Genomic DNA, 72,089 nt, shown 5'->3' on the forward strand with positions numbered 1-72,089 from the left:
AGAAACAAAGTGAAAGAGAAATCTAGATTAAGAGATATGTGCTTCCAGAAGTTGTGTGCATCTCTTAATCCTACTTTCCAATGCCCATGATTGCTACGTGATGACGACCCTTAAAAATCATCTCGACCCAATCTTCTTTATCTCCTCTTGATGCAACCGATTGAAAATTATTTTTAGTTGAATGATCATCTTCATCCCAAATACCTAAAGGCGTGAAGCATCAAGTGAGGGTTCCAGGGGGAGACGGATGAAGGAGAAGGGGAGGGAAAGGGGGGGGGGGGGACGATCTATAATCTATCTATCTATCTATCTGTCTGTCTGTCTGTATGTCTGTCTATCTATCTATCTATCTATCTATCTATCTATCTATCTATCTATCTATCTATCTATCTATCTATCTATCTATCTATCTATCTATCTTTCTTTCTATCTGTCTGTCTATGTATTTATATATATATATATATATGACTATCCATTTATCTATTTATTTATTTATTTACTCATTCATAGAATTATATATTCACCTATTTAATTATTCAATTGCTTCATCACTCGTAGCATTGAGATATTAAATAATGATGATTCGATTGCATTTGGGGCCCAACAACTCACGTTTTCTTCAAATTTACCGAATTACTTTAACGACTTGCCGCCAATAATGAACTAGTCATATTTACACAAAAGACCAAATCAATTTTTTAAGTGGAATATTGCGTGCGCGAAACACGTTGGTAATGACAGATTCAAGGCTTTTGCTAACATTATTAATGTACTCACTCGAAGTAACTGGAAAACAGGATGAACTATCTCAATTAATTTCAGAGTAACATAATTAGAGATTCTGTTCTCCAAGATAAGAAATATTGGTCCAATCATAACATTCCTTGGCATGGAATAGTTCAGAAAAAAAATCCCCTGATTATGGGGCTGTACAGCCATAAAAAAGTAAAAGATGAAAAAGTCTGAAAATCAAGACAAAAATGCTGATGAAAATAGTTTACTTCGTAAAAGGTTAAACCATGCAACAAGGCCCTAATATAAGCTATTCATAAAGTTACGAATGATTTTACAGACAACTGAACTCTGGAAATCAAAGATTATCTGTCATTTCTAGATCCAATAAAGATGAAATGTATAAATATCGATACCTATCCTTACTATAAATATCTAACTTTTTTGTTAAAACTTTCGAAATTTGTATATGATTATATCACTTTAGATGTTAAAGTCAAAAAATATATTTAAAAAAGCTGGGGTTTATATAATATCGTAATCAAACGCATGTCTGAACAACAACAACAATAAGCTATATTTTATTATTTGAAAGACCTAAGAACATAGACAAATCACTTTGAATTTTAAGCAACAGGTAAGAGACTACCCCCCCCAAAAAAAAAGTATAAATAAATAAATAAAAAATAATAATAAAAAAGTAACAATAGAGATTTCTTGATTTGAATTGTAATTCTGACACTTTTCTTTTATTTTGATAAATCGTCAACTCAATAACAGGCAACAGGTTTTGATTTTTAGCAGGGAGTTAGGAGGTTCAAACTCACTGGTTGAATCACAACAACACATTTACACAGCGACAGAATTGTTTTCACGTATGCAAGTGGGATGAAAACGTCAATTATTTTCGAAAAAGACCTTTGCAAATTAATTATGTCTCTAAATTTAGTTTACGACATAATTGTGGGCTTCACGACTGGGAACCTCTGCACATGTGCCTCTCATAAACCTCACCCCCCTCTCTCTCTCTCTCTCTTGCAAAATAATTGAACTAGCGATGCCTTGTGGGGCAAAGACCATATAAAAACTCAAGCACGTAGGAGCGGTGCCCTATTTCTTTTACGGCTCACGGCAATTCCGCTTCAAAAAACATCTTCCTTTCCGACATTCCTAAAAAAATATACCTCAATACTATCGCGCGGTCCAAACGAGACGAAGACAAATTAGGATTCAACACAAAGGCACGTGACAGATTGATCACAAAGTTTAATAAATAGTGCATTGATATTGCATTGGTCGCTAATTTCGCCGTAGTAAGCACAGACTACCTGACTATGATAGGGGACCTGAATTCTTTCGATTATATAGCAATTTGAGACAATCAAGTGGACAATACTTTCATCTGTATTTCCAGAAAAAAAAATCTTTTACAACCTAGGGGCGTTTCATCATAACTTTTGGTTGTCAGATCTGACAACCTTCCTTGAATTTGAAAGGCTGAGAAGCACAGTTCCTATGGTTACTGTCGGATAACGTGATAGATAAAACATCCGAAAAATCCTCATGAAAAGCTCCCCAGTGATCTGTGTAAAATGAATAGGTATATATGTTTTACAGAATATTAATTGCTTATAAAGGTTTGACTTACTGTTTACTTTTTAAAACGCTTGTTAAACTCTATTTATCCTCTTATAGAACGGTACCGTAAATTCATATCTAGGTTGTATAAAATTTACACACATTGTTTTTTTTTCATGCATGGTTGATAATAGCGATTAGGTTATCACCTCAATTTCTTATACAAGAAATGTGGTCAAGGGCGGCTACAAGATTTCATGAAAGAGAGCACAGAATTTATAATTTTCGAACAAGCAACAACAAATATTTTTACCTCACAAAAGGACAAAACTATACACCAAGAAGAAAAGGGGGAAACTCTCGAATTGGTCACCTACCACAATGAATTTCGAGAAAAGCAGGCACACCTCCCCCCCCCCAATCCACACCTAGTGGAGGCCTATATTCACAGGGGGCAAAGTAATGTATGCAAGCCTTGCTCTACAATGGTAAGCTCTTTGAAACCTTCGAATTTTATCCACCACTTAGGGTCGAAAGGATTTCTTCTTTTTTCGTCTAGAATATAAGTGGAGCGTTTTGCATTACTCATCTGGTCCTCTAGTCAGTAGGGCATCTGTGAATCTGTGACTGAACGAGTAGACAGTCCTGTGCTTAGTCAAGTGTTATGCTTCTCTTTTGCAAAATTATATATGTTACTTTCGTATGGAAACGTTGTAGTGTTATCTACTTGACGAGAAAGCCAGATATTTTATCTTACCTCGTCGACTAAACAGCCATATCATGTCGACGTGGCGAGATACGTTATCTTGCCAAGTCGACTTCAGAAAAGTTGTCATGTTGCTAATCTCGCCATGACGAAATATAATTTGTTATACGTTGACTGACTTGGCAAGGTAATCATAAATAACCACAAGATCACATAATATGGATATAAAGTCAACAAAATATCTCGCTTTCTCTCAAGAAAATGGCATTTTAAAGCTCCCGTACTCTAGTTATTTGGCTCAGAATTGAATTAACCAACGTCGCCCTATAGCGGAGGCAAAGGATGCAAGTAAAGATCAATATTGTTCGACAATGTCGATACGAAATGTATATGCCCATGGGTCCTTTACACTGATCAATACACGATATTTTGTCTTGCCTGACAAATCTCGTAATAGGAGGCAAGTTAATACAAGAAGAGAATGAACTTGTTTCACATCTACTGAAGAAAGTGTCACGTGATATTTTATGAATTTAAGATAAGTCATACTTTTGTGCAAGCATAATATGTATTCTCTTAAAAAATGCATGGAAGTTAAAATCAATGCCACGGGGTATTTTCAAAAGACAAATTGTCCAAGTAAAGCAGAAAACCCTCATAACCTATTATACGAGGGGGTCACCATGCATGACAAATGAAAGCATGGGGGTATGTGAGAGAAATGCGGTATTTATTGTAAGGGCAAGAGGTTTGGGCTTATATTGACAAATAACGGAAAATACACCGAGACATCTTTCCTACCAAATGTGACCTCGTGTACCTATAGGCCTACACACTAATATCAAGTTACATTGTGTACACTGGCGGATACAGGGGAGGGGGGGGGGGGGACAGCCGGCCCGTGCCCCCCCCCCCATTTGAGAGGCACAATTAAAATTTGTAATGCAAAATGCCGTAAAAACAGAAGTGTGCGCCCCCCCCCCTTGAAAGTGAAGACCTTTTTTGTTTGGTTTTGTTTGTCATTTTTTTCGTAGACGAAATACCCTTAATTTTTGGTTAAAACCCTTTTTTTTTCTTGTCATGTTTTTTGTGGACGAAATTCCCATAATTTTTGGTCAGAACCCTTTATTTTTTTTATTTTATCTTTTGCGCTTGTCAATTTTTTCCTCGGGAAAAAGTGCCCCCCCCCCCTTACGAAAAATCCTGGATCCGCCCCTGGCTGTGAAGTCACATAAACTATTAATATCTCTGATATCACATTGCATAACATTTCTTCTTCTTTCATGTCTTTTCTCAATATTACGTAGCATGTGATTTATCTTTCCAAAGCGTAGGGCTATGTACAAGAGAGAGATTGGCGTATTTTACCATCCATTTCGCAGACGCTTTCTGCAACGTTGAGAATCTATTGGAAATGCTCGTCAAATCACAATGGACAGATTAGAGGTCATTGTCGAAAGTTGGTGGACCGGGCCAGCACATCATCTTAAGATTCGGACAGGGCAAAACAAATGCAAAATTAATATGTCGTTTGTCCAGAACGACACTGCTGTTTTTATTCACATATTTTCGACAAAGGTTGCTTTGTTATGAAGGGCTATTGACAAAAAAATTTAATCGTTATAGAAAGCGTCTCCGAAGTGCTTGCTAAAATGCCCCAATATAACTTCTCGCGTATCGGAGAGTGACAGAACCTCTCACCACATGAACCCAAAATTGCTTTATAACTATCCGCTCTATATTTCACTATTGAAATGTACGGATTTTTTTTTCAATCATGTTATTTGAACTGCTAAATCTATTAAGGCTTTTTTTTTTAAGTGGGAACGAACTGAACAATACTTCGTGTGGTCTCTCATTGAGTGTGTTAATTAATTAGTCTAAATATATACATTTTGAGATAACCATCAATATGAAGAGAATGAATTACACTATGATATTATTAATTCAGAGATACACAGTAAGAAAATATATCACGCTGTTTAAACCCGTCACTCTAACAACAAGTTGTTCAAACTTTTACACAATTTTTTTTTAAATTGTTTAAACGTTTTCAACATCTTCTTAGAAAATAAACAACTTGTTTCAAACTTTAAGCAATCGATATATTAGAGTGACGGGCTTAAACAACCTGCGTTTTTACAGTGTAATATAATTAGTGTGGTATGAATGTATTCAGTGGTTAATTGGTGTGTTATCATTCAACTGGGCCTATATTACAAGACTACGCAGCTCAGAACGCTGCATTGTGCTGGCCAGATGTGAGTAGTTGAGAGATTAAGTTGGCGATATTAAAGCTCCTAGTTCGTTACTGCTTTAAAGGAAAAAAAAAACACTTATATTTTACAGTTATACTGTGTTTATACTGTGTATCTGTGTGTATCTCTGGAAAAAAATATAAACTCGAATTATTTAACAAAACTAATAACCAAACATACCATTATACTTCTTAAAAAAAATAATAATCACACCAGTGACATCCAAGATTTCATGAAAGGACTTGTCCGGTGTTTTAATCGACATTAACCACAGTGATTGTAAGCCAATCAAAATTTGTTAGATATAACAACTTGTCTGACAACAAAATGATGGTAAAACGCCCTACCGGGAAGCATCTTACCAATATTTGTCATCAACAAGTTGTGGTCCAGTGGTCAGAGTATTGGACTCATAATCGCAAGGTTGTGAGTTCGAATCCCCACTCTGCCATTGTCTCCACTTTGATAAAAAGGCACAAGAGTAATATGTGTCGTCATTAAGGTCAGCCACTATGACTGATTAACCTAGTCGAAAAATGTTTCCTAGGTAATTTGGTTATATACCAGATTGGCGTTTACCAGCAAAATGCTGTCCTGCTGAGTTCCTGCGGGAGTTACCATAAACGGAAAGAGGAGATCTGACAACTATCCTTGGTTAAAATTGGTTGAGAGGCCAAATTGTATGATTGTTACTATGGTAAGTGTTATAATATAAAACAAAGCTTGTCAAGCATCCAAGTCATTTCTAATGCTCCCCAGTATTATATTGCCTTCCACAGTGGAGACATGTTCCACATATTCCCCGTATTTCACTTATTCTCTAGCGTACATGATTCACCTTTAAGAGTAATATTGTCATATCAATTAAAAAAAGAGTTTTTTTTTTTTTTTTTTTGCGAAAGCGTGTAACGACTAGGCCTGCTTTATGTTATTTACAATTCTAACTTGTGCGTGCTTATGCAATTATGGTAATCTGTACCACTGTAACTTTCTATAATTCAATACAATCAATTCAATCAAGTGCAAAAATAAATAAAGATATACATCGATACACTAGCAAAATAGAAGTCTTATATAAATCTTTCAATGAGATATTGTTAATTGAAAAAAAAAGATCTGGCACGAATGCATCATAAAATATTGTGCATACTGATCATTTCTTGTGTAAATATACCAGAAAATTGTATCCATCATTCACCACTCATCTATTAAATGAATAGTTGCGTTTTATCGCAACTTAAAAATGAAGCATGAGTTTCTAAGCGTGATTTTGATTGGTTAGGAATTAATCCAAATTTGATTGGAAGTCTTTATGCACCCAGTTCCAGTTGAATATCACGGTAGCATCGTAATAATAACAAAATGATAGTTGTGAGAAAAAAATCAAACCAGATAAAACCGGATCATTTCATTGAAAGTAAACAGCAATAAGTTCGACATTATTGAACGTTTTTCTCTAGGCCTCTGTCTCTGTCACTGTTGTTGACTCAGAATGTGTACTAGTCTGACTTCGAGTCGGCAAAACACCATTATTCGACGTCGCAGTGCTAACGACCGACGAGTTCGAGGAAGTTTGATACACGGATGCGCATCGAACACTCTCACTCGAGTTCCGGTAACTGGATCGTAGTGATTGCGCGTTTCCCCTCTTCGGCCCACAGCAACCGATCTTTGCGAACACCATTTTCTTAAATTCGTCGCTGTAACAAGCAAACAATGTTGGATTCACAAGCGCGTTGAACGCGCCCATAAGGTTCGCGATAACGAACAGCGAGAACCCGTTGCTTTTCAAGAATCCAAAATAAATATAGTACAGGTTGATGTAGAAGTAGATAGAGTAGCAGAAGCAGTAAGACAGCACAGAACAACCCATTATCCGCAAAATATTTCGCGAAGCTGCACGGTGAACCTTTTGGCGGTTTACGCGCACCGAGTCTCTCCGCGTGTATATGGAGTATATTCGATCATCTGCGGCTGCTGAAGTTGGTTTTCTTTGTCTCAGAGAGAACACCATTTTAATGTAGAGACCAATAGTTGTGACCAGTGTTGATAGATAGAAGATTGTAAAGACAGTTGCGGTGTAAACGTGCGGCGTGTAAGGATTATCACTAGGTTTGCGGCTTATACAAAAGTTGACCTGGTATACACTTCTTCCACCATGCATTTCGTATGATTCACTGGCTACCCCTTTTAAGAGGAAGATGTTTCCAAATTGTGGAATCATCGATATCGACCAAACCAGCACCAGAATAAACCCAGCTCGAGTGTTCGTGGGCGTCGCGAATGCCCTTGTCGTGAGCGGGTGGATGATCATGCAGTAACGGTCGATATTGAGTGCCAGCTGGGTCATGATTGAGGCAGTACCGAAAAAGGAGTTGAAGTAAAAAGACATGATGCAAACCCAGAATGTCTTTGGGTTGAAGATTATCTTCGAGACATCGCCAGGCAACAGGAACTGTGCATAGATCATTGGGCACTCGATGAGCACAACCATGAGATCGGAAAAGGCAAGACTGGCGGCATACACGTTGTGAGACGACTTCCGACCGCGGGGCGATCTCGCCATGACAAAGAGCACCAGCGAATTCATGACGACGGCGGCAATGATGACGAACCCAAAAGCAAACATAAAGAACGTGGCAACATATGGATAGAACAGAGGATCCCGACAGACCTGTCTTACAAGAGGTGTCCCAGGACGACATGAACTACTGACCGTTGACGGAACCGTTGTTTTAAAAAGCGTAACTCCGCTTGTACTTTTGGACGGGTGCGCCAAAGTATTGAGGCTAGAATAATTTGAGGTTGGAAACACGTCAATCTCACTCGAGGTGATGTATATTCCGTCCGTAAAATTAATCCAAGTTTCGGTGATGACTTCCGTAAACACTGTAAAATTAACTACATTTATTCCATTCGAAACGGGGGGCTCCATTCTCGCGTTCACAGTGTAACATTGTCCAACCACTTCACTATTTTCAGATACAGACGCAACCTCATGCGAGAACAAAAATGAATTGCAACCGGATACGAGTGCACTTTTCATCTACTCGTGAAAGATGACTCCTCTCAATCAACTCGCAACTGCAACTCGCGACCCGCCAATCGAATAAGTCCAAATGAGACATAATATCGGCTGACAGAAAAGTTCGTGACAAGCAAGTCCCGCAGTGCGGCCACTGATGTAGTCCGCCGAAAACGCCAGCCGACACGCGCAAACCAGTTTAATCAGTAGCATATCGAAGCGAAAATGAACTTTGAATTTTAATGAAAGGTCTTTTGCGATGACGTTTCGTGTTCTCACCAAACACGAGCCTACTTTGTCTTCTTTGATGTCGTACACGTATTCGATCATTCAAAAAGAGAGAAGCGAGGAAGACAGGTTTGATTGAAATAATCTGGTTGGGAGGGGTTGGGTGTTCGATGGTAATGCATAATATTCCAAGCCTTTTCAGTAATATATACATGACTGTTGCAACTTTTTGAATTCATATCGTTACAAATCAGATAATACGGCATGGCAAACATAGTGATGATGAACGTACCCTAACGGTTTCAAAAGATTTGTTGATTCCTGATGAAATAAATGCATAAAATTGGGTTTGATAAATATCAATTTACAAGTTTCGTAGACAACCTCATATCTGCAATATATTAGGAAAATAATTTTTAGATACGAATCAAATTCCAAGTTTCTTTAGCAAATCATTCACTTCTTCATAAATTTGAAACGTCAATGACGACGTCTCGGAAATAAATAAATAAGAATCCTTGTCCGACTGGGGGGGGGGGGGGGTACTAATATTGGGGTCGGACGTGGTGTGCATTTTTTTGTTGGAAAGCAGTCTTTGACATAACTACTCATTATAACTTTAATAGACTAGACATTGTTGTTGAAATGTCCCATACGACTCGTATGGATTATAGAATCGATCGCCCTAATCATGCTAATAAGGATTTTCTCCCAAAGAGACTCATGTCAGACCTTCTCTTTCCTGCTTTCTTATCCTCCTCTTTTTCTTTCTTACTTTAGGCTGCCCCTGTTTCACCTTCAAACTTCTGAACATCCTTGCTCTTCTCCCTCTTATTCAGATTCTTCATCAACTTCGTATTCATCTTCCCCTTTTCTTCTTTCCTCTTGTTACTGCTTTTTCTTCTTTGTTCTTCCTCTTCCATCTTCTCTTCCTCTCCTTGCCCCCACGCTCCTCTTCTTCCTCTAAATCATTCCCCCCCCCCTCTTTCTCTACATCTTCCTCTTCAACTTACTCCTCATCCTCAACCTCCTCGTCGTCCCCATCCTCCCCCTCTTTTACTTCTTCTTCAACTTCCTATTTTTCCTCCTCTCTATCTTCTCTTGAAAATTTAACTGGTACATCACATTAACCGCGTTTAAGAGCATGTGTCAACCTGTCACCTTTTCTTCTCAACGGCCCATTAATTTATTCTCGCATCAAAAACCTTCTTTCCACACAATATTGATCTGGTAATAATGTTGCAGAAGCTATACATCATAATACATTCACTCACGTTTTGCAAACAAATGTGATGTGTGCTTAGAGCAGTGACTATTCTTTGCGCCATATTTCAACAATACACAGTTAGCATGGTAATGTATCCAGTATTGAGAGACGTTGTGTAAATCAAAACTCATTTAAAGATCAGGTCCAGCCCAGAATGTATTCCATCTATGATACAAAATCAAACAAACTAATATAACAAACAAAAGTGGGCGGGGGGGGGGGGGGGGAGTGTTGGGGCACTTTGAAAAGGGGGCCAGTACACATAACATGGGTAAAAAAAACAAGTATATGAGATGTCAAAACTATTGCATCAGGAGATATGCACCTGGAATGGTCAACCGCCCCCAAATACCACCCATCCCTAGAGATATAACCTCGAGGACAATTACCCCCTACGAAATTAACCCTCTCAGACAACCAAATAGGATGATTACTTGAGCTGTTCCATGCAGGGCAACATTCTTAAAGGCAAGTTTTTGTCCGACATCTACCCACTAACGAGTGTTCATCAGTATAGACCAGTTCGTAGTTACTTCTGGGACAATTTTGGTCAAATGACCTTTCATTTCTTTCATTAAGATAGGTAGATTTCAAAGCAAGATATTACGTATGCATGCCTTACATAGCGGGATGAAGAAAATGAATAGACCAGGTGACTAGAATAACACATCAATGAACACTCTATGAAGTTATTTGTTGCATTTCTACTTTGAATGCATACTAGAGGATGTTGTACAATGTACTTGGCAAACTGTGAAATATACCAGTCATTCGTGGACGCATTTTTTTGTGGATGTGAATGAAAAACACAATTCAAAAGAATATATGAATAATCAAGACATCGAATTTGGTGCTTATCTCATTAAATTTTAAACCACCATGTCACTTTAGTACAAATGACCTTCCTCTGATCATGCGCAGAATCTTCTGGTCATGCGCAGAGTGGAACTACAAACTGGCTTATTACAGCTAACATCACACTGAAAAACCCTTGTTCGCTATGCTCTCATGCTCAAACAAGATGGTTCACAAACTCAGAGTCTTATCTAATTTCGTGACCAATAAAATATGTAGTATGATCCTTTTACCCATAGACGACCTTTGACCTTATAAACCTCATGAATATACATGTGGTGTTACCCAAGGATTATTTGTACCTAATCATGTGTAAACGCAATTGATACAGAAAGAAATGAGAGTAAGTCGAACAAAACTTGAGAGATGAACAAGACCTCATATCATTTGACCTTTTGACTCCTAGATGACCTCTGACCGATCGTCCTCATAGACACATAAGTAGTATTACCCCAGGATCACATGTTCCAAGTGTGAACAAAATTGATGCAGAAATAAAGAAATGGGGGCAAGTTGGAAAAACATGACCTTTTGACCCCTAGAAGACCTTTGACTTCATCACCCTCATGGACACAAATATGGTATTACCCAAGGGTCATTTGAACCAAGTGTGATCAAAATTGATGCAGAAATTAAGAAATGAGAGAAAGTTGAAAATTTCAAAGGATGAACATGACTTTAATACATTTGACCTTTTGACCCCTGATGACCTTTAACCCCATCATCCTCATGGACACACATATAGTATTACTCAAAGATCATATTATGTACCAAGTGTGAACACAACTGATGCAGAAATAAAGAAATGAGAGCAAGGTTGAACAAAAACTTTAACATTTGTGTAACAGACGAACAAACAAACAGACCAACAGACTGACAGGAAAAGTGATCACGAGGTCTCTGCCAGGCTAGACATAAAGGAATTCCATTTCATATGATTTATAGGTAAAGTATCCACTCAGCCTGCAAGAATTATAACACAACTCAAAATAAGAACCAAACTATTCATATTCCAAGAGGAACAACTGCTTTTCTCATACCTTCTAACTCAATCCCACTCTCTCACTCCTGCTCTAACAGTTTTGATGATATTTATAGTCTTTCATACAGTTTCCTTCATTCATTCTTTACTGATCACATATATAATTCTCAAACAATATAGCCTCACATTGACATTGAATTTATTGACATTGAATTTATAAACATTTTTTGGTAAATATTTTTTGGGGGTATTTTTTTGCAAAATTACACTAACTGCTTTCTTAATATTTTTTAACATCTACACAAATACTAATAACTATGAATTTTCTTGACACTTTCTATGTTGAATATATGTTTTTAATGAATGGAAGAGCGCTGTATAATTGGAAATGTTTTGTTTTTAAATCAGACCTATATTGTTCATATTTTAAAAGGGGTCTGCAAGAGCATTAGTAGTACTAAAATAATTCTTACAGGACAGCTTTCTCTAAATTGTGGGTGTCCGGCAAGATAGGAGGCAAAATCTCAACAATTCTCACCTTGTGCTTCTAATGAATGCAACTTTATTGTTATGAATGCTACCTGACAACTTCCATACTGAAAAAAAAGAATTTTTGTTCACTCTTATGAGGCAGAAAATGAATATCTCTTCATGCACTTTTAAAAGTGTACAACATTCTTTTGTGATGGGCAACATTTCTCCCTTTTCTTGCATGGACACTAGCAGTACATCCTCAAGAGACTATTTCATCTGATGCTCAACAGCTAAGCAATTTCCAGGCCAATCCATTTGAGTATTTGGTAAAGTGTCTTTTCGTTGTGGTTACAGGGCAATAAACATTGCTCTGGACACTAGATAAACAATATTATTATTTCTTGTTCTCTCTTATCACCTTCTCTCAAAAAATCAATCATATCTTCTTTTTCTACTCTCATCTGCATATCTTTCATCATCTCAATATTCATCTCAGATAAATGTCACAGACCAAACTCATGATAAAAACAATCAAGGCTATGGAGTTTTGTTTTTAAATGGTTCAGGAGGAAACCAGCTCAGAAAAAACTCTTGTTTTATAGCAGTACATATTTTTTTCCTTATAATTCACTTGCTTGTAAGTCATTTATTGTAAAAATCAATTTAATGAATTTCTAGAGTTGGGATTATTAAAATGAAGGATCAATATGCCTGGGAATAATATTTTCATTATTTGAGTCAAATACAGTGTATCAATAAGTTGTTGTAATTGTTCGGTCAGGCAAAACACATACAAAAACCATAATTAAATTGAGTCAGTATTCATAACCATGTTTTTTCTGATACTTGAAAAGACCAAGAACTATAAAATAGAGAGAGATAGATAGATAGAAAGTGGGGGGGGGGGGACTAAAAAGAGATGTAGAAAGAGAGTGGAGAAGGGGAGGGAGAGAGATGGGGGCAAAGGGAGAGGGGGAGAAAGGACTTGGATGGGGAGAGGGGAGAGAAAGAAGGGAGATCCTCCTTTAGAATTCTATAAGGCACATGGTAATGAGGATAAATATAGCACATTAATATGGTTGTTCTTGGGTCACTGAAATTACAAACCGAGATGTCAAGCCTCGTTGATAGGAATTTGGTTCCTTGGAAAATGAACATTATTTGAAATATATTCCTTGCTTGGGAATTATCTCAATACAGAGTATATGATAAACTTATTGATTTTTCATCATTGAATCACTGGATATTCCATTGAATGACCATTTATACAGAAAACATAAGTTCTCATTGAACAGTGAAATCAAAAACCATTTTTTTATCATCATCAAATGCATTGCCAACTTAATTTTTTTTTTATTGCTGTTCCATCTCTACCTATGTAATTGTTGTGAAAAAAAAGTAAATAAAAAGGGGGTTGAATGAAAATACAAATATTCACGTTATCATTCAGGAAATATGTGCCAGAAAACTAATGTACAGTAACATTATGAAAACCTCTTGTAATGCTGTGGCTATTACAGTCAACTGGCATAAAAATACTGGAATTACTATAATTCCTAATCATCCATTTTCTGGTGGGTGTTTCATAAAGCTGTTCGCAAGATACGAATGAATTTACGCACGACTGGTGATCCTTTCTTGTGCTATGTGATATCCCTATGCAATTGAGTTATGACATAAAAAACATGTTCCAGTCATGCGTAAAGTCGTTCGTAACTTTACGAACTTTATGAAACACCCACCTGGGGGCCGTTTCATAAAGCTGTTCGTAAGTTAAGAGCGACTTTAAGAACGACTGGTGATCCTTTATTGTGGTAAATGGTATATTCATTAGCGATGGTTACGCGTGTAAGAAAGGATCACCAGTCGTTCTTAAAGTCGCTCTTGACTTACGAACAGCTTTATGAAACACCCGCCTGGTCAGGAACGATGTTGTCATAGACCGGTCAACATTTTCCCTTTTTATTCACATCAAAACGAATTGAGTCAATTTGTTTGATTTTTATGACTTGTTTGACCACTTTTTTGTTTGAAGTATCAAATCTCAGAAAATAATATTCATTAATTTATTCAATCCCACTTTGGTCTCATAAATGAGAAATGCGGCAGATTAGAGTCACATCCTTGGCTCATATCCTTTGCATGAAAATATGGGCTATGATCAAATAAAGTCATTTATTCAGTTCACTTTTTAACCAGCCACTATAAAACATTCACAAATTTGTGGGACATCATCATCACAGTGGCAGACTATTCCGACTATTTGAAGGCAGATCTATTAAGATGTCATCACTCTAACAACCTTACAGAGCTCTCTAACATTATGCCGGATAATGTAACTCTCCTATGCAAGTTATCTTAACATGGAATAAACATGGTTTCACAGTGATTTCTGTAGGCAACCTTATCTTTGTTTCTCAAAACCGCTTCAGATAACTTACATTGTAGGTTAATTGTCAAAAGACTGGGCTGTATTTTTAGCCCGAATGTCACCACAAAGGCTATATACACCTTTCCGTAGGGGGTTTCCGGAATTCCCCATATTTTGTCTCTGATAAAATGTGAGAACTGGTAATGAAAAGCAACAAGCGGCTTCACTCCCGGAAAGACCTGCCTCAATTTTCCTCAGCAAGTCAATACATACACTTCACTTAACATGGAACAAAAACCAATGTCTGAGTGATTTCTATTCCCTACTCCATCTTCTTCTCACATATTCACCAATTCAAACAATTCTTGTCACTTTCCACGATAATAAGCAAAGAAATGCTGCCCCTACCTACTCCCTTGACTTGAGGAAACCAACTTCATCCTCTTCATACCCCAATTTAATTTCATTGTCATGATTCCTGGCTGATGTCTTGAGACTTCTCGTCAGGTTGAGATGGAGTTGCTTCCTTGACCTCATCTTTTGTCCTAGACTGTCTTCCTTGCCCCGCTCTTCTTGGTGTTGTATCATTGTCCTTTGTCTTTGAGGTAGTACTGTCACTGCTTTCCTTTGATTTCTTCAGGCCCTGAGGAATCATGACAACAAGAAATTAGTTTAAAGGCTGTGGTGTAATGCACAAATTAGATGGGGACTCGACTGCACACAGTAATTCATGCCTCTGCAATTGCCAGATGATTACACACCTAACTCTTAAACTTTCAAATAATGACCTCTGTGACCCTTGACTTGCAACTCCCAAATCTAAACAGATCATCATCATTCACATATATACATAAATATATAAACCAAGTTTGAAGTTTATCTGTTGAAAGGTTGTTAGGTTTTCATGAGGAAAAAATATATTTATAACCTTTGCTTTAATCAGACAACTGTCTCTCCTCCTATTGGGATACTTTGCCCAAGTCTGAAGTTGATCCATCAAACTATTCGATTATCACAAAATGACTTGAAAACAGAATGCCTGCAGCAACCACCTACATGTACATGTAATGGGCTGCGGTATAAAGAGAAATGTAACAGAATCCAACACAAAGACCATCAAGTCAGTGTTTGCATATATATATATATATATATATATATATATATATAAATGATAATCTTGTGCCAAATGACTTGGGTGAATATGAATAACATATGGCTCAGCAGTCAATCAAGGTTTCCATGGTAGCTTTCAAAGTGGCAAACTTATAAATCTTGTCTTTATGAAATGTGCCCCTCAACGGTTAAAAGAGAGAACACGGACCTACCTCATAATAACCAGTATGGTAGCCACTCATATACCAAGACATCAACATAGAATGCAGAGCCTCCTTGTCCATATCTTCAACATCATCCGGCAGTGGGGGATGAGGAGGTGGTGTGGGCGGCATTGAAGGAATCTGCTGGTGCTAGTACAACAAACCATATTGATTCAAATTAGCAATTGTGCTAAAGTTCATGTAAAAATTGTGCAATTGTCAAAAAATTATGGTAACAATTCTGTTTAAGTTCTGTAAAAGTTGAGCAATGGTGAAAAGATTTGCATTTTCAGAAGCCATTCTTTAAAGACATAACATCATTAAAGAGAAGAAAGCTGTAAAACCATTGTTTTGACAAAGTCCAAATCCTTTATTAAACATTACTGATAAATCAAGAAAAAATATAATACCTGAACCCAAGTTCATGATAAACTTGTGACATACAATTGTACTGAGTACCTTTCCTTGATTTAACCCTAAAAAGACTGGGGGGGGGGGGGCTGATTCAGCCCCCCCTCGACATTTTTCGCGATAAATCCGCCACGCGAAATTTTTTGACCGCGTCGCTCACTGACTTTTTACCTTCAAGTCTCTCGCAACTTTTAAGACCAAAATTGTGACCCCCGGGTACGCAGTTCCGAAATCACGCAACATTTCGTAAGTGCATGCAGACCCAAAATTACTCAAAAACGTGAATTTGTGTACAAATCCAATGCAAATAGTGTTTTTAACCAAAATTCATAAATGTATCATTATTTTTCCTTTCACTGCTTAAAATCAATTAATCTTATCTATTTTATGGTCGAAATAAAGTCCCCGACAATTTCCATTGAAAAAAACAATTAAAAAAAAAAAGTCGAAAAACAAAGAAATACATAAGAAATTTAGAAAACAATAGAATACATAAGAAAATAAATGTGATGTTGAAATTTTTTAAAAATAAATTTGATCAGATGCCTATCTAGAGTATGTGAAACAAAAATTAGCATTTCAGGGGCATTATTTTATTAATTAGAGCAAACTTATGATTTTACGCATAAATTAGCATAATTAATGAGACATGAGATTTTTTGCAGAATTTGATGGTATAGTTTTGTAGATAATGCCATGGGTAACACGTGTGCCAATTTTCGTCGCGATCGTGCGATCGACGGCCGAGATCATAGGGGGGGGGGGGCTGAATCAGCCCCCCCCCCCCCCAGTCTTCTTAGGCATCGAAATAGCCCAGTCTATTTAGGGTTAAAGGGGCACTTAAAAAGCAATAAATAAAAGTTGCAGGCTAGCCAACATAGGTATGTGATTGACCATGCCTGTTCATTATTTTGCTGTCTTCTTTGCAAGCTATCTGCATTTGTCCATGTGATTTGTGGAGCTAAAGTGATTTTGGAAGACTGATCGCTGCCAAAGCGACTGCCACTCACAGGCCCCTTACTGCAAGGTTTTCAGCAAACATCTTTCAAGTTTTTACTGCCTTATGAGGAATGTTACCCCCTTTTCTACACCCTTTTTATCCTCTTTTCGCCAGGGCACTGTTTTTTTAAACAGGATTGTAGAAGAACTTTTGGATGAGAGAAAAAGGAAAAATGAGAAAAACACCCCATTACCCTTCATTTTGGAATGTAAGTTTCTTGCAATGCATTATTTCCTTCAGCAAGGAATTCATCCACTGTGTGCTGCACTCGACCCAGGTGATGTAAATGGGTACCAGCAGGAAGTAATTCCTCAAAAAGCTGAGTGTGCCTTAATCGGTTGCCTAGCTTAGCCGAGGTAATAATAATAGCAGGGCCTTTTTTTAAAAGCACCATGAGCACCGAAAGGTGGACCTGTGCACTATATAAGTAGGAAAGTAGCCACCATTATTATTATTTTAAATAAATAAATAGGTTTTAAAATGACTGTACTTACTGGGGGTGTTTGAGAAGCAGGATGTGGTGATGTTCCTCCCCAACCAGGCATCATCTGAAAAATAAAGAGACATTAGTCAATTTCAACCTCGGTTTTGGTGTTTGTGATTGTAAAAGAAGCAAAATTCAGATCGCTGTCCCCAGCTTAAAGGGGAATCCAGCCTTGGTCATAAAATGTTGTGGTGGAATGGAGAAAAATAAATGAAACCGAATGGTCAAAGTTTGAAAGAAATCGGATAAGCAATAAGTTATGGCTGTTTTAAAATTGAGATTCCTAAGACTATGTAGATTTCAAATTGGCAACTGGGTAAGTAAATTATGACAAGGGGCAAGGACAACTTTCCCATAGGCCATGTACTTAATTATCAGGGATTTGTGGTTTTCTCCTAAGCACCTATTCCCTTGGGGCAGTAATCTAAATATAACCAAGGTAATGTATTGTTTTATGTCCTCATGAAAAAAAATTTGATGTAAAACTTTTGAATAAAATAACATTTTAGCCATATTATGTATTGGATTACATGGAAAAGTAGTCCTTGCCTTACATCACTATGACATCACATATGCAGCCAATTTGAAGTCTCTATGTGTATAGTGATTACCAATATTACAAATTTTTTAAATTTATAATGTTCTTATTGTTTGTCCAATATTGTTCAATCTTTCACCTATCAACTTGTCTGATTTTTCTTTTTCCTCTAGAAACAAGGTTTTATTTAGGTCGGATTCCCCTTTGAACACCTCATGTGATTTTCCTAATGATCCAAACATGTTATTAATATTAGCTCAACTTCTAGCACAATTAGTCCCTGGACAAGCTGTATTTTAAGTGTGGTGATGTATAGATGTAAAATCTAGGAGATATTGTAGGGACAGTGATTTTCCGTTTCAAAAAATTGCCTTTTCCGTTTCAGAAAATCTCAAATTCCGTTTCAGCATGTCAGAAAACGGAAATTCCGTTTCCCCATAGACTTTGTACACACGGAAAAGTGACAATTCCGTTTACACATTTACATGCACACTCGCACTGGTCAAAATTTGTATCTGCTACTGTACCAACAACACAATAAAATCCGTTCTAATCGGATCTATGCGGGTGAATAAAATATTTTAACACACCCATTTTGCATGCATACCTCCTCACCTTTCATATTATTAGCATTATTTCACGGTAAAATGATATTTCATCGATAATTTTGGGGGTTTTTGGACATCGTTATCATCAGTCAACGTCTTTTCCCAATCCGCCATCTTGGATTTTAAGACCACGGTATCGTGCTGTTACATCTTCAAACGTAGAGGGCAGCAACACACAACTGTGTACATGTAGTTGAACGATACATGTGTGCATGTGAAGCCCAACCCGGCCGGCCGCACGTACGTGAACCGCCTATAGGCTATGTATCAACTCAGTGGAGCCCGCCATTATAAAAGCCCTCTCGCGGTAGGTCGCCTAACAGTCTTGTTAGCGACGCTTACGAGCATCTTCTTGCTCACTCTCCAAATTGTCTGCGATATTAAAATCCTAAAAACTAATGAAATCGTTTAAATTTAGTAAGACTATGAATGTTTATCATTTATATTGACTATCGGTGTATCAACCTATATCGAAATTATAAGCAAGTGTGTGTAAGAAAGCGAATTACCAGTCATTTTGATGAGTGATACAATATGCCAAAATTTATGAAAATATAGCGTAAATTTTATATAGCATTTCAAAATCCTTATTTTCAATATCCCCATAATTTTTTGTTGTTTTAAAAAATATCTTAATACATTAAATAGAATTTTCCCGACCTGATAACGTTGGTAGCTTATTTTCTCCATCATTCATAAGAAAATTTTAGGCCTTCAAAATCAGGTTGTTTTTTGTTATATTTCTAAAAGAAAATAGTTAGATTCGAACTACTATACCATTGTTCTCCCGAAGAAGGGTTATCATCTCATAATTTTGTGTATATCGTACATAACATTAAATATTACGAGTGTAGCAATCAATGTTGGATAACATTTTTCACGATGAGTTACGTAATGAACAGACAAATCAAGTTCATTCTTAGCACGCGAGCCGCATAATGCTAAATTTTAGCGTGTGCAGACGAGGCTGATCGCCCTGGCTGTCCGTTCAGATTATCCAGTCCGATACTGGAGTCAGGTGGTATATTTTACGTACCTTTTCCCCTCGCGATGACCACTGTGCAGTTTAAGTGTTTTATTTTGATACTCAGTCTATGAAATTCATACTTTACCGATGTCTAAAAATGCTTGGAATATACCTGACACATAAATTATTTCATTTTCGGTGATTATTATTTCTTTCCTTAATTACAATAAGTCAACTTGATGTCAAGAACATTGACTGTATAGTTAAAATATAGGTTTGGGAAATATCGTGTTAAGTTTGTCCAATGTCATCAGCATCTCGGTATATGTTAAACAGAAAATATAAAACAACTATATGTTTTGTAAATTCCACGACCGCCTACACCATTATGGAACATATGAAGCCGACCTGCATGACCGCCGGGGGGGGGGGGGGGTTTTACCAGGCTCTTGTGATTATAAATTATAATCATGGTGAGTTGGGGGAGTGAAAAGGGTTGGATGAAATAGATTGGGGAGGGGTCGAGGCCGAGAGAAAAAAAGAATTAAGGGGCCAAAAGGAGATTGCAGGCCGGTAGAATGACAGAGGGGCAAATATTATTAGGGCAAGCTTTATTTGAGGAAGCTTGACCATAACAGGAGGGAATGAATAATAGAAGACAGTGGAAATTTAAATAGGGAAAGCTGATCTTTGAGATATATAAAAGCAAAAACAAAGAAAGAGAGAACAGGGAGATATAGAAGGAGGAGGAGAAGCCCTTGCAATTAAAATATATCAAACACACTTGTCTGGGGCGGCAGTGAGCACGGTGAGATGATGATTATTCCCCCCCCCCTCCCTCTATCACCTATAGTCAGTAGCAGAGAAAGGGGGCTAATGGGACCAGCAGAAAATTGACTGATTGATCGATGAACTTGTTTAGCCAGATTGGCTAATAAAATCAATTTATTGACTGTATTGAATACAGTCACCAAAATAAAATACAGTAGCATTAAAATCAGTAATCTCGGACAGCTGGAAAGCTTATAGTAGGATCCCATTATGATAAAAGGTAAAAACTTAATATTTACACGATAAAAACAGGAATTACTATTAGAAATAAGAAAGATAAAGGGATGGTATATACAAAAGGAGGAGGAAGAGGAGCTGGATTGAGAGCCGAAAGGCTTCTCTAATCTTCCCTCCGTTTTCAACACAGAAACTACATTTTTTTAATTCTTAAAATTAATAAACTACTGTTAGAAAGATTTTTTAAAAAGTGCTTTAGATTGCATGGCCGAAAGTATAAAAACGAGACATTTCTCGCAAAGTGCCAATCAGCCCAGGTCATTACGAAATTATGTTTTGCTTTCTTGCAATGGTTATAGGGACTATCCGCCGAATCACGAGAGCCTGGTTTATCGCAGTTGTATGATTCAAAATTGTTGTAAATATTGCCATCATTTTTATTTTAACAAATCAGGAGCCGCCATGTCGTCTTCATGTCCCAGTTCGTGGAGGCAGCCGTGGAATTTACAAAGTTTACAGTCATTCTGTGATCTGTTTAACATACAGTGAGATACTCATGACATTAGGCAAACTTAACACGATATTTCCCAAGCCTTAATTGACAATTCTTTCATTTTTAACTAGAGTATATACAGTCAATGTACACATTCTAAGATTGACTTTTTGTAATTCATGCACGTCGAAAGAAATAATAAAAGTCGAAAATGAGATCAATCATGTGTCAGGTATATTAGAGCATTTTTAGATATCGGTAAACTATTCATTTCACAGATTAAGTATCAACATTAAGCACTATAACACTGGACAGTGGTCATCGCAAGGGGAAAATGTACGTAGAATATACCACCCGAAACCAGCATGGCCAGTATGGGACTAGATAATCCCGTCCGACACACTAGGGATCAGCCCCGTCTGCGCACGCTAAAATTTATCATTCTGCGGCTCGCGTGCCAAGAATGAACTTGATTTTTTATCTTCATTACAAAACTCATCGTGAAAAAGATTATCTAACATGGATTAATACACTCCTAAAATGAATTGCTATGTATCATTTACACAACAATACGAGATGATAACCCTCCTTCGGGCGTAAAGTTGGTATAGTAGTTCGAATCTAACAATTTTCTGTTAGAAATATAACAAAAATTAACCTGATTTTGAAGGTCTGGCATTTCCTCATAAAGCCGAGAAACAGTAATCTATTAACGTTATCAGGTCGGGAAAATTCTGGTAAATGTAATAAGATATTTTTTAAAACAACAAAAAATTATGGGGATATTGAAAATAAGGATTTTGAAATGCTATATAAAATTTACGCTATATTTTCATAAATTTTGGCACTTTGCATCACTCATCAAAATGACTGATAATTCGTAATATAACCGGCAATTGCCTTTAAATTCGGTATGAGTTTGTACACCGATAGTCAGTGTAAATGATAAACATTCATAGCCTTACTAAATTTGAATAATTCCATCAGTTTGTAGGATTTTAATATCGCAGACATTATGGAGATTGAGCCAAACGATGCTAACAGGCGTTGCTAACAGGGTTGCTAGGCCCGAAAATCCGATTAAGCTCCGCCCACTTTTTACACTGAGTTGGAGGGATGAACGTACGTGGCCGGGTACGGGTACGGTGCGGGGTACAATCGAGTGTGCTGATGTCGAGTGCAGTCACGATGTGTGAATTGTCATGATAGTAGCGAAGTGAGATCGTGTTTTCTGGGTTTTTTTGGCCATTTAATATTCTCATTTTGTTGTGATTTTGGAGTAATTTCTGTTGCTATTCTGTGTATTTTGAGGGAAAATACGTTTTCCGTGATTTTCCGTTTGAAATGCCATTTTCCGTTTCAAAAGGCCCTTTCCGTGAATTCCGTCCGTTTTCCGCGATCGCGGAAAATCACTGTCCCTAATATTGGGTGATTTAGAGTTTGGTGTTGGAATTGGTGCTTATGTAGAAGCAAAATTTAGATTGTTATCTTTCGCTTGAACGCATCATGTGAGTTTACATAAATGATCAAACTCACGTCACTGATTTTAAGTTTGGTGATGTGTTGTATGTACAAATTTATCCTACCACCAACACTGAAGTTGGAATGTAAAATTTCTTCCAGCTACATGTAAGATTTAAAATTTGATTTTTTTTATTAGATTGAAATCTGATAATCTGATAGCAAGTTTATCATCTGTCAAATTTGATTAACATTTCAGGAAATTCATCCCCACTTTGTTGAGACATGAGGGAAAAAATCATGTAGATATCTTCTTATATTAAGCAATACCATCTACATGTGTATGTAGTCAGGAACCATCCTAGACTTATCACTTATTCAAATGTGAAACACTTACTGTAAATTCTCAATCAAAATAAAATGAGAATGAACAAATTGGCATTCATCATCTGCTCCACTTACTACTTAATTTATATTGTAGTATAAAAATATATTTAAAAAGTATTAGTAATTTCTTTAATGTGGAACTATGAACTTTGGTCTCAGGATTCATGGTCTCACCGGTGTAGCTGCAGGGGATCCCCATGGAGCGAAGGGCAACGGTGACATCATCGGAGGGGGTGGTGGCATCGGAGGTGGGGGTCCTGGATGGGGTGGATACCATGTCCCCCCATAGGGATTCGGGTAGCCGAGGGGTTGAGGCATGCCTGCTGGATGTGGTGGCGGAACATGCGGCGGGTGTGGTGGGTAAGGGTGGTGGTGGGAGCGTTTCCTGGGGCCAGCACCGCTTCCACTGGGGTGCATGGGGCTCTGACTGTGGTCTGTCCACTCCATGGAATCATACCCATTCTGTACAGGAACAAAATGACAGGAAAACGGTAAAGATATTAGTTTGCTATGCTTTTAGTTGGTGAAAAGGATCTGAATTTGCAGACTACAGGCTCTGACTTGGACTTGTGTATTGGACAACAAGTGGTTTGTGTGTTTGTCTTGTTTGAAAAACCAACTTGATCAAATTCGCAATCAGGGTCTTACATGTAGCCTGCAGTAAGTAAGATATGGGGAAAATTCATGAATTCATTGCATTCTATAAATCATTCTGTATAGCCTCATCACTTGTATATTGAAAACATATTCACCACTGATTAATTTGTTCAGAAACAAAGTTTCTCTCATGACGCCAATCACAGCAATTATACATTAAAATACTAAAATGTTATCAGAAACATACAGAAATATACATTGGTCAACATGGTATTGGGGAAAATTTCTAAAAGCTATATTGTAAATCTAGCTACTCTTACAGCTAATCTTACAGAAAAAAACCCTGAACACTCACCTAAAATCTTTCAAAAAGGAAAAACATCACCATGGGCACACGTCGGATATGAATATAATTTCTAGATTAAATGGATAACGAAATCCAATCGATGGAATAAAAGAAGAGGAACAGGAACCATCTACCCCAATGAAATTGAATTACAGTAGAAACATACCTCAAGCTCTGCTTTTGAGTTTACAGAGGCCTCCGCCTCGGATTCCGTGAAAAGATCAGAGAGCCTCTTCTCCTCCTCGTTCCCATAGCCAGCGTATCTAACGATGCAAGATGATTTCTTATTGTTGATGCTCGTTACCATGGCACTGTACACCATGTCGTCCTCTGTGAATACGGATTTACAGCGATCCCCTACTTTCCATCTCTGAAAGGTAGACAGGTCAAGTTTGAATGGAAACTACAAAGAAACTTTCCCACCAAGAAAAAAGGCTTTACACCAAAAATATATATCCTACATGTAAGTGAATCTTTTTATCAACAATGGAAGATAGGCAGGTTAATTTCGGCCCTTTATTGAATACGATATTGTTTAGTTCTTGCAAACAGAGTTTTCAAAGAAATTTGATCTCCTACGTCAAGTCAGATATAAGCTTTAAAGTGCCACATTTCCAATAAACGTTCATATTTTTTATGTCTTTGAATAACTGAGTACATGTATGGCTAGGGTATATGAACAATTATTTTTTTCACATTTTTTTTTATTCCAGTGGGTCATCCAAACAAAGAACTAGGCAGAGTCACTGTAATCAGAGTGGTGAAAGACAGTAAGGGAGGGCCATAGTTATGAAAAATAAAAATACAAACAACAAAATCCACTGAGGCAGGGGTAGCCAAGCTTATGCTCAGGGTATGTCTGCTTCTGCCTTTTGCAATCATTAAAGATATCATATCAATGAGATGCATTACATGTACATTAAATACATTGGCGCATCGATTCTGAACCATGACTAAGTCACAACTGTCTGCGAAAAGACTGATGCTTGTAGATCATGTAAAAGGAATCAAGAAAATAGTAAAATCTAGAATACCAACTACAATGTACAAATATCATGCAAAAGATTTACCGTTTGTGCTGGTGTAAAGTTCTTCTTCTTCTTGTTCTTCTTCCCTCCTCTCCTTGTCTTTGGTTTGTTTTTTCCCTCCTTCTCACTTCCATCATTAGTCATACCCTATAAACAGAAACAATGACACACAAAAAGTGGAAATGATCAAAAATAAAATTATTTTAAGATATACTATTAAAAACTTTATATATAATACATGTAGATGAATAACAAAAATTGGGACATTCGATTAATTACATGCTCAACCTTTCAGGCAATTAAATACTTTGTCAATCATTATATATTATTAGCAAAGTTTTCAAACACACTAAAGAATCAACAATTCTTGAGCTTTTATGGGGGAAGAGATTGTAATTTACCGACATTATCCTGGAGACACCATTTGGGATATACATGTATGGGCTCTACCAATTAAACCATCCTATTGAATTTGAATCACTTTACCTAACAACCATAATAACCCAGTTACTTAGTTATAAGGGGCTTGTAAGAGACATGTACACTGTATGTATCTTTGGGGTTAAACACGTGCAATTCCTCAACTTTCTAAGGAATAGTCCAGCCAGTCGCCTTGTGAAATGACTGGCAATGGGGAGAAGAATAAACGTACAACTAGATCTACAATAATAATTTCTCTTCATTTCATTCACTACCAAATTCATTGATCCCAAATGAAATATCTACCTTTTTTTTCATTAAAGAGACTGTATAATTTTTTTTTCTTATGAAACAGAACACTCAGCCTTATCATATAACATTATTTGATTGAACATGGAGCACAATGAAAGCTTAGCACTTACCTTAACACAACTGATGGCTTTATCATAGGCTTTAATCAGAGCAGAATCATCCCACAGGTCTGAGTCATTGTCACTCTGTAGCAAACAAAAATGGACAAAATAAAGTACAGAACTTAATCATACACCATCTGAACCATCATATGCGAATCCCATTTCAGAAAAAATAAACTTCAACGTTTACTATAATTTGCACTTTTGTCCTAAGTGTTACAAGATATTTATTGCTAAAATATATGGCAGGAAAGACCAAGACAAGTGCTTAACATTGATGTTTATATTTTCACACAGAACCGAGAAATAGAAAAGATGTTGTAAAAGAGCAACATGCTTGTAATTTCAGTTTGGGCGGTTGAGATTTTCCCTACAAAAAAGATACAAAAACAGCATAGGTATAAATACAACAACCCTAACCGTGATTTCAATGCACACTATCAAGAAAAACGTATCCCTCTTTCACGTGAAAGTCAAGCAATGCAGATACAATGATTTGGCTGACCGGTTATTTGCATATTATTTGCGTTCAGCTGTTTGCTAGAAAATCCCCACACATCTCAGAAACAAAAAAAAATAGCTGCCTAAAAGTTAACTTACGTATCAGAGTTGTAACTTTTAAAGTTAATTTACAATAAAACAAGATATGTTTGACATTTTTGTTGCGATCGTTTGCGTTCGCGGAGCGGGGATGGCCGCACCCTTTTGAGAAAACCGGGGTAGCTTTTCTCGAAAAGGTGGGTTGAGGGAGGGGAGTCAAATAAACGCACCTTTTCGTGATGCACAGCTTTTCACGAAAGGCTGATGTGTTTAATAGTTTTTTGAACCAGTCGTTTCTATGAAAATTATTCATCAAATTAATAAAAACAACTATATAATATTAATAGACTATTGGTAAAGATGAACAGATGGGGGGGGGGGGGGGTTGGGGCGCTTCCCCATCCCAAAAAAAATGACGACAAACAAAGGAGAGAAAAGAAAAGAAAAGAGAGAAAAGTGAAATATGATATTACATGTATTTCCGGAATATTTATATGTCAAAATCTGACATAAAATTTTAATTTTTCTTAAATGAAAATGTCTAAATTTGTTCATGCACGCTCACAACTTTTATTAAACTTTGCCCTATATGACATATCTGGCCCCTCAAAATGTTGGGCTAATTACGCCACTGATGCTAGTAATTAGGAGAAAAAGAAGAGAGCTTGCATTTTTTGTGATTTTGAATAAAATGCATATTAACAAAGTAATTCTATACCCCAAACGATTCCACAAAGCCATATAAAACAATGGAATTATAAATAAGCATTTGCATAGAATTGTAATGAAACACATCAGTGGCATAATGAGCCACAGATTTTGAAGAGGCTAGATATGGCGTATCGGGCAAAATAAAATAAAAAATTGTGAGCGAGCAAAAATTTAGACATTTTTATCTTAAAAAAATCAAATTATCTGAATTATGGCATAATATTCAGAAAAAAATATATTTCACCATTCTCTCTTTCCTCTTTTTTTTCTTTCTTGGTCGTGTTTTTTTTTGTTGGGGATGGGGGGAGCACCTGAAGCCCCCCCTCATCTCTTCACCACTGAAGCAATTGTTTGAAACTGGTTTTTCTTCGCAAACTGCAGTCAGTTAGTGCCTACTAGTTACCATGTCAGAACCCGGTCGATGCGTGCACCGCTGAGACTATTGAAAATAAATAAGCCTAAAAAGCCCTACATGAAAATGCAAAAAAAAAATTTCCCCCTTCTTTCCTTCCTTTTTTAATGCAAATGTCCATCATGACACACATGCACCCACACACAACCTCGCCTCATTTGCGGCCTCCATACCCTCGTGCACAGACACACAAATAAACAACTGGTACGAGAGACTATTCAGCATTGCCTTTCATGAAAAGCTCACCCAGTTATTTTTACTCCCCTCCCTCAACCAAATATACTACAGGGGGAAGATCGGACAGTACTTAGACCACATAATGAAACGCTCGGGAAGAGTGCCCCACAGCGTTGAGTATAAAGTAATGGCCTTTTTTTACCTTTGCGTATCGCGAGATGGTTGTGTACAAAACATACATGTATGAGAGAAATGGTGAAGGGTTGAAGGAATAGTCTATTTTTACATATTTAAAGAAAAAATTTTCTTCAATTTTTTCCCCCTTAAATTTGAGATGAATAATTATTTTAGAGGTTTCATGGTAATAAAACGTGAATATATTCCCATGCGCCACCCTTGAGCTCTCTCATATTCCCCATATATGTTTTAACCCAAAATCTCCCAAGGTATTTTGATTCTTGTCATTCCCGAGGGGGGGGGGCATTATGGCCCCCCTTGAGATCTCAGCCGCGGATTGCGCGACCACAACGAAAATTTGCATGATGGTAGAGAATGACGTAATCTATGCAGTTGCATTGATAAATTTCACTGAATTCATATATTTTTATTTTCTATGAATTAATTATGCTAATTTATTCATGAAATCATACTTTTTGCTCTGATTCACTAAATAAAGCTCCTAGAATGCTATTTTTTGGTGAAAACATTCTTTATAGCATTCCGAACAATTGTGAATAAAAAAATTCTGGTACCTAAACCGATTTCTTATGTATTTTATTGTTTTTTTTACTTCTTATGTATTTCTGTTTTTTTACTTTTTGTTTTTTCGATGGAAATCGTTCCAGACTTAATTCTGATCACAAACAAGGCAAAATTCATTAAGTTTAATCAGTAAAAGTAGAAATAATGATACATTTGTGAATTTTGTCTAATACACAATCTGCATTGGATTTGTACATGAAATCACATTTATGAGTAATTTGGGGTCTGACATGCACTTACATAATGTTGCGTAATGTCGTAACCGGGCGTCACAAATTTGGTCTCAAAATTTGCGCGAGACTTGAAAATAAAAAGTCAGTGAGCGGCGAGGTCAAAAAATTTTGCGCAGCAGATATATCGTGAAAATTGTCGAGGGGGGGGCATTATGGCCCCCCCCCCCCCGGGAGAATTAGGGTTAAACACAGTCGCGGGCCGATATGCGAAGGTTTACTTACTCAAAAGCTGTTGGGCGCCCTTCCCCAGGAGCATTTTTTGGGCGTATTGGGAGCGTTAAAAAAAAATCACCGAAGTGTCTGATGTCCCCTTGTAGTATCTTTGCCTCAACCCACCCTTTCGAGAAAAGCTCCCCCGTTTTTTTCGAAAGGGTGCGGCCACCCTCGCTCGGCGAACGCAGACAATCGCAATCGTAACATTACAAGCCCTGGTCATGCTGGTCGGGGGGGGGGGGGGCAGGGTGACCAGACGTCCCGTATTTCCCGGGATCGTACCGTATTTTGGTCCTTTGTCTCGGCGTCCCGACAAACCCTTCCAGGGATGCCTATTTGTCCTGTTTTTCAGAATATTGAACAAAATATACATAAAAGTGACGAATTTTCATCAAATAACCAACAGAAAACGAAGCAGAGACAACAATAAAACTGCTGTGATTTTCTTGCTAACCCAATACATTGCTAATGAACTGGCTTCCTGCCTGTGTGTGGCAGGCTACTAGCTAGACATGTAGGATCGGGATCGGAGCAGATTCTCAATGGTGCAAACAATCTCACATGATAAACAGTTTTTCCACCAAAATAATCACAAAATCAGCGGGAAATCTTTATAATTATATCATGGATTATCAGCTTAATGATTTGGAGATGTAATCAGAGGAACAAGTTATTGAGTATTCATAACTAGATCTGGCTGTTTCAGCTTTCGTTTTGAGTCTTGTTGTGATCAATGCAACTTGAAATGGGATGTGTATGATGCCGCGATGTTTCATACAATTTTTAAATTTGACAATGTTTCATTTCGGTATTTTATTCATTTCTAAAACATATAAGTTTAAAAAAAAAAATAAAACATATAAAAAAACACCAAATATCCTTATGATTTTTGTTTATAGATGATTGGATTTTTTTGGTTTGCTTGAAGTTTGAACTTTTTTCCTCTTTCTTTTCTATCCTTCTCTCTTCATCATTCTATCGTTCCTGCTTGCCCTCTTTTTGTTCCATCTATCTTTCTTTCCTGATCCTTTCTCTCTGTTTTCATTTTTCTTTCTTTCCTTCTTCTCTTACTTTCCTCCTTTTTTTTTCAATTTCCTTCATTCTTTCTTTCCTTAATATTTTCTTTGCTTCCTTCTCCCTTCCTCTCCTTTTCGTTCTTTTCTCCTTCCATTATTTTCTTTTTGTTTCATTCTCTCCGCCCTTCATAATTCTTTCCTCCCACTCTTTCATTTTTCCTTCTAATTTTTCCCCTTATTTTAATTCTTTCTTTTGCTTCCTTCCTGTGTTTCTTCTTTCTTTAAAAGAATGAAGGAAACATTTTTCTTTCCTCCTCCTTTTTTCTTACTTTTTTTCCTTTCTCTCCTTTATTTTTCTTTCACATATTTATCCATCTTCCCTTCCTTTCTTTCTATATTTATTTCAAAGAATGATGGAAACCTTTTTTCTCTCCTTTATTTCTTTCATCCTTTTATTCTTTCTTTATTTTTTCCTTCTGCATTTTCCCCTTAATTTTCTTCTTTCTTCTCAATTCATCTCTTTTTTTCGCTCCTTCATTCTTTCGTTCACCCTCTCTTCCAATTCTTTATATTTTTTTTCACAAGTCTAACACTGTGTAGCCTTCTTTGTTGATCGTTTTATTAAGGCCTGGCTCGTTCGATCCCTCTTGCAATTGTCCCGTATTTCATTTTGTGAAATCTCGTCACCCTAACTTAGCTGCTACGGCATAGCCATACATGTAGGTAGGGAGTTCGGTGACTTTTTGAAATCTAGAAGAATCCCAACAAATTTGACATTGGAAAGCTTGTGAAATAAGAAAAATAATGGTGCTTCATTCAACTCATTGTCTGATATATTGATGGAGATATTCCAATTTACAGGGGAAAATATGCAGATTTTGTTCTGTCAAAAAAAATATTAAAGGCTCGTTTGAGTGGGGGAGACAGTTGCTTTTTGAAATCTTGAAGAAATCCCAACAAATTTGGTACCATTGGAAAGCCTGTGAAATAAGAAAAAGAATGGTGCATAAATCAACTCATGATGTCAAATATTGACAGAGATATTTCTGTTTAAACGGGAGAATGTGCAGATTTTTTTTACAGCAAAAAGTAGATTTTCATAACTTACACAAAATGCAATGAATGGTACTGTGTAATACTTTTTTTCAAAGTGCAATGCGCTGCTATGCGGGGCAAGGCATGCCCTTGAATTATACATCATTTTATTCATAAAACTTCAAAGTTTCTCATGGTATAGGTTTCTATAGGGTTTTTCCTCCTCCTTTAATGGCTTCGTATTTGTTTTATACATGTCATGTCACACTCCTAGTACCAATGAGGTCCAAACATTACATGTATGGACCTCATAGGCGACATCTGTAGTATTTTGTGTCAGAAATCTTTGTGAAGATGATTATTTGTGTATTATAACATAAGTACGAGCTATCGTACTGTCTGTTCATTAAATTTTTGTTTAAGAAAGTTAAAGCATTGTTAGCAATAAAAAAAAATTGAAAGAAATGAAGGGGAACTTACATTTTGACGACTTTTTCCAGATTTTATTGCCAGTTGCTCTTCACTTCTGACTCGCGATCGAAGCTGATATGCAGATCACGTGATACGCGTTCTCGTCAGCTGATCGGTTGGTTATTCTTTTCGCCAGACGTTGATAATTATATATTTCATAATGCTAGCATTCATCGCAAATTTAGGTGAAAGAGATTGAATTTAAACAGCGCAAGCTTTAATTTTCTCAAAAATAACATTTAATTGATTGCACAAGTTTCGCCTTGGAACAAGTAGGATCATTTGGTCCCATGTTTGCGTAACTACGGGGGGTGGGGGCGGGGTGTCCCTACCACTATACACCCACTAGCCAGCAATTATCGTTTTTTCTCTTTTTTTTTAACCAAAATACCTCCCCCCCCCAAAAAAAAAATAAATAAAATAAAAATAGGGTTAAAGAGAAAGAGAATTGAGGAACACAATATGCTTTATTTTTTCCTCTTTTACTGTTTAACGAGACTTGTAATCAAATATTAAATGGGGCTTAATTAGAACAGCCTTTTTTAAGTCAATTAATAAAAAATATTCCTCCTCGGGATTTGAGCTTTCATGAAATATGAATCTTTTTCATGACTACCGAAAGCGCTAAAAATGTCCACAATTTTAATTGGTATATAAAGCTTTAGCTCATGCGTTGCGCCCGTCTTATTTTAATGTTATACAATTTTATGCTTTTAATGAATTTCTAATTCTCAGATCTTGTCGCAATCCGATTGGTAGCTATAATGAATGATTATTATGTTTCATGAATTGTTCAAAATGTGTCTCTCTATCAGTTTTGAATATTTAAAAAAATGTAAGCTCATGCTTTTTGCTCGCAATATTTTGATTAGTAAGAATTTCTTCTCTTGTATATGCGAGTTTGAGTAAATAACTAGAGAGAGGGGGGGGGGGTCCCTCAGCTACTTGTCCTCGCTTATTCCAAATTTTTTTTTATATTATACTCGTGTTCAGAGTGTTTCAAAGTCTTTTCTGATTTTTTTAACACTTTTTATTGTCTCGGAGCTTCCCTCTATTTCTTTTAACTATGATGTAGCCCTTTTTACTTGTTTCAGTTCTTTTATGTCTCATTTCATTGAAAACATAATTATTAAACTGACTGACTTTATTACGAAATTTTGATATTATTTTGTCTTGTCTGTTTGGCTTTCTTTTTTTCTTCTTATCCTTCTTCTTACTTTTTCCATTTCCTTATTTTCTCTTTTATTTCATTTCATGAGGCATCCGCCAACTTATATACAACAACAACAAACATATTTATTCGGTGGTGTGCCCCTCTAAAAAGGGAGGAAAATAGGAAGGAAAAAAAGAAGAAGGGAAGGGGGAAAAAAAGAAAAAAAAAGAAAGATGATGATGATGAAAATTATCTTGGTGATGATGATGGTGGTGGTGATGGTGGCGGTGATGATGATGATGATGATGATGATGATGATAATGATGGTGGTAGTGGTGATGATGATGAGAATGAAGTTGGTGATGATGGTGATGATGAAGACTAGATGTAATTTTGTTATTTTGTCTTTGAAAAAATTAAGTAGTGCATAGGTGAATTTATTTAAAGTTAATTATGAAAATAGCAGAAAAAATAATTTGAAAAATTGGTATGCTTTCAGGAAAAATCCATCCCCCACCAAAAAAAAATTAAAGGTGAGATTTTTTAAATAATTATTTGTGACGGCGTAGGCCTTTGCGAGCAGCTATATCGGATATAATTATGGTAAAAAGTAAATGAAATGTCAAGAAATACGTGATAATGACTTTTATTGTACATTCAGTATATCAATAGATAACTTCATACTCTCTCCAAAAAGAAAAAAGTGGGTCATTACGGACCATTAAAAATGGGAAATTTTTGCATTTTATATTACATAGAATATTGAGCAACTGCTCGTTTATGACGTCACAAATCAAGCATTCGAAATTCTACTAACTCCATTTTTTTTTAATAACACCTTCACCGATGTTTTGAAATTATTTTTCTTTGGCCTATATTTTCACAATCTTTTTATCAAGGTGAAATTCCCCTTTACAAAACAGTATCCGCATGATCAGTGTGTAGCGGTAAATTATTCACCTGATAACTATAGACCTATCTATAATTCATGCGGCTATGTTTAATAATATATTGCTGTGAATAGAATGAATGTCATTAAAAATCGACGCGCAAACTGAAAAAATATTTTTTCTGCCCCGATAATTTGATAACCCTAAACCTAACCCAATTTCTAAGTATTTTTATCATAAACAGGATAACTATAGACAATTAATTGAAAACTTGATATTCTTTTGCGAAAATGAATATGAAGGACAACTTTTTAATAAAGAACACAGTTTTAGAGCGTGATTTATACCTACAACCGCTTAATCCTGTCACTGTCGGTATGACATGAAGCAGTTGGAACTTTCTGATTCCATCAGCTTAATAATTTTTGCAACAGGCGCCAGTCCAACAAACAGACAGACATTTGCCTAAACAGACAACATCTCAACCTCTGCTCATTTCTTTTTGCACGGACACATAAAATCTCGACCTACCCATCACTTTTCTCACTATTTTCTCCTCCCTTTTATTTTCCATTAATTTTTCTTTCGTTCACTTTTTTTCTGTCCCCTTTTTCCTTCTATTTTTTTTTCTCGTCTCACCGCTTTTCCTCATCCCCCAGCCCCCGACGCCCACGCAGATTCGCAAACAATATCAAGTGTACTGTTAGGCAAGGGCGGAAATCTCTCCCCAAAGGTAGCCGGGACGAGGGGCTGGAAAATTTGACAAGAAAAAAACAAACAAACAAAAACAAAAAAGAAGGTTTATCACCCCAAAAAGAAGGTCATCTTGACCAAAAGAAATTTGATAAGCAAACAAGCAAAAAAAAGGGCACCCCAAAAGTAAGATCGTCTCTTCCAAAATACATATTTTATTTCGATTTTGAATGAAAAGACCAAAAATAGTAGGGCCTAGGGGGATGACATTTCATAATGTGCCCCCTACTATTCTAGGTGAGGGGGACATGTCCCCCTGGAATTTGCGCCCATGTGGGTGGGGGGTGTTGCGCCTCCCTTTCGGAATCATTATGGAAGAGTGTAAATACTCGCTGTGATTTCGATCTCATACCTATAAAGTATACTATAGTATAAAAAAAAAAATAGAACAGCTACGCCATGAACACAGGCCAAAATGCCTAACGATTTCTCCGCGGCATTAACAACTATCGTAAAGGGCGCTCTATTTATAAATAAAGATGGACATGTAGCTGTCTATGGCGACAAGATTTGTCGCGAATATTTCCCAAGAATTGTGAGAATTGGGCTGAAAATGCAACAAAAGAACCGGTGAGTATGGCAGTGTGTCCAAACTTCGCGCGTGTCCATACTTCGCGGACGGTCCTTATCTAAAAAACTAGCCAATATCCTTAAAATCTGACATCATCAACGTGAAAAGCGACCTAAAATTACCGTATAATGAAAATTTCTTTAGGATGAGTTCAGTATTCATGAAAATATTGGCAAAAGATCGGCAAATTTGTCACCGCTAGCGCCCGTTTTGAAGAAATCACAAGCATCACGATATCACCATTTTGCAAGCAGAAATCATCAAAAATGTGAGTTAAATGTGGTACTAACCGATTCCATAGCATTTTGCCATCAATCTGATTTAATTTTTCACTTTTTGAACTTGAGTTTTTGTTTAAATCTCCACAAAAGCGTTGGTGCGCGAAGTTAGGTCACACTTTTCTGAACGGTTTTCCAGCACAGCCCGCATTCGCCGATCGGAATAGAATTTTGAGATCGCGATACCGGCGAAACCCCTTGACCTACTTTAGTCTTTACATTTTCGTCCATGATTTTATAGTTCACGATCTTGCCGTCAATGTGGTAACTATTTCTTGAATTGGTTTTGTATAAATTATGAATATTTTGTGAACAAAATTAAGCCTGATGAATATTTTTGAAAAGTGCGCGAAATTTGGACACCCCATCAATCATACCGATCAAACAGTATCAAGCTATTTAATGAAATATATTTTATCAGTAGGCCCTATAGGCTATACATGTATAGTTTAACAATTTCTTGATAATAAACTTTAGTTCTAAGCTAGGGCGGCCCAAATGCGCGTGAGTGGAGTCCCAGTTTATTAACACGGGTAAGTATTGCGGTGTTGCCTAGAGTGTCATGTCATGGAAGCACAGACAGATACAAATTCTGAAACTTGAAAGTGGCATTTTCACTGAACTCCCTACCAAAGGCAAAGATAGGGGGGAGTGGGAGGTCTTTTCAGGAAAATACGGAGTGAATTTATGATGGGAGATGAAACTCGGCCTTGAAAAGCAAAGGGGAAGTCCCAAGAGAAGAAAAAAGGGTATGAAAAAAGGGGTAAGGAAAACTGAAAAACTTGATTCAAATTTTTTTTTGAACACCACCCATATTTCAATATGTGGGGCTAAAATAAGTTTGATTTCAACTTCATTGACTTCCGAAACATAGCCAGTACACACACCGCGGCAAACCAAATTGCACTAATAAATAAGTTTATGTGCATGATCAGAAATTCATTCTTAAAGCCAAAGGTGTTATTTTATTTCTAAACATCCAAGCAGACTTTCCTACCTGATCAACTCTGAAAACCACGTCGCCAGAACGTTCAGCCATGATGATGTCGCTCGGATCGTTTCACGCGCGCCTCGTTTTCAAGCTTCATATATAGGAATCAGCGAGTTTCAAGGACACCGTAGTAGCGTTTGTACAGTTTGTATACTGTGCGACTTTATTTATGTTTAGAAGTTGAATGCCATTTATTCCTAACTTGTAACAACTTTTAATTGCATTTATTTCCTCTGAAAGTTTACAACTTCCTACAAAATTTTACTAAACGCATGCCCGGCCCTCGCCCCACTCCTCTCCCTGACCATTCTAAATATAGGGTCTATATTTATTCATTACTTAATTAATATTTATTTTTCTATTTATGTATTTATTTTATTGTATGTGGGAGTTGGGTATCTATCAACAACAAAACTGCATGAATTTTTCTTCACTGTTCAGTGAAGCTCAGAGCCAGGGCATTTTTTGTTAAGCAAATAAGCAGATATTTGCCGCCAAGAGTCTGCTTTGAAACTATGGTTGCCGAATTTTCTTACCAAAATACTGAAATGTTCTTGATCAGGTTGGCAACTGCGAGACATTGTTTCGTATAAGATATTCCTCATATAATTTCACATTTTACCCTTTCATTTCTTAGTACCGTACTAGTGATTTTTTTATATTCTCCATCATGGATTCTTTTTTTTTTTTTTTGGGGGGGGGGGACAAATGCCCCTCCCCATCAGTATGCTCTGAGCGTATCTGTGTGATGACACTTTTGGATGGGGTAGAATTTCTGATGTGTAAATACCATGAAGTAATTAATTTTTTTTGCATGTCAAATTTATAAGATTATTTCAAATTCTTATTTTGCTTTATACATGACTGATGTTTATTCATGTTATTACTTGTCTTATAGTGAGAGTGTGGCTAGACATACATGTACTTTTTTAAAAAGTTGGAAAAGAGGCCATATTAATTCCTATTGGTATCAGCACAAAGTGTTTATCAGCCAGTTTATAATCCAGTGCTTTGCTGTATCCCCAACTTCTGTTAATTATAATTTGTAAAATGAAGGGAGTAAATTCATACAATCAACATACAAAATAAATAATTCTTTGAAATTGATTACTACAGTTCTGGTTCTTTATTGAAAATTTGACAAACCCTGATAATCGACAGCAATGAATCAAGTTTGAGGTGCAAGACAAGAAGCATTTCAGTCCACAAAGTTCCAGGTAAATATTATTCAAACAAAAATTTGACATTTTCACTTAAAACCTGAGACAGTCAAGTTATTGTGGTATGTTCTCAAGTACAGTTTATGAAGAAGCAAATGTTTACCAACAATTTAAGACAATTGACATTAAATGTACAAATCCTGGAATTACAAACTGGGTTATATTTTTATTTTTATTCAGAAGAAAAGAAAGTCAGTGCATGATGATCACTTTAAGTGAAGGATATGGTAATGTTTGCGTCACACATGTGCAATTAACAAATAAGACAAATTTAGGATTTGAGCCATCTGAAATATTAAGACAAACCATTCTGATACACATGGCTTCATCTACAAAGTGAGATTTTTTCAACGCACAAATGTTGATTTCCTTCTTAAGAGTCAAACCAGAATAGAAGCTCACTTCATAACATTTCAGATGCCTTTTAAAATGATTGCTGTCATAACTTATTTCTTATCATATGCTTATGTACTTGGGTTGCATGCATTTTTTTTTCTTTCTCCACATAGATGCATAAAAATCTATAAAAGCACCTAGCTGACAATAACTAGAAGCAAATATATCAATCATAAGTGGTATTTAAGTGACTAAAAAAAACCTGACTTATGTCTCTCACATTCACTAATATTTACACAAAAAGTACTAAAAACAAGAATATAACATAATCAGACTACATATGGTTACTTCTAATTTAAAACTGCTACTATTTACATAAGAAAACATATAAAAACTGAAAGTGAAAACCTATATATAGACTACTTTCATAGCATTTTCATTATGCACTTAGCTGTTTTACAGCAGATAACCTACTGTCTAACCCCTATATCCAGTCATACTGTGTCAAAAAGGCAAGTGAAATACATAATTTTAATTAGAACATATATTTTAGGAATATAGTAAAGTGTCAAATTTGATGATCATTTTTTGTTCCTTTAATTTTCAAGTGCTCACCACTAATGCCAACAAAGAAATGTTAAGGAGTATACTGCAATAAAATATTCACTGAATACACATAGTTCTTTAACAAATCTTGCACAAGTATTTTAGTCACAAAACCAGACATCTAACTGATTATCAAAATATATTCTCCATAATATGACGACCAAGAATAATTATTTCAAACAGCAACTTACATGAATATACTCCTACATAACAGAAGATGTCAATGAAAAATATACCAATGACGAACAAAGTTTGATTATCATAGTTGGAATTTAGTTGTTTCTGATAATGTTCATACTGCTATCCCAAGAAGCATCAAAGAATAAGTTCCATAGATTACATTCTCCAACAATTTTAAACTTAACAAATATAAGTAGACAAACACTGATAATCTGATTTAAAACAAAGTAATATCAACTAGTTAAGAAATGTGTATAAATAAGATGCTGATTATCAAAACAACTAAAAAGAGAATTAATCACTACAACTATATACAATTTACAATAAAATTGATGAGCTTCAAAGGGAAGAGGGTGTTGAACCTTAAAATAGGAAGGATAAGATCATTTTCGTTTTGTATTGGAGTTGTCCAAGTCACTGTTAATACATGAGCCTGTTTCTTAAATCTGCAACCAAATTTTTGGATCAATGCACCAGAACAACAAGATTAAAATACCCATTCTTTTAAGAAGCCATGCTCTGTGAAAACTTGCAGTTTCCAAAATGTCACTGTTTGATATTTAATTTCTTTCAATACACATTCAAATGATTTTGATATTCATTATGAAAGTGTAATCAGAAATAAAACCCCACACTACCGACTAACAAGGGAAAAGGAGAAACTCCTCTTTTGCCGCGGTGTACATATATTTCAAGTTTTAAGTAGATCTTTTGCAGAATAATTACAGATTTTCAATTAAATCGGCAGGCAATTTCAGTATGGTTATGCATTAAAAATGACACAGATATTCTATCGCAACACAAATTCACAAATTGGTAGGTAAGGCTTCAGAAATAGCAAATGGTTAATTCATTCAAAGTCTTAGCATTCATGATTCATGTCTGCAAATATGGCGTTACCAAATTTTTTTTTCTCTCTCAAATTCACTTCAAAGAACTAGTACAGTAAAATTGTCAGTATACTATGCCAAACACACAAACATGTAGAAACCTGCCTATTTCAGCCTTTGATAAAGAACAATATTTGGGGTCGATATTACGTTTGTAGTATTTGGAACATGACAACAATTTTCATGAACATAATGCCAGTATTCCATATTACAAAGCAAGGTGTTTGATCACAGCACAGTTTTTTACTACTGATTGCATTGATTCAATGTACCATTAATCACAAAAATCAATCATACAATCAGCCACTAGGCTTTACGTTATGGAACCACGATGTCTAGAATGCAATGCCACTGAAGATACATATGGAGATGGTCTCTCTTATTTAATAATCATTGAAGATTTATGCATTTTCATGATTATATCATATTTTGAAAAGTGAGGGATCTAAGTCAAGCAATACAGCCTTTTTTTCCTGAATCCAAAGTCCAACTACTAAATGACTTGAGACAAGACTTAAGCATGACAAGAAAAAAAAATTGTTTATCTCCTCATGATTTTCATGGTACGGGAAAGAAGGTAAAATCACAATGTCATTGTTCTCATGAATATTTTTACTGCAATTAGCTTTCATGTGTTGATCGGTACCACAAAGACATTTGATTTCTACAACATATGCTAAAAGTCTTGATACAAGCATGAGAACGATCCATTAGTTTTTATATGAATGTTAAGTAATTCCTTAAAAAGATGTGTGCGCTATGAACGCCTAGCTTAGCCGGGTAATATAGGAGCGCCTTGAGCACCTAACAAGGTGGATATGTGCGCAATATAAATACCCTATGTTATTATCATTATTATCTTTGGAATGCATGAGCGTCATAATCACTGCCATGCTAAAACGAGAGTAATAATGCGGAGAGCTACATGAGCATCCAATATTATGGATGTGTACCCCTGATATAAGATTAATGATTTTCAACACAAACTTTGACATACATTGCATTTCAACACTTACAGTTCATAAAATTTCAGCTGTAAGGTCTATACAGAATTCCCCCAAAATACCCATCTGTGATTGTTCCTACAATATTAACATTGGATAAATAACATTCGAATCATCTAAGGCATGATCACTCTGCTACGAGTAGAAGTATAAAAAGCAGCTGGTTAAAAGTTTCCATCTACTAGTTGATTAAACATGATTGATTGTTGACCAAGTGCAAAACTAGGACATCCTCTGCAACTTTTTAATACCTACACAAAATTTGTACAAAACTACTGTTAAAACCTCGCAAGTGACGATTATAATGATACGAGTGGTAATGTTGAATTCTACAGTGATTAAAAAGTGCTGTCGAAGTTTCATCAGTACACGTTACATTAGGGTGCATCTGTCTTCTCGACCCTGTATCGAAAAAGAAAGTACAACATATATTATATTTTTGTGATAAATGTTTCATTTTTTGCTTTTACTTAATTTTACAAGGTGACAAAAATACATCTAGAAATCATATCTATGAATTAGAAATATAAGCCATGTCACTATCATGATGGGGACACAAATGGTACATGTGGGTCGAGGGCTATTTCCATGAATTTTCAACATGATAAAGAAAAGACATAAATACCATCATATGGGTTTACCGTACCTAATTCTAGAAGAAACAGGCATTCCCACATGCATTATTACACAGGATTCTCTGCATCTTTTCAAGTATAACTTGAGATCAAGGGATTAACTTGTGCCAGTCTAAAGAACAACTAACACCCTTCCAAGCAAAAGTGACAAAAGGGGGATTATAAATAATACAATGGCATTGAAAGAGTCTTCAAATTACCCCCCCCCCCCCCCCAAGTTGGTATTCTAATTAGGCACATCCTGTTCATTGGTATCGACAAGTATCAATGCATGAATGCAATTCATGAGAGGAAAACTATACCACATAATTTTAAAACGATGGGAAATCGGTCTCATACATGTCCGAAAAGGCACATTTGGATGACTAGCGTGCCCAAATGTTTGCAGTACACAGAAAAAAGTATACTCGTTCATAGAATACAACCTGAAATCAAACCACCTTAACCCTTACAGAGCTATGTTACTTAGACCCAGCATGGCCGTACTGTGCAACATGTTGGAAGGAGAGGGATGCAGAATCCACCCCCCCCCCACACCCCTGCTTTGGGCCTTGTAGGTTTTTTTGTAAAGAAACACTGTTAATGAGCTCTACTTGAAATCACAGTGGTACTTCTTGTTGTTGATTTTTTGGTGCTGCATCATGAATAGAGATCAGTGCCTCAATCAATCATTAATCTAGAAATTTGAGGATAAGAAAAGCACACGTACCTCTCTGTATTCATGTGTTGTGACTTCCTTTATCACTGTGCGAGTTGCCATCAACTGCAATAAAACAATAAGATATATGATTAGGGAGTGAGACCATAACAGCTGGTGTTTGAAATTATCTGTTGTTTATGATTATCACTTCTGTGTCGCATCTTGCAAAGAGTTGTGACAGAATCAAATCAATCTCAAAATTGCAATTGATCTATATTTGTGTGGTTAGGAGATTTTCAAATCAAACGATATTCGAGTTTGATTTTCATCTCTTTCAACTCTTTGGAGGACAGGGTACTGGTGAATGTTTCATAAGATTAAAATTACACATGACATTACGCACAACTGGAACGTGTGCTCAGGTGCTATATAGGAATCATTTGGCCCAATTTCCTGAAGATCTCACACGGATTAGCATGTGTGGGACTACATCTCAATTGTCGGCCCGACAGTTTCAGATCTGATTTGTTATACATTGAATGTAGGAGCATCTGAAGAGTAATCATTTGCAGTGGATCATTTTTTCATGATAATCTACCCAAACATCATGGACAGAATTAGACAGCTCACAATGTCTATCTTTCCCAAAACTTTGTCTTTAAATGCCAATTATTGTGTTTTCATGGAGAATTTGATACCCTTCAGATATAAATAATCCAGAGTAGAACAAGAATTATGACCAGCAGACATTATTTAATGCCACTGGATATTGCCTTATGGTTAAATCATTATCTCTCTTTTCCCTGGCAAAACACTTTCCAGAGGCTGAGTAAGCTTTGCCAAAGGATTTGTTTTGATCGGTCTGATCACTATTTCACTTACTGGACATTACAAGAATCTTACATTCAATTTCAAGTACATTTTAGATGCCAAAATCAATCACAATTCTCATAATTAATTGCAAATTTGGTTTTTTCTTGCATAAACAACAAGTATAAACCAATTTCCTTTAAGCAAAAGTGGTTTATCACTTGTGAATTTGCGATTGACTGCAAATGTTTATTGCAACACTCCCTTAGTATATCACATGAGGTCTGAGAAAAAGTGCAGAGTATGTCTCCATGCCATTTCAGAACTTTCCAAATTGGCAACACTTACCTCCCCAGAAGCATCAACCAGAGTGGTTTCCACATTGTCCCCGGTGCCCCAAGACTCTGTGTTCTTGAAGACCAGGTCTGTGGGTGCGCTTTGGGACTTGCCACTGCCGGAGGCCCAGACAGTCACCTCCTGGCCGGCCTTCAGGACGTACTTGCTGGTGAACTTGTAGGATTGTTCGCTGCCACCGTCGGCACTGCGCTTCAAGTGCCAGCCGCCCAATGCTTGGTCCTGGAGAGGCAATGAAATAAAAGGGGATAAATCAATAGTTGATTAAGATGGAAATGATAATAGTAGATGTTTGAAGGTTTGGAAGGTGGTATGAACAAACGTGGAAGTGGTTTATGGTAAACCATGTGTAAAATACTGGCAAGGACTAAGAGAAAGTAGATAGAGATAAGTGCAGTCCTTAAAAGCACTGTAAACCAGAAAGAGTAGAAAAGCTTGATTAGACGGCAAGACGAAAGGCTTGACTAGGAGACTGGCTTGAATCGGCGAGTGGAGATGAAGAGCAGGAACAGATGAGAAGACGTGACATTTTAGGCAGGTTGACTGTCGGTCTTCTGTCATAAAACCAGACAGTCAACCTGCCCGAAATTTGAAAAACTTGAAAAAGTGTATCCTAAAGAAGAATAAAACTCTACTGACTTATGATTACAAGTTCACACGGGGATGAGAGACAATGAGTATGCATGCCAATGAACCCAGCGATAAGAAACTGCATATCCCTGAGGACTTACCGTTTCAGAGTTATTTTGTAGCTTCACAAATTTTCCTTCAGGGTCGCTCTCTACGATGGCCACGACACCATTGTTGGTGGCGCTCTGGGTGATGCTGGATTCGTCTTCCACGCGACGTCTTTTGCTTGGCCTGGGGTCCTTGGCTGCAGCCTTTGTCTTGCGAGGGGGTGTGGAGATTCTCAGCCTGAAAGGGAAAGGAGGGGGGGGGGGATAGGCAAGGCAAGAAAAGAGGTCAAACATAAAGAAAATCATGCACTTAATATTGCTAAATTGCAACTTGGTCTAGACCTGCTGTGTCTGCTTTCCATTACTCTCATCCCACACAGTCTAATCCTAGTTCATCAATAATTATGTGGTCTAATTGCTAATAAGACCATTTACCATTTGCCTAATTTCCAATTAGACCTATTTCATCTAATTTCAAGTAAGTATAAAACCACTCAGTCTATATGATTTAGATAACTATCTGAGAATCAAACTTTTACTTGACAAATTGCAAAATAATTAGTAGGCCTAGATGAAATTAGTTTATATTTATAAGCATTAGAATACATGATGATTAGACTAGTATTTGTTAGACCATGTGGAGTGTAGACCAAATGGCAATTAGACCAAAATGATACCCATTGGATTTAGCTCAAGTGGTATTAGACTATCTGAGAAGTAGACCGACAGCTTGTAAACCAAGGAAATATAAACCCTAAGGCCCATATTCTGAACTCGGGTTTAAATTAAACCCTGGTTTAAAGTTGTGGTTTAACTATGGAGAGCCAATCGGGGCCCAAATCCCCAATAGTACACATCCAAGGTCTTAACTCATTATGACACTCAAATTGTTAATAAATGTCTGGAAATGAGAACTGAAGTATTTTTCTTCATTATGAAAGAAAAAGGAAACAAAATAGTAAACATGAGAAATACACATCAAAAACAATTTTTTTGAATTTTTGGCCCCCCATAATTTTAGTAGAGTGTTAGACCGTAGTCTAAGTTAAACCTGACTTCAGAATACGGGCCTGTATCTCAAAGACTGCCTATAAACTCTGTGATCGGGTACCCTTTCAGTACACCTGGGCAGAGAGCGGTAATTGTAGATAAATGCCTTGTCAAAGGATGCTAAATTTCTTTTAAAAATATATCAATTGCATTCATTCTAACCTGGTTTCCTCTCCCTCCAGAAGCTTGCGATAGGTAGCGATCTCATTGTCGAGAGTGAGCTTGATGTTGAGTAGGTCATCGTAGTCCCTGAGCTGCTCAGCGACAGCATCACGGAGCTGCTGAAGCTCCTTGTCCCTCAGGGTGATTGCTTCAAGGTGATCATCCTGCTCCTGGCGGAGCTGTTTCTCAAGGTCCTTGATACGGGCGATCAGGGCATCGTTCTGCAAGAGGTATTAAAACAGGTGGGTATTCTGAATGATTTTGTAGATTTATTCAGTCTTTCAAAGTTTTAGAATGTTGCAAAGAGCATGACAGGCAAAATTTTGTCTTGTGTTTTTCTACAAAAATGTGTGCTGTTGTTTAACTATAAAATGAGAAGAAATCTTACGACTATTGTCCGGTATAAAAGTTCAAACTGCTTTTTATTTGGGCACACTCTCTTCACAGCATTCATTTTCAAACAAACCTAGTTGACATCTATATAGAATGACTTCTCATAGAATTCTTATGTCGATGAGAATTTGTATTTATAAATATACGCTGAATAGATCCGTGTAAATCAATAATTCTGTGATTAATATGTATCAGAACAAAACAATGTACACTTTAATATTTCATCTGTGGGTAAGCCTTTCATACCATTTAATATCTAATTCATTGCTAAAAAACAAAAGCTTTCAACTTCTTTTTCCTTGACAAAGATAGGAAGAAATATATTGCTAATAAAGAAATACTTTCTAATACACATGTTTCTGAATGAGAAAAGAATTTCCAAACCATTTAATACTGGACAGGATTTGTTGCCCAAAAGCATACTAATCAATTCAAGTAGATCAGTAACATTAAAGCTGTGGTTTGAAAAAAAACCTTGATGTTTAAAAAACACCTGCTAAATGTGCATTTTCCTTTACTTTGCTATGGACTACCAATACTGCAAATATCCATATGATCAGGCATTCAGTCTGTGAGAAAATCAATTTTGAAATGTGTTGTAAAGCTCACATGTGTTGTGAATATGCTAATGTTAGGGCATTTATAGCTATTTTTAGATCAATGTCAAGGTCAAAAGATATGACTTTATGTATTATTTGGAGCCTAAAATAGAACCAGAGAGGAACATGATTTGCAATTATCAGCTTAAAGTCACCATTAGTATTGAAATGACACACAAGTGAAAGTGGGTGTAAACACATTTTAACGCCCTATCATTACGGAAAATTGACCCGATTAATTGTTTTTGATGATTTTCAGCTGTGTTTTTCAAGGTCATTGCAAATAAGACAAACTATTTGTGATGCATATCCTTTTAGTTCTAATTACAGACTACCATTACAGACAATACCAGTGATTGCTCCCTTTTAATTTTTGATTTATCCTAATTTGAAAGGTGCTGAAAACTTGTATGTGTCGTTTTACATCGATTTTGGGGTGTTTACGACCATTTTCGAATGTGTAAACCAGCTATTAAATATTTCGGTCACAAAAATTTGTAAGTATGAAAATATAGGTAAATGTCTATCAGTATACAGAAATTGAGGTCGCACCTGGATGGGACGAGGGGTGATTCGTGACCTTGAACTTGGCAACTTTTAGAAAAAAATCCAACTTTGAGGGCGCCCTACAAGAAATCGACGGGCATGGTAGGGCCAATTTTTTGTAGGTCTGTTGAGCAAGTCATAGTCTTCAAATAGATGCATAATATTGGGTTCTAAGCTAATTGAATTTGGAAGTTATGAGCCTCCAAACATGCACCCAAAAACATTGACGTGGACGATTAACACCATTTTCGGCGACCTTGTGGGCAATAACGGCTGGTCAGATCCACGTCATATTATATTGTGTGTGTTAAGACTATAAAGTTCTTCCAATTTACAGAAAATTAGAACACTGCGTCATCAAACTTGGCTCCAGCAGTCAATAAAAAATAGCTTATTTTATTTAAACTTTATTGTTTGGCCAGACATTGGTTGCTAAGGGAGGCCGTAACTTAGCGACCATTTGACCTTGGGGCAAAGTATTCCAGAATTTTCCGTCAGACATTTGGGGGCACATTTGATGCCAGTTTAAAGAAAATCGGAGGGGGTCGGGTGACAAGCATTGAATGATTTGATATATATGGATTGACCCATATATACTTTTATAGGTATACGATGTCAAACATAAGAAAAAATACAATTGTATGAAACAGTGCGATTTTGGAGGAAAATTGGAGTTGTAACGGAAATGGGCCCAACTCAAAACGCATAGCCACACAGATTACAGAGAGGCTAGATGACATTTAATGTACCCAATGAAAAAATCACTGCAATGACATAATCAACATTGAAACTGCGAGATTTAAGACACAAAGTAAAAGCCATTGCAGGAAACATGTAATAAATGCCAAGAACACTTGCTATATCAGATCTGAAAAAAGCTGAAGAGTGTTGGAAAAGTCTGAAATAGAACGAGCTCCCATACTTTTGTACGGAGGAAGGCCAAAAATAAGCTGATATTAAGCTGAAAATCAAAACAAACAAAAAAATCTGAAATCAGATAAAAATCTGAACTCTTACACCCCTGCTATATGTAAAAGAGAGCTAAACTGCTGCACAATCTGAGTGTTATGCTTCACAAATAGAGTGCGCAAAAGAAAGCGAATATATTTAAAAAAAATACATTTGCGCATTTCATAAGGGACGACTTGAAGACAGAATAGTGCCTAATATAATTAGCTCAGGGCACGACAAACCCGCTTGCCCGGGCAGGTGAAAATGACGTGCGGGCAAGCATTTCTCAAAGTCAATTGCCCAATCGGGCAAGTGGTTGTTTTGGAAATAAAATGAAATATCAGACCATCATCTAAATTTCACTATCTTTTGGATAATCACAACTATCTCTCATATTATGTCAAACCAGTAAAAAAAACAGTGGAAACTAATGAAATCAGCGCCAATATTTAAAGATGGAAAATATGAAATTTTAGCAACTTTTGGTGAAGGTTTTTTCAACCTAAACGCCCATTTATAAATAGCGAAAAGTTTTTTCAAAATAAACGTAATGACTCAGGCCTACGTTGCTGAGTAAACTTTTCAATGTGTGTTCTTTTATACTATACATGATTCTCAATTGGTGTTATTTAACTTATTTTGTATGACCTTTAAAAATAAGAGTAGTGCCATCATAATAAAATTTTAAAACAATTTGGGCAAGCAAATTTTTTCATCACTTGCCCAACAGGGCAAGTGACAATAATTTTTTTTTGTAGAGTCCTGATTAGCTTCCGAGGTAATGTACAAATATTTTGACACAAACTGAAGAGCTTTGAAATTGGTAAACCTGAGTGAAAACAGAGTTTTCACATATTAAGAGGCCTGCCACAAGGATGCATACTACCACCTGCTTGTTTGTGTTTTCTTTAAGAGAGGCTTTAATGCATTTTAAGGCTTGTGAATTTTGATTTCAGCTCACAAACCTCTCGTACTCTGAGAATATCATATTCAGCTGTGACAGAACTGATCTTTTGATGAACCTGTTTTTAATAACAGAAGGAAATGTTGCAAGCCAGAAAAGGATTGTTTACACTATGGAGGTGCTTATAAAGTGCAGGGATTGCTTTCAATTACGGGATAAGACAACTGCAACATTAACTGGATAATCTGTACTGTAGCTGACACTAAAGAAAGAAAAAGTAGTATTGGAACGGTTTTCCCTATTGTAGCATGCTGCTTATGAATTAAAACAAAAAAGAAAGATCTTCATTTTTTTTAATTGAGACAAAAAGTAGTTGATCAAAATGAATTCTTGTTTAAAAAATTTAAAGCAATAATCTGCTTGTTAATTTTTTTTCATTGATGTTTAAAGAGCCCTTTAATACGTATACATGTACAAAAACAATTAGGAAATCTACATGAAATACCCTGATAGTATACTTTCAAGGACAGCTTGGTATTAATTTCATTCATGACTCCCAAGTTGGCATACATATATTAGTAGGGACAGTGATTTTCCGTTTCAAAAAATTGCCTTTTCCGTTTCAGAAAATCGTAAATTCCGTTCCAGCATGTCAGAAAACGGAAATTCCGTTTCCCCATAGACTTTGTGTACACGGAAAATTGGCAATTCCGTTTACCATTCAGTAGCAATATATCACTCTTGCTGCGCTGGTCAAAATTTGTATCTACCACTGTACCAACAACGCAGTAGAATCCGCTCTAATCGGATCTATGCAGGTACACAAAATAATTTCACAAACAAATCTGACATAAATACATCCTTACCTTTCACATTATTAGCATTATTTTTTTGTTAAATTAAATTTTATCGATAATTTTGGGGGTTTTTGGACATCGTTTCGACCAGTCAACGACTTTAGCCTATCCGCCATTTTGGATTTCAAGACCGGAATATCGTGCTGTTACATCTTCAAACGTAGAGGGCAGCAACACACGACCGTGTTGTTTGCATGTGAATGTTTTCGATACGGCCGACCCCGCCGCCGGCCAAGACCCGGGACGCGGGCTACGATCGAGAGTGATGTAGTCAAGAGCAGTCACGATGTGTGGATTGTCATACTTTGTAGTGAAGTGAGATCGTGTTTTGTGAGGTTTTGTGGCCAGTTAATATTCGTATTTTGTTGAGATTTTGGAGTAATTACTGTTGCTGTTCTGTGTATTCTGAGGAAAAATATGTTTTCCGTGATTTTCCGTTTGAAATGGCACTTTCCGTTTCAAAAGGCAATTTCCGTGAATTCCGTCCGTTTTCCGCGATCGCGGAAAATCACTGTCCCTATATTAGCCCTATGACACTTGAACTGATAGTAGTAGTAATTTCATGATCAATTGAAACACAGTACAAACACTTCATATTCCAGTCATCCGTAGAGTCAAGCATAACGACTATGCTTGACTGTTTATGCTTGCATGTTTATGGTACACGCTCCAATATAAAGATGCAGACAACCAAATGTTTTTAATTAAAAAAACCAAAACAAAACAGGAGACCTACCTGGGCACGAATGGTGGTGATCTCAGAGTTGAGGTCATCAACGGTGCTTCGGAGCTTGCGGACCTCATCCTGGGAGTTGACGGCATCATTCCTGTGACGCTCCGCCAGAGCCTTCAGATCAGCCAACTGCACAGAAAGTCAGAAAAAAAAATAGAAATCATTGATAACATTGTTATTTCTTCTTCATTATTCTGGGTCATCACAATTTATTACGTAGCTGTGAATCAATTTGAGATGCTGTTCAGATGTGATATGCATATAAAAACATAATATCAAACATCATATGTGAAATGTACATTAACTCTATGGCTCAACAAATTCCCCTCCTATTCTACTTTCTAACAGTCCCACTCCTTTTTTTCCAGAATATTCAGATACTAGACACGCAGAATAAGCTCACTGTCCACTGCGAACTACCCAAGATGCTGTTTCTAATAGAAGTGTGTGTGACATGTGACTTAAAAATCACATTTAAATTCCCAGTTGCATGTGGTACACATCGCAATTATACAGCATAGTCAAAGTTATTCTCAATCTCAAAGGGTGTGATGTGCACATTGGTGTACAGGCATGACTGTAAATCACACTGTGTGATACTCTGAGATAGCCCCAGCCTGTCTGGACTGTGCATTACCCTATGCTTGCTACCAAATGCAAAGTTAACAGAGACTCTGAAATACAAGCAGCTTTAGAATGCAGTTCTACACATTTTTCAGTCATATATTCCCCACCTTAGCACTAGTCCCCATGTCTTCAAGACGTTTATACAACTCTCATGGCTTCTTCTTAAAACAGCTCCAAATCTTATCCACATGCACACACCCACTGCACTAGCAGAGTCTGGTGGGGCTAGGGATTATATATTCTACTAATAGTACTACTTACAATTTAGCTTCTTAGCTCATCTTCACTATTGATCCAACCAGATAATAATCTACCAGTATATCGGGTATGACATCTCCACCTTATAGTCTGTGTGCACCCATTATCTGGCCAGGCACAATACCCCAACATGTGCTATAAAGGTGGTTTTATGAATGAACTATTGTGTTTGGGTACTCTCTATTCAAGGAGGACCTGGATGTTTTGGTAGACCTAAACCACTTTTGTCTGCCCAGTGTGGCCGATTTCAAGTATGAAAATACTTTGAGCAAGTTTGCTACCATTTCATTGCCCCCATAGCATGCATCTTCTTTGATATTTTGTTTTGTTTATCCAAGGGTTGTAGCAAAGTTTGATTAACAGATTATCCAGGGCTTGACGAATCAACAAATACATTATGTAACCACCAAATAGACTCTGATTTCTATAGTCTTCAAAGCAATAACAAGGAGTGACAACTATATCTGTGACAAAATAATTGCAGATGACAATAAATATGCATGGTATATGTTCCCTAATCCCATCAAAATATATTTATTCCCATTCCCAATTCCATAAAAAATAAGTGTGGCCGATTTCAAGTATCAAATGAAAATACTTTGAGAAAGTTTGCTACCATTTTATTGCCCCCATAGCATGCATCTTCTTTGATATTTTGTTTTGTTTATCCAAGGGTTGTAGCAAAGTTTGATCAACAGATTATCCAGGGCTTGACGAATCAACAAATACATTATGTAACCACCAAATAGACTCTGATTTCTATAGTCTGCAAAGCAATAACAAGGAGTAATAAATATATCTGTGGCAAAATAATTGCAGACGCCAATAAATATGAATGGTAAATGTTCCCTAATCCCATCAAAATATATTCATTCCCCTTCCTAATTCCATAAAAATAAGTCTATGAAAAAATGTAACAAACAATCCTTGAAATAAACACTTGTTTTCTGGAATGAAATGGGATTAAGAAAACCCAGATTTCCTTTTACAAAACAGGGTTTTAACTAAAAAGTAGATCACCAAAGTAGACCACATGACCTGTCAAAACCTAGAATTGGAGTCAGTAATAGGCAAATACCAGATCAAATATCATCCAGGCCTAGTGACAACCACAGCACGCTGGTTGAAGTCTGAAACAAGAACTAGCTTTATTTTCAGAACTACAATTACTCTGAGAGAGTACAATTGATTCCAGCTCTTCTGAAAATTTATTCTCTGTTGGAAGAAGACTACAAAATATTTAGGCCCTTTCGAGGGCTTCCATACATGGCGTTATCAGGCAAAACTAGATCAAACCATCATCCAAAATAGGAATGTTTTTAAAACTTATTTACAATGAGGCAATTATCAAGCCAGACAGTGGGACATTGGGGGAGTGGCATATGCCCTTGAGGGATGATTAGGGGGCCCATAACTATAAGAAAAAAAAAGTAAAAAAGGGAACAACTTATTTAAGTTTTAATCTCTTGAAATAACATTTAAAAAGACCTGCTTTTAAAGTTGAAAGGTGCATAAAATGAGTCCTTACCCCAGCATCTCAAGTTGAGAGGGGTGGGATTTGAACTCTTTACTAGTGGCAGTATTTAATCAAATTGTTATTACTGATGGAGGAAGAGCAAAAAAATATTTTTTCCAGAGCTACATCATGAGCTGAACAGCCCAATTATGCTATGTATACATGTGGTATTAGTTTCATATTATGGAAATTTCAGGGGCTCTTCATTAGTTTTCCTTGGCTTTGTAGGGCATTTCAGGGGCTTATTCACCCCAAGGGCATGTGATTTTTTTCCCCCTGAAGAGTACCAATCTTTACCTTGCTGAAGTAGAGGGACTCTGTCTCCTGGCGGAGCAGGGTGGTCTGCTCGGAGGTCTGCTCCCTGAGCTCCTGCAGGCTCTCAAAGAGGGAGTTGTTGAGCTCCTCAATGCTCTGACCCTCGATGCTAGACATGTCCACCTGACGCCTGGTGCGTGTCTCCTTCAGTTCCTGGTGATGACCACACAAAAAAGAGAAAGAGATAGTTTATTGATTAGATTTATCATCAAAGTCTTTCAATTTTTTTTTTATTGTATATTATTGAAAATAATATCAAACATACAAAACAAACATGGAAACAACAGTTAATCAGAGAATGGTTATCTGGGACAAGTGCTGTGAGGTGGACTTCTAAACAATTCATGAAATTGTAATTATCTCTATTAAAATGATTTCTCCTTGACCAAAGCTGCTAATGAATTGAGAAAAGAGATTGCTCCTGGATATCTATCTGGAAATTGTTCCCTGGATAATAAGTGCAGAACTACATTTATTTGACACTTGCAAATCTATTTCAAAATTGCACATCGAGAAGCTTAGGAATGTCTCACAATTTGAAGCCCTCAATTCAAAGAAAATAATAGTACAGAATACAGAATGGAATACTGTATCAATTAACAATTTTAGTACCATACTGCAACAACATGTGTCTGGACCTTTCAGTATGTAACGGTAAACACTAAACAACAAGATACCAGTATAATTAAGAATGTAATTTTTATTGAACATAAAATGCCCAACGATGGTTTTGACATCCTTCAAACAAAAGAAACTGTTGAGCCAGATACCCTACATCATGTCCATGAAAATAAAGCCTCACCATGCCAAAAATGAACCCTCAAACTGTTAGGGAGTAGACATTGACATTTCAAAGAAAAATGAAATCAATTTTCCCATGTAATTTTGTCATATCGTTGAGAGTTTGGGACCAAAGGACAACAATGTTTTTTATATAAAGGTTCATATTACATATTTCAAACATGTGTAGTTCATATTTCTTGAAAATGTTAATAAAAAAACCAGTCATAACAAGAACATGATGATTGCACAGGAATACAATCTTCTGGGACATTGAATTCAAGTTTTTAATGTACCCTGAACTTGCTTAATAAAGAATACCAGGCTGATACAAAACTCTATTTCGTACCGATAACAAGAAATCAAAATAATGCAGAAAGCATACATGTAACAGTTAGTTGCAAGGATGCAAGCTTCATCAGACCTTTGTAGTTATTTTGTGATTTTACAAAAAAACCAACTGTTTATGTCATCACACCAAACACATGAACCTTTTCAGTGATTAGGCAACAGATATTCATGCACACTTGAGCAATAATCAATGAACAATGCCATTGTTATTTGTTAATATATGTTGAACTGTATTTCAATGTTAGTGTTCTTTTTAGCACCAGCTAATGAGGAGAGTAAACAGAAACTTGATTTTGTTTGATAATCCCCAGGTGTAGCTGGTGTTCTTTCCTTGTTTTGTGTGTGTGTTTTCTTTTTCACTTTGATATTACTTGGTGGTTATTTTCAATGTACTGAAATTGACTATTGTTATGACTATAATGTGTACCTGGAAATGAAAAAAAAAAAAAGTAAATAATCACTAGAATTAAAAAAAAAAAAAAAAAATATCCAGTTGAATTTCTTTGTGAGAGGTTTGTACCACTTGGCACCACTGAATGGATACCAAGGTTCTCAATAAACCACTGGGTTTGATCTTGCAAGTATTGTAGGAAGGGTGGCAGGCATCATGCAGCCTGTCCCCTGCTGGAATCACCTTGCTTTTCTAAAAACTGAGATATGAGGATGATTTTGATAAATAAACAGGTTCCATCTTATCATATTACACAACAAATCTTGTTCTAGCATTTGCAGATTTAACCACACTTGGTAGGAGGACTGTCTCACTGTAGTTCCTTGTGCAGGTAATTCTTAAATGCCCTCCCTGTGGTCACAAAAGTACCCGTAAATTTCAAGAACTTAATCAGGCCTCAAAATAATGGATATGTATTCGTTGAAAGATTCAGATACATGTATACTTCAACCGGGTTTCCACAAGTCTCACATTCCTATACAAACAATAGGATTTCTTCTTGTCTCATATTAAAAGTCCTCATAATTTGTTTTCTAACTGCAAGTACCCCCCCCCCTCCCACCAACCAAAGTTCCCATACAGAGTTATACATGTACTGATACTTTCTTTTGGAAAACTTTATTTTCACACTGAAAAATATCCTGCCGCTTACTATCTTGGGTTTGATATTTTGATGACGATCTGAAATTGTGGATTTCATCAATATACTTTGAATTTGAAGCATTTGCTATAGAATAAGAGTATGCATATATTAGGTACTAGTTGTGATAAAGTATAAATAGAAGGATCTTTAGATATTCTAACCTCCTTGTACAGCTGCTCCTTGAAGGAAAGCTCTTCCTTCAGGCTCTGGATCCTGTTCTCCAGGTCCACCCGAAGAAGGGTCTCCTCCTCAACCTGGAAACAAACATAAGATGAAAAACCACACAAAAATAGTTCAGTTTACATCAATAATGATTTTTGGGCGGTTGTGTCTATGAATTCATAATGGCATCCATTGCATTTTGCTGCACTCAACCCAGGTGAGGTAACAGGGTACCATTTGGCAGCCAGGAAGGAATTTCTTTTAAAAAGTTCTGAGCATTGAAAACTGGGAGCCTACATGTAGCCAGTACAAAATGGGAAAGGGGGGGGGGGGAGCTTGGTAGATATGCACACATTATCATTACTATGAGAAACCCCCGTCATCATAAAAATTTATTGAAAGATTGCATCATGATCTTTTTACAATTCATGAACAAAAATGTGAGACAATACATCAAGATTTTTCTTTTACACTTTCCTTCCTTAATGTAGCACCCAATCTTAAGTATTTTAGAAAAGAGCATAGTGCCCTCTATAGGTCGGGAACTCAAAGTCTTTGCTTCTCTTAATCAGGAATTATATACTCTGACTGGATACTGACCTTTAAACAATCAATTAGCAATCAATGAAGATTATTTTTGTGTCAGATAATCAATTACTTTGTCATCCATAGATATAGAATGAGGAAAAGGACTCTGTGAAGACATAGACTTGCATACTAGCACTCATTCATTGAAAACATTTTGGTACAAATAAAAAAAATGTATTAAAGTTTAAAAAGTCAAGCACATTTTTGATATTGTGACAATTAAATAGTCCTTTCTATCTTCAACGAACAAACCTACCATACACTTGTTATTAAAAATATCTTTCAAGGAAATAAATATACATTAGAAACATGTTGTAATCTCCTTGCTAATCTTAATCATTGTCTATAAATGGACAGTGAATAGGGTCATCTCATTGATGAATCTTTAAATAGACAAGCTATTAAACAGTGTTTGTATATCAATGAAAAAGATAACTTTATCAATAGAACTACGTGTAGCAACAAGAAACAATGCTCAAGAAACTATTTACATTTTAATATGAAGTATGCTACAAATCTTTCACAAACACTGATCTGCATCTAATGTACTGTATTGTCACTGGAACAGGTTTCCTAATTCCTTTACAAATGCTGCATCTTGTCTTGTTACAGCTAGGGATTTAATTTTATAAGATCTGACAAAAGAGGTTTGTATAGAAGTTCTGGGGCCCTTTAATTCTGACTTCCTTTTGTTAAATCATGCGTAACCTGTGGTTTTTTACCACCTTTTGTTGTGGCGTCCCTTGATCCCATATTGGTTCAGCTAGGGCACTAAAGCCTTCTTTTCACGAATGATAATATCATGATGCCATATTTTCCCCAGGCCCCTTTATTAGTGTGTCATTGATTTCAAGGTTTCATGATCCATGCTAGAATTGAAAACATTGCAATTACATGTACATGTAGGTAGTATGTCCATGGTCCAAATGTCAAAAAAATGTCAGAACAGAGTGAATGAGTAATTCTCTCCCCCCCTCCAAGCAAAGGAAAAAAAGTTGCTGCATATCACCCTCCTATACATGTATCACTACAATATCTGTTTCTTTGGTTTCTTTAGTATGAGAGTCAACAAATTTAAGTTATGAATTGAGGATGGATTGTAGTAAAAATGCAAAAAGGGCTTGTAATTAATGTAATATTGGATTTTACACACTGTTATTTTGCTTCCATATTCCTTTAAGCTTTATTTTACTATTCATTCTTTATACACTTTAAATTTAATACTCTAGAGAATAAAAGTGGAGAAGTTAGTAAGTTACATGTATGGTACCGGTAAATCATTTTAATACAGTTTAAAGTTTATTTTTTAAATATCAGTTCCAGAGTTGCTGTTTTTGTTTGTTATGTAAAACACTTTGTACAGGTCTACGTAAAAAAGTGCCCAATTGAACTTTTGATCTTTCCATCATCATCTTCGCTTTTTGGAGGAACGTCTATACTCTAGTCACCACAATCGGGAGTCTACATTACGCTTCTCAAATGGTTTCAGAATAAGAGTGATTCTCACTTGTTTCTTGGCCACTTTGAGCTGTTTCTCCTTGTTACCGAGGTCCTTCTTGAGCTCGTTGAGTTCCTCTTCGAGAGAACGCTTGTCGTTGGAGAGAGAGCGGATCCTGACATCTTTATCAGCGATCTGGGCCTCGAGTGCAGATACACGCTTGTTTGCTGCATTCAATTCTTTCTCGAGTTTCCCAACTCTGTAAAAAAAAAAATATATTGAATGGTTTTAGTTACAGTATGTCATAATGTGGACTGCAAAGCACTGTGGCCCAATGGATAAATATCTGGGCTTTGAATCTGACAGCAGTGGGTTCGAATCCCAGCCATGGCCAGCGTATATGAACATGCACTGCAAAAACTCCGGTGTTCATTTAACACCAGCCCCAAAATCTATATATGTCCACACCAGAGAAGTATTGAAACACCAGTTTGGAATCAAAACAGATGCTGTTTTAATACTAATTGGTGTTGTATAAACACCTCTCTGGACTCTGGTGTTAGACCAAGGAATTGGACCTACATGTAATTCATTTCATGTTATAATGCTTTGTTTGTAAATTGCTAAAGTAATTTTGCATAACATTAAAAAACAAAAATACTATACATTTCTACAAGTACATGCACACGAACATGGAAAATGTACATGTACATGCCAAATAGCTTGTAAATCAAGTTCAACATTACCAGTAAGTACCAGCAACGATATACTTTCCTCAAGTGAAAGGATATAAAAGTCATTATGCTCTTGACAAAGTTTCAATAATCAGAAAAAATGTTCATTCAAAAGAAAACAGTCATGCACACTTTAATACAGGGGCCACAGAATGATTTTGAAGAGGGGGAGGGTGATCATACATAAAATCACAATTCAATGGTCATTTTAAAGCTTTTGTGATGATTTAAGCCCCCCCCAAAAAAAAAAAAAAATTATAATAATAATAATAATGATAAAATAAAATAAGAATTATAAAAAAAAAAATAAGGAAATAAAACCTGGTTATTCACACAAGCTTTTAGTTAATTGTTATACCCCCCTCTTTTTAGTAGGTTTTCTATCTTCCTTCTTTTCCTTTTCTTTTCTTTATTGCACCATTACAAATGTTCATATCATTATTATTTTTATTAATAAAAATAAAGAAATAAATGAAAAATGAATAAACAGAATACAACAAAATAAATAAAAAGATTAAAATACAAAAAAATATGTTCCACTTCTCTAGGTATATAACTTTTCTATATAATACTTAAATACTTCCTAAAAGTTACGCGGAAGTTGTCTGCTTACACATCTATAAATTCAGAGTTGCTTTATTATTGATTTTTCACCAATCCATAGAACCCACAGACATAAAAGACAGTACAGTGTCTTTCTTGCACTGTTCATAGTCAGTGAGCGATGCAATGAGTCAATAGACTCTACAATAGAGCATAAAAGTTCTGAACAATCTACCAAACAGATTATTCAGAAATCAATTAGAGTAAACTATTCTCTACAAGGCAGATAACATTGTACTGTACTGTATATATGTCATTTCCTTCAAATTACAAGTAGTGATACAGCAATACGAGGACTGTCACATTTTCAAGATAAACTGTAGCCTACCCCATATCAATATGAAAAGTCATGGATGTGATATAGCTTGATTCTCATTAATTCAATTTCTTCAAGATATGCTTGAACACATGTACAGGGCACTACAGGCCTACCCACTATACCGGTACTCGTACAGCACATGGAAACATTTTAAAGCACTTTATATAATTTTATAAAAAGCAAATGCTACATGTACAGTACATACATGTAGCTAGCGGCTAGCCTATTGAACTACATGTAGAAACATTATTTTTTTCTGATTTCAATTTGTATTTTAAGGCAGAAAAAGAGTGAAGGCATATAAAAGAATATATGTTCAGCATTACGTAGTATTGTACACCTGTACCTGTTGTTCACTCAAGTGACTTTTAAATTACCAGCATCTTCTCCTATAAAAGATATCAATTGCCCACGCCCACCCAGGGCTCGATTTTAGCGGGAGCCCGGTGGCAAAAGGCTCCCTAAAACCTCTGCGGGCTCCTTAGAAAGTAATTGAAAAAGCCCGGTGGGCTCCCTAAGATTTTCTAGTGGCAGCCACCAAAAAAGCAATTTCTTACCAGCACACTAATCCACGCTTTATAAGTCTAAATTATGTTTTCAAAATCATAAAAAACCTTGAAAATAGCGAGTTTCAAATTGCTTAGCTGCGTCTTTTTTTCTGTACCACGTTTTTCCACACACATGGTACCTATGGAAAAAAAGAATCGGGCTACACCGGTGCGAGAAACAGTTGCATGTACAGGGCTAGGGGTCCATTATCATTTACGCCGTGTGTAATTTCCAACGCACACATTTCCCTTAGGGATATCACGATTCTGTGTCATGTAGACTTCGGCTCTGCTTGTCAAAACGGCGCCTATTAACATCCAAAATAACTTACCTCGGTAGTGAATTATTCCTGAAAAATCATTTGTTTCATTTTTTCAAGGGAGGGGGTAAATATCAGACAGTAAATCATCAAACATGGCAACATCTGATTTTAGGAGGACGCCGGATTTTACTCACGCATGCACTGACACTTGTGCAAGTCGGAGCTCTCTCTCTCTGCCTGAGCTCTGGGGGACAATTCGGTCAGTAAAGGCCTCAATGATGGTGATTTTCTGTTTCAGATAGAGTTTACATTTCAGGTTTTTTTTTTTAAACTACCAATAAAGTTGGATGGTTTTTTCATTGTGATATATATTTAAGTTATTGATGAATACCTTTTCACCGAATTTAGACTCCCCCATAGAAAAATGCAATTTTCGTGGAGATCTGCGTTTTCAAAGAACTGCAGGAAAAGTTAGGGTACATGCATGTACATGTAATATGTGCCTACATGTGACATACTTAGCCTGTGTGATTTTTGTACCAGTATAAACACAATATTTGGAGTAGAAATTAGATGATGAATTAATTTCTTTAACATATACATGTATATCCAAGTCCACCGCACAGTCACACCCACACAAACACACACCAACCCACATCCATGATTCAGCATGAAAAAAAAAATCAATTTTGTTTATGTATTTAATTTATTTCCTTTTTTTAATTTAATTTTTTTTTTTGAGGGGGGGGGGCATTACAAATAAAAAAAAATTTCATTGACTTATGTGTTTGTGACCGGTGTCTAAGTGTGTTGGGGTGTCAAAATCTGATTTACCCTGAATAAATACAACTGGTGCTGATGATTATTAAACAAAAAACGTATCGTGATGGTGTGCTTTGATATTTTAATAGGTAATGACCAGTATTATGCAAAAAAAAGTGATAAACTTGGGCTCCTTAAAACCCATGCGGGCTCCCTAAAAAAGTGCTTGAGGAGCCCGGCTGGCTCCCTAAGAAAAAAGTAAAGGTCAGGCCCTGCCACCCCTCCTATAGATGTAAGCAAACTCCTGTTAAAGTCCTCATCAAGTTATCGAGTCTATTGATTTTTTTGTTTTGTTTTCTAAAACTGTCACAGGCAATGAAGAGCTCAGCAACAGAGCATGTGAAGCGTAGAATGGGGTATGGTTTTAAAAGTAAATTCGTTTTTTGGTAGAATAATACTCTAATCAATAATCTGTCTAGATTTTGTGGAATTCCAAGATGCAAGACAAAGGGTGTTCCCCTTGAAAGGTTATCAATACTCAAGATAGTACAGTAGTGTAGTGTACACAATTAAAAAGCACAAGAAGAAAGGACGATTCATAACTGGGCAAGTGCATCAGTACAGGTGTACTTTTAAACTTTAAAGTCAATGAACTTCTTTTCAATTTGTAAACTCTACACACTCTGCATTTATTGCAATCTTTTGATGCCAGCCAGAGCCTAATGTATTTCAATGGAGCTCTGTAATCAAATAGAGTGGATATTCTCCATTAACAAAAAAAAATATGAAAGTTCCTTATTCCTGAATCAAAAAAATGTTTACCATTGAAAAAAAGGATCACAAACATAAAAAAAAAATTCACAATATTAAATAAAAAACGGTCTCCTACAAAAAGAATTAAACCCCCCAACAACTGATTTCATATTAGGCTACAAAAACTACATGTACATGTACATGGTTTCATGTTTTCTTATGAATCGTAAAAGGATGACAATCACCATGGCAACCAAAGAACAAACAAGCATGGAATGTCTAGTTCATGATAGAGGTTTGAGGAGAGTGGAGGAGTGCCTGGATCCTGAAGGCAAAGGTCACTACAGGATGCTTCACACCCGCTCATTCACAAAAATACAGGGTACGCTGTAAATAAGGCCTACCGGTACCGTTCATGTACAGTAAAATTTTAACGAACACCTGTCTTGTGTGTTGCAGGTGTAAGGCTGTGATCGTTGTACAGTACAGTCTTCTTTCAGAACCTTGCAGATATGGGCATGTGCAGTCAAGGAGCACTGCGCAGACTTGGGGCACCTAATACATGTACCATGTTTTTTTTTCTTATGCCAGTAAAGATTGTCTCTGAATGAAAATACTCCCAAATTTACATGTAGTCTTTCACTCGGATTTCTTTGAGGTTGCAGTCTTGCAGCATAAAAAAACAAATTACAATGAATTTTGATCATTCGATGTGAGGAAAGAAGTACTCCCACCCTTGCCTCACGGCCCTGTTCCACAAGAGTTTTATAGCTCCATGTTACATGTAACTAGGGTAGCAATGCCTAAACAAAATTGAATCAAAATCAAGGATACCAGTACCAATAGTAACATATTTACATGTACACTGGGGCACAAGAATGGCAGTCTCCTTGTACATGTAGTTGTAGGTCCAGATATATCTGGTTCAGGCAGGCCAGTGTGAAGAGGAATAATCAGATACTCATATGTGATAGGTTTGGTGTGAATGCACCCATTGGAAATCAGACAGATATGCCATAGAAATATCGGGTGACTACATATTTGATTGCTCAATCTTCTTTGCTCAACTATGGAACTGATAGTTTCATTTTACAAACTGAAACTTTTCTGCGGTATGTACTATTCTACAGATTTCAGGACATCCTGTACAAAGATCTCAGTGTACTGTCTGTACTCTGTGTACTGGTAATTGGCATACTATGGTGTGATATTTCTTTGGTGGTCAGAACCTTGAGGAATGAGAAAGAGATGAGAGTCTCAGAGCCGAGAGGAGAGAATGAGAAAAATCAGAGAGAGGTCACAAGTTCAATACAGGAACACGTGTAGCAATATATTGTGGTGTATTCCACGTGTACAGTATTGTACATGTACCAGAAGGAAGAAATACATGTACATGTACATGTAATGTGCAAGACACAAGTTCAAATAGGCTCAGATACTAAACATAAAGAATAGAAAACAGTGAAAATACCATAAAACCTGACCTTTAGCTACATACATGTAAAGGCCCTATGTGTACTGTAGATATAAAAAGAAAAGAAAAGAAAAAAACCCTCATGATCCATGATGAGCTCAGAACATGTACCAGTACAATAAAGAAGTCAATATTCATAGTGCTCGTTTTTGCTATATTGATAATGATAAATCATCAATCATCCCTGTACATACAGAATTACAGATAATCAATCTTCTACAACAATAAAAATAAAACGGGTCATAGAACATCAAACACTGGTTTTTCTCTGAGTTTATTCCATTCAAAGTATTGCCCGGACAACATGCATTTCAATTTCTTTCATTGAATATCTTGATTGTAGTTTATTTGTTTGCACCATCTACATGTATTTGTAGTTCGGGGTTTCTCTTTTTGTTTTCTTTCTTTTTCTGTGCTTCATATACCAAGTTGACCTAGAATATCTTTAGTTCATGCTTCAAGCTGTAGGGCCTATACAGTCTGGTTTTCTTTGGTTTGATGAATTAATTGGAAGTTCATACTGTTCATTTATCTTATTGATACATGTAGATGCATAAAAATTATTAACACTTTTAAATACTATTAAAGCACATACTGTAACATCCAAGTGAGTACCGTATTGACAGACATAATGTACAAAAAGGGTTACTTTAAACTTCTTGGTGAATAATATTTCCATTCACTAAAATACTTGCAAGTTTGTAAGGATTAAGCCTACAGTATGTAATATGATCGCTTAGGCGTATAAATTATATGGAGTTCTCAGAGACATGGGCTGTCAATTCTCTGCTATTAGGTGACAAAAGGTTGTTTTGTTCTTAATACCTGTAAGACTTTCTTGATACCATTCATGTTTGTTCGTATTTGGAACACCTTTCAAGTTGTATGCTAAAAATATACAACCAATCCATTCAACGGCAATCTTTACTTCTTTACTGTAGCAGTCAGTCCACAAGCCCCTGTGTTAATGAGCAAATGAGCAAGATTTATCCAAGTCCTCTCGTGGCTGAATTCATGTCCCTGCAAAATCTCGTGAATTGTGAGACTTTCTTTCTCAAAGAATTTAACCACTTTCTCCTTGAGTAATATTGATTATTTTTGTACCATGGGCAAGAGTAAATGTTACTCTTTTATATTGGTCATTTCTTTTGAATGAAATATTTTGATAAATAAGTGAATTTTTTACCTAAAAAGATGCTACAAACAGAATTTTCTTCCTCTGTTTTCACTTGCAAATTGTGCAACATTTTGTGTTTTAGGCACCAACATTATTTATATCATCAGAAAGCTCAAACTCTATACTTTCTTACAATGTCACTCTTGATATGTGGCATCTTTTAGATGGGTCAGCAGCCAGCTTTTTCCATCAAGATGCAAGACGAGATTTCTGAAATTTCTGAGTAACATAAAATCCAGAGTTCTGATTGGCTGAATACTGTTTTCAAAACAAACAGGCGCGGGTAATTTGAAGAGATTACCACATGGTGAGTGTGACCTTGCACAAAATGAGAGGCCCAGTGTGGGGAATATTGGAATTTGCATGGGTGTGTGGTCTCTATGACCAATCAGAGCGCAGTATTCTTGTTTTTGAGCTGCAAAATGTACTTGGCCTATGAAAAGCTGGCTGCTGACCCATCTAAAATACACCTTCTTATAAAAATTATATCATATTAAAGCTTTGATCTTCAGCTTTATCATGATCTAAATATCATTTGTGCCCAAACATAATTAAGTGTGAAAACAACAACTTTTGTTGCATGAAAAAAAAATATTTTGTTTCATGTTTTAGATCAAAAGTTTTTCCTATATTACAATATTCTTTTAAAAATCCAAACACATGACCTAAAAGAATGATTCTTCTTCTTTACAAAGATACCAAAAACATGAAATTTTGTCAATATTTAGAGCAGCAATGGTCGAATAAAAAGAGGTATTTTGGTTCGCACCAAGCTCATTAACTATGCAAAAACCCTCTAGTCATGAATATCACTTGGATAAAAGAAGCTACTCAGTCAGACCGCAGCTCGCGCGATAATGAGCATATTCACGGAAATTTATTCAGCGGCCCTCTAGCGGTCTCCGAAGGAAAACGTGCGATCAATTTGGCTTGATTTTCCCACTGAATTGGAGGGGCTGAAGTTATAGCTCTGTACTGGTCGCTAACTTCAGTTTACGTCGAAACGAATTGTGGTAAGTTATTCTCAAGACCTTCATCTACAGTTTGGTATATAATTTTCCATATTTCGACATTTTCAACCTACCATTTTTACCTCTTTAATTGATGCTTATTTTAGTAATATTTTAACTGCGATTTTGTAGTCGGAATTTCACTTTTGGTTCCTGACTTTGCTACATAACCAAATTGTTTCGATCAGGATTTTTTAGAAAGAAGAAAAGTCACTGTTCAAAATATGTCAGAACCAACTTGACGCAAACTCACCTTATATTTTTATTTTAGAGAAAATGATTCCCTAAAAATCGAGAAATTTACGTTTTACCCGGAAGTAACCTTCTCGCTCACTCCACGATGGCGCGAAATAATGCCAAAATTACGTTCGTCGCGGGTTGGTAGAATTTCGCCTTTGGTCCCATACGTTGAAACTTCTGTAATGATGGCAGATGGCTCGCATTATATGTGTCTGTGGACGGTGGACTTGTTTTTTTTAAATTAAGACTCAATATAAACGAAGCTTAATAGGTAGATCCCTTCTAAAGTTTTATTCAATGATTATCAGGTTTCCGAATTCCATCAAGTTTTTATTATAGATTGAGATATTTCTTGATTTATGTTGAAAATTTTTAACCTTTTTTCTTAATTAGTCGAAGTTGAGCCCCATGATGATTTTTGCCCCAGCCCAGGCTGCGGTTAAGAATTAAATGATGATTAGCTCAGACAGTCTACTCTAGAGACTATAAACAGTTTAAAGTCAAACTAAAAAGTCTGGTACTACCGTACTCAGTAAATACTAGTAGTATTTATAAACCATTTTGTTCAAATAAAAAAATTGTGGCTGTCACAGACAGGACTTAGACTTAACTTAGTTAGTCTCTTAATTGACGTACATGTAACATAATTCATACTTTGAATGGTTATTTAGTAATTTAGACTATTTCTCTCTTTTTTTGTCTCTTCTACACACAGATCTGCATACTTGCTGACTCTGGTCTCTGCTTGCTACTTCATTCTGGGAGAGTCCATCATGTACTATAATGGTCAGACCATGATTTCGACAAAGCCCTTATTTCGTTTGCAAATTTTGGACTGATACAACAGAAAATTTATCTTTATCGATATTGGAAACAAAAAATTAGAGCACAGTTTTGGGGAGGACTAAGAATACTGACTTGGACAGGAATACAGCTTGACAAAAATAAAAATTCACAATTCAAAACCAAAGAACATTTTTAATGTTACTAATAGTGCATTGCAAGAAACTTTCTACTCAATCACACATTCCAAAATTAAGGGTAAGTCCTTTGATTAAACACAAACATGTAGTTGATTTGCAATTGAAATTGAACGTAAGTTTCTTGCAATGCCCCATAATCATATTTTGTTCTCAAGCAACTCTGTTATATGTTATCTAATGTGCTGAAGGTTAAGTGCCATGTATGTTCACAATTTTTTTTTTCGAAGGTATAATATATTTGTCCTTTTAAACGGTATTTGAATGTGGTTACGCCTTGTTTTTGTTTTCCACAGTAATTATTGCATATATGAACAGAAGTGAAATATTTGTTGTAAAGCACTGTATGAATGTTGTGTGATCATGGAGCTATGGTGTGATGGTATTATAATTAATTCATCATTTTTGTTTTAAGACTGTAAACCTGGTGGATGTGAGGGAGTGGCCTGGATGAAAGGAAAGTGAGCATGTGTCCAATTACGGATTTGCATATGTTTAGACAATTTTGTTCGTGGATAAATATTAATGTGCATTCCTTATTCCAAGCAAAGAGTAAAGGAGAAGTCCACCCCACCAAAAAATTAATTTGAATTTAAAGAAAAATAAAGTATTGCAGAAAATTTCATAAAAACTATGATTCAAGATTAAAAAAATTACTATTTTGACATTGAGAAATTTGCCTAATTTTATAAAACAATTATATGCTCATCTTGGTCAATGTGCAAATTACAGACCCGATTATGTCACAAGCACTCTAATTTCTTGTGTATTTTTTTGTTTGATACATGTACATGACATGTATATTTTATTTTAATTTTCATTAACAAATTTTGAGAGGGATTTTAATTCCTCCATTAACATTCGTAGTTTCCATAAATGTAACCTATTGTGATTCGAGGAAGATTTTTTAGATCAAATTTGCTAAAATTTATATAATAAAAATGCAACAAAAATTTAAAAAGTAATGTGATGTGAGTGACATAATCAACTCTATTTGCATACCATTGTTTTGTGTATATAACTGTTTTGTGTTAAAAAAGGGAAATTTCTGTATTTATTCAAATAATTTTTTGTTGATGTGCACTTGACCTTTAACTCACTTCCCTTCCCACCCCTGCCCAAATAAGTGTAATCAAGAACTTGAAAATCAAAAGCAGTGATTAAGAAGAAGTAAGAATTAATCATAGAGCTATTAATAGCTCCATGATTTAATAAATACAGGCCTAAATAGAACTTCACATGAAAGTAAAAAGAGAATAAAGCTGGGTAGGAACGATGAAGGAATATGATTTAAAGAAAACGCATAAACATATCCCCATCACCCCCCCCCCCAAAAAAAAAAAAAAAAAAAAAACAATCCGGCGGGTTCGAACCAGGGTCCTTGCACACGCCAAAACAATGCGCTTACGCAATTCGCCATCGATCTCTTCTATAATGCTTCTGGGTTTTTTAAGCTATATAAAATGTTGCAAGTCTGTACGCCGCTGTTGACCAATCAGAACGCGTCGGCAATTCTACTGCAATTCCAATCATTTTGCGATGGACATTGCCGTGGTTTTTTGTGGTTCCTGACTTTGCTACATCATGAAATTTCATAATTCTTTTTCAGTCGTAAAGAAGAATGTCTACGCTTTATATTGATTATAATATCAATTTGACGCAAGTGTAATTTCGGTGCAAAAATGCGCTCTGTTTATTCACATATATTTCTTGAAAAAAATAATTTTTTCTAAGCTAAATATCGGTCTTCAAAATACATTAAATGTGCATTTTATTTAGCTGATCAGAAATTTCAAAGTTTTATCTATAAAATAAGACCAATTTTGTGAGGAATAAACGATTCTAAGAGCAAAAAACACCGATCGGAAAGTTCGTCTTCACAGCTCATTACGTATGCATAACCACGGACGGCTATGCATACCGCTGAATAAAATAGAGCACTTTCGGACGGGCTGCGGACTGACTGTACTTTTTCAGGGCTTGTGGACTGACTGGTAGGCATAAAAAAAACACAGACTTTTGTGTAAATAGGGAAGAAAGAGAGAGGGAGCTGGGGAGAGATAGCGAGAGAGATAGGAAAAGAGAGAGAGAGAGGGAGGGCAAATAGGGATGGAAATGAAAGAAAAATATCTATTATCGCAGATGTGAATGAGATCAATGAGATGTGTGCCCTTCACAATGAACCCCATTTGCTAAGGACGCTTCAATCAACCATGTATTTGTACTTGTAGTCTTTGTGTCAGCTCAGACACTCCCTGTTCACGTACAGTATGACTGAAATATTTGGTTATTTCGAGCAATTGAGGATTGAGACTGAAAACTTATCAGCAAGATTTTCTAAAGCAGGAAACGATAGACCTTTAATCAATGTACAAGAGGAAGAACATCCTTATTTCGTATTTCATATTTTTTAAATACAAAAGAAATAGTGAGTGGATGTCACCAGCTCTCCCATTTTGCATACTGACCAGGAGGCCTATGTACATTTAAATGTAGGCCTTCTGTTTAAATACAATAAAAAATATTAAAAGACAATCTTTGTCTTTAATACTTCCCATCACATTTTGATTAAATTTTCGTTGTATGTCTATGTTTTTGTGCACAGTGCACATATTTTTTTTCTTTTTTTAATATTCAAACTTCAAAGCAACTGTGTTTGCAGTGGATTCCCCTTTTAATTAATAATGGTGGAAAGGGGGATAATTCATCTGGAGACTGGTTGCAATAAAAGTGATCATACATGTACATGTAGAAAATGACACATGTAGGCCAAACAGGTTTGTACTGTAGAATTGTAGATCAGTGTTTTTGATACCAACGACTTTAACTCCTTGTTTTTTAGCTTAAATGTAGATCAATGTATATGTACATGTACTGTAGGTCAATATATAGATCTGATAACAAAACTTGGACTCCTTCAGTCCTTTCTTTAAATCTGAGGAGGGGGAGGGGAGGGGCGAGGGCCCTAGAATTCAAATTTTAAAGAGGGTGTCAACAAAGGGACCCTTGTTCGGACTAAAACTTAAATAGTTGAGATGTTGTGCTCATCTTCTTTCAATGTGTTTTGTTATTCAGCGAGATCTTGCTGCTGAAAAGACTTAAAGAAGACTTCTAATATGAATCCCCTACATTCCGTATGGCATTAATATTCATGTGTATGTGTAGGCCTTCAGTATGTAAACATGTTGATCTACATTTGCATCTTTTCAAGGCAAAACATTTCAAGGTGAAATCTTTCTAGCCTCCATTGAAAATTGTGAAGCTTTGGTCTCTGCAAGGAGCTGTTGGAAGCTCCTTGGTCTCTGCTGCACATCACATAAGCTTCACCAATACAGGTTGTCATATCAACCGATCAACAGTGTACAATAGTGGTCTAATAAAATGAACCAATGATCATCAGACATTTAATAAGGGAAGATGTCTTATCTCTTTTGGTGGCCCATCATTTGAATACTTTTATGCTAGATCAGTCCACAATTAAGGGGGGGGGGGTATATCTGTAATCTTCCCGCCATTTTTTGCAGTTTAAGACTTTTCAAAATAAGGCATTGTCAAGTATCTCCAGGGTAGTGCCTTTAAAGCAACAATAAAAGCCGAAGTCCTACTCAGACCTAAAATGATTTGTTGTCTGGCTATGTTTGCTCGTAAAGTTGTACCAGGGTAGGCCTTGGAGTCTTGGAGTCATTTGAAAAGTTGTAAATTTGATACTACATGTACCCAAGGACAAAAACATAAAGATAAGATTTTGTTTGGAATTCAGGTCTAGGCCTATATAATTTATTTCAACCTGTGGTCTGGTCGACATGTACATGCACATTGTATGAATGGATAAAGGCCCAAGCCAAGACATGCATCTGCACCTTTACTTGCTGGCAGTGGTAGGGTCCATGCTCTAGCCAATTTATGCCTTGACCCCAAAACTGACATTAAAACTTGCAATACCGTATCTAATAAACGCTCATGAATGTGTGAGCCATTTGTAGGTTAACTATGAACATACATGTACATGTTCAGTAAATGTCTACCAGAAAATTCAGACTTAAAATTTTATTTAAAAAAACCAGATATAATTTTTTTGTTCTTCTCGGTTCCACAACGAATAGTTATAAATCATATCTGAATTTTCAATAGGCTTATCAGGCCTTTTCAGGGTCTACATGTAGATGTTATTATGAGAAACGAAACAAGAACAAGTTTATAGCTTTACATGTTTTGCTGTAGGCCTACTACTAGTGTAGGTCTATCTTAAAGACAGTGTGAGGATGTTTCATACTGAGTAAATGACCATTTCCTTTCCTGATCTCTCAAGTAACGTGTGATGCAACAAGCATCCAGGAAATGCTCTGCAAACCTCAAATACGGATTTCAAATTCTTTACCCGCGCAGGAAGCTTTGCAATTGATGTTCCTTCCTGGTCCTTTGGAAATGGAGGAAACTGCAGGAAAGGTGGCATACATGTAAAATCCAAACATTGTAAAACTGGAACCTACAATACATGTACAGGGAAATGGTTATCATAAATGGTAATGGAGGTGAAAGATTATTGTGTTCACACCTGCCAAACAATACAAAATTCATAAACTTGTAATCAGGCCTAAAAATAAAGTGAACTTCTGTATCATGCATGAACTTATAATAACATAACACCAGTTCTTGAAGTTTAATGAGCCAGAATCAAGACTCTTGTTTCCTACACATACATGTAATGTATGTACCGGTAGGCCTACATGTACAAATAGTATTGTTCATTCCATGCAAATTCATCTTGCCTCAAAATACCAGCCTTATTTTAATACTTGATTGGATAGTACATGTACAAAGCACCCAACAATTATTGCTATTGAACAAGAACTTCAGTCACAAGTTATTATTGTGCAGAGAAGTGAGAGCTGACATTTCTCTTCTAAACTTGACGTAGAGGAAACTACATACTGTGCATACATGTAGTTTTGATTGTTGAAATATTAATTTGCAAACAGCAGTCAAAACTTGGAATTTGACTCTCATCTCTGCATACAGGTATGTGCAGGCTACAGTAAACCCTGCTTATAGGTATTGGAAGTCCCTATTACAGCTGACTACAAACATGTATTACAAAAAGGGCAGTGCTCAGACCTGGGAAATTTGGAGGTCACAATCTGACCATTGACAACTTCAACTTCTGGCTGCTCTCTGTCTCCCCCTTTTTTTTACAACTGTGCTGATATTTAATGAATGGGATGCTGATATCTGGAACAATGCCAATAGTCAGTTTCCATGTCATGCAGCATTCCATGTGTCACCAGTCAGTCATTCTCACCACACTCAGTGTACCGAGAAAAAATTCTGCCAACATTATAATTATGAACTTTGTACAAGTAAATGGCGGCTGCATTTGCTCATTCACAAATGTATGTATCCCACTGTGTTTAATCGCATTATCGATGAGTAATATCATTCAGAAATAGCATGTATGTACTGTACATTTTCATGAACAGAATGTATTACTTGAGGACATCAAATTTCATAGAGGACTTTAAAAAAAATCAAGATGAATTGAATATCTTTCTGAGAGAGCATCTACCATGACTGTTATGCCTTAGGAATGGGGCCTACAGTACAAGACAAAAAAATAATGAGAAAAAAAGTTTATTTTCCCCCAATCGTTTGGCAATCCCTTCAAATTTTTGGCATTATTACCCCCAGATCACACACCAATAGTCAAACTTAATTTCCTTGGAGTTTTTGGGATATACTTGTAAAGTGTCAATATTGTGCTTTAAATTGCTTGCGCATAATTATTTCATAAAAGACAGTTACATGTACACTGTAGAAATAGAACCTACATGTGTAAAAAATCACCCTACATGTATAAAATAATATTCAATTGCCCAATTGTTCATACATTCATAGGCCTAACCTTTAAAATGCCAAGCTCCCTTCAGTCCCTTGATAACATTTTTTTAAATAAAAGCTGCTATGATGCCTTATGTGCATTATACTGTACAGTGCAGATACTTATGGTACTACATGTAGATGTTTGTACATTTAGACCTTGCTGAGCATATCAGCTGGCTCATCTGATTAAAGCAATTTGTATCACAAATTCACAACAAAGTTTAGATGGCATTCAAGCATTTACCTTGAAGGCTATTGTTGACTTCAGAATGTATGCACAAGTTCTTTATTAAACAGACTATTGACCTTGTTTACCATAACAAAAAAGATGTTAGTACTGTACATACTTACATGTATGTCTGTCTACTGCTATAAAGCAAATGGATACATGTACAGTACTGTTTGAATACAAACTTCTGTCAGCCTACATGTATGTATTTCAGGTTTAACGCTTGTTCAAGTACTGCGCAGGACTACATGGTGTATTTAGATAGGACAATATTTCCCTTTTAAG

General features: G+C 36.2%; 3 protein-coding genes and 1 long non-coding RNA gene across 4 annotated transcripts; 1 reads left to right on the forward strand and 3 right to left on the reverse strand.

The window, feature by feature from the left end:
• Positions 1-6,730: 6,730 nt before the first annotated feature.
• Positions 6,731-7,864, reverse strand: LOC135154157 (QRFP-like peptide receptor). The gene has a single exon (XM_064099440.1). The coding sequence runs from the start codon at positions 7,862-7,864 to the stop codon at positions 6,731-6,733; it is 1,134 nt and encodes a 377-aa protein (XP_063955510.1).
• A 4,786-nt stretch (positions 7,865-12,650) lies between these two features.
• Positions 12,651-36,207, reverse strand: LOC129261682 (survival motor neuron protein-like). Its single transcript, XM_064099441.1, has 8 exons — positions 36,166-36,207; positions 25,963-26,037; positions 25,163-25,267; positions 24,259-24,462; positions 23,324-23,611; positions 17,698-17,751; positions 15,802-15,942; positions 12,651-15,119 (listed from the first exon to the last, which is right to left on the reverse strand). The coding sequence occupies exons 1-8, from the start codon at positions 36,205-36,207 to the stop codon at positions 14,946-14,948; spliced, it is 1,083 nt and encodes a 360-aa protein (XP_063955511.1). The 3' UTR covers positions 12,651-14,945.
• Positions 36,208-37,270: 1,063 nt separating this feature from the next.
• LOC129262310 (lamin-B1-like) lies at positions 37,271-58,505 on the reverse strand. Its single transcript, XM_054900413.2, has 10 exons — positions 58,501-58,505; positions 56,905-57,094; positions 54,809-54,901; positions 52,405-52,575; positions 49,710-49,835; positions 44,724-44,944; positions 43,566-43,749; positions 42,829-43,056; positions 41,740-41,793; positions 37,271-40,797 (listed from the first exon to the last, which is right to left on the reverse strand). The coding sequence occupies exons 1-10, from the start codon at positions 58,503-58,505 to the stop codon at positions 40,768-40,770; spliced, it is 1,302 nt and encodes a 433-aa protein (XP_054756388.2). The 3' UTR covers positions 37,271-40,767.
• Positions 58,506-64,301: 5,796 nt separating this feature from the next.
• Positions 64,302-65,957, forward strand: LOC135154258 (uncharacterized). The gene is made up of 2 exons (XR_010293680.1): positions 64,302-64,481; positions 65,434-65,957. It is a non-coding gene; the product is annotated as an uncharacterized LOC135154258 (long non-coding RNA).
• The last annotated feature ends 6,132 nt before the right edge of the window (positions 65,958-72,089 follow it).

This window comes from Lytechinus pictus, chromosome 5 (assembly GCF_037042905.1).
Source record: "Lytechinus pictus isolate F3 Inbred chromosome 5, Lp3.0, whole genome shotgun sequence".
In the NCBI taxonomy this organism is placed as follows: Eukaryota; Metazoa; Echinodermata; class Echinoidea; order Temnopleuroida; family Toxopneustidae; genus Lytechinus; species Lytechinus pictus.

What these genes read in the sequence shown, in the direction of transcription:
- LOC135154157 (XM_064099440.1), bottom strand. Translation starts at nt 7,864, where the DNA reads ATGAATTCGCTGGTGCTCTTTGTCATGGCGAGATCGCCCCGCGGTCGG.
- LOC129261682 (XM_064099441.1), bottom strand. Translation starts at nt 36,207, where the DNA reads ATGGCTGAACGTTCTGGCGACGTGGTTTTCAGAGTTGATCAG. An exon ending in TGGTTTTCAGAGTTGATCAG is followed by an intron (nt 26,038 to 36,165) that starts GTAGGAAAGTCT and finishes TGTTTGCTACAG; the next exon opens with AGTGACAATGACTCAGACCT. An exon ending in AAGCCATCAGTTGTGTTAAG is followed by an intron (nt 25,268 to 25,962) that starts GTAAGTGCTAAG and finishes TTCTGTTTATAG; the next exon opens with GGTATGACTAATGATGGAAG.
- LOC129262310 (XM_054900413.2), bottom strand. An exon ending in TCAAAGTGGCCAAGAAACAA is followed by an intron (nt 54,902 to 56,904) that starts GTGAGAATCACT and finishes GTTTGTTTCCAG; the next exon opens with GTTGAGGAGGAGACCCTTCT. An exon ending in TCACCACCATTCGTGCCCAG is followed by an intron (nt 44,945 to 49,709) that starts GTAGGTCTCCTG and finishes TACCTCTTGCAG; the next exon opens with AACGATGCCCTGATCGCCCG.